This window comes from Pyxicephalus adspersus, chromosome 11, assembly GCF_032062135.1.
Source record: "Pyxicephalus adspersus chromosome 11, UCB_Pads_2.0, whole genome shotgun sequence".
Classification (NCBI taxonomy): domain Eukaryota; kingdom Metazoa; phylum Chordata; class Amphibia; order Anura; family Pyxicephalidae; genus Pyxicephalus; species Pyxicephalus adspersus.
Genome location: NC_092868.1, coordinates 57,201,163 through 57,273,251, shown reverse-complemented (window position 1 = coordinate 57,273,251; position 72,089 = coordinate 57,201,163). Strand labels below are relative to the sequence as shown.

The 72,089-nt window shown below is 38.6% G+C and overlaps 3 protein-coding genes across 3 annotated transcripts; 1 reads left to right on the top strand and 2 right to left on the bottom strand.

Moving 5' to 3' along the window:
• Positions 1-29,177: 29,177 nt before the first annotated feature.
• LOC140340289 (indolethylamine N-methyltransferase-like) lies at positions 29,178-31,516 on the bottom strand. Its single transcript, XM_072425345.1, has 3 exons — positions 31,363-31,516; positions 30,135-30,342; positions 29,178-29,601 (listed from the first exon to the last, which is right to left on the bottom strand). Exons 1-3 carry the CDS (start codon positions 31,514-31,516, stop codon positions 29,178-29,180), a joined length of 786 nt encoding a protein of 261 aa, XP_072281446.1.
• A 5,433-nt stretch (positions 31,517-36,949) lies between these two features.
• LOC140340288 (indolethylamine N-methyltransferase-like) lies at positions 36,950-39,248 on the top strand. Its single transcript, XM_072425344.1, has 3 exons — positions 36,950-37,103; positions 37,706-37,913; positions 38,825-39,248. Exons 1-3 carry the CDS (start codon positions 36,950-36,952, stop codon positions 39,246-39,248), a joined length of 786 nt encoding a protein of 261 aa, XP_072281445.1.
• Positions 39,249-69,976: 30,728 nt separating this feature from the next.
• Positions 69,977-71,883, bottom strand: LOC140340287 (nicotinamide N-methyltransferase-like). The gene is made up of 3 exons (XM_072425343.1): positions 71,853-71,883; positions 70,953-71,082; positions 69,977-70,400 (listed from the first exon to the last, which is right to left on the bottom strand). The coding sequence occupies exons 1-3, from the start codon at positions 71,881-71,883 to the stop codon at positions 69,977-69,979; spliced, it is 585 nt and encodes a 194-aa protein (XP_072281444.1).
• Positions 71,884-72,089: the final 206 nt, after the last annotated feature.

Genomic DNA, 72,089 nt, shown 5'->3' with positions numbered 1-72,089 from the left:
CCTAATAGACCAGATCAGATAATTATTATTTATGTCTTGGATATTCCAACGGTGAAATCTCTCTGCCAGAATTCCCATCTCACAGCTCACAGATGCCTGGGAATTTTGGGTGTCCCCACTTAATTTTGTATTCTTTATTCTCCACAATATAAAATAAATATAAAATCCAGCAGGGATGGTTGGAACCCCTCATAATGAGCACAAAAGCTTCACAGACATAGAACAGAGATTTCTACCATATAATCCATAAGAGATAGAAGGACTATTGGGAAATACACAGATGGAATACGTATATTAAAGTTGTTTTACCTGGCAAAGGATTGGTATGTTTGGCTGATTATGCCTGAGAATTCCCCAGTTCTGCCATATAACACAGCCAGGAACTTACACTGCCTGAAGTTTAGCTTTTGAGATATTTGTAGGAGCCTAGTTTGTGATTGGTTTTCTGTAAACAAGTATCTATTTTTTCAGTGAGGAATTTGAAGAGAAAGAAACAAAAATGAAGGAAAAAAATACCAAACGTGATGAAGTGTGACCTTAATGAAGAGATTCCGACCCACCCAGTGATGGTTCCACAAGCCGATTGTCTTGTGACATATTCACTTTTGGAAGTGATCAGCCAAGACCAAGATGATTACATCAAAAACTTTAGAAAAGTGTTGCGTTTTCTAAAACCTTGAGGTCATTTGATATTATTAGTGGCCCTCAACACAACATATCACTTCATTGGAAAGGATCGGTACCATGTGTTCTCATATGATAAAGGATTCATAAGGAAGGTTCTCCATGAAGAAGGCTTCATCATCGATCATTGTGAGGTTCTCAGGAGGACAGCAGACAGTGACTTAGTGGACCATCAAGCACGTACAGTCCTTATTGATCACAGACAGATCTAGGCAGTTAGCACATAGTTAGTCAAGTTGAAAAAAAGTCATAAGTCCATCAAATTCAGCTACTAGGAAAAAAGCAGATAAAAACCAGATGGACGTAGCTGATCGTGAGGAAGACAAAAAAACTTATAAACATGGTTGAATTTGCTCTAGCAGGGCAAAAAATTACTTCCTGATCCCATAAGGGAATCAGATGTTCCCTGAATCGACAGTCTCTGTTATCTTTAAAACTTTAATTTCCAATGGCTAAATAAACATCAATAAACAAAAAATTTTTAAATACCATATACGTTTGTCTATTTTTAACCAACATATGACTTTGTAGAATGTGTCTGTTTGGGTTGCCTTGACTTTAATTAGGGATCACCATATCATAATATTAGGTTTAATGAATAGTTTACATTTTAACAAATATGAGAAGCTTTCATTTGGTGAAATAAATTTAGATGGGCTGTGACGTTGTGGTGCTGTTCCTTCTTCATTTCCCTCATGAACCATCCCTGCGGTTAGAGAGTGACATGTTCCATCACATCCTTGGCTCCCCATAGGGAATTATTAATTAATTAATAAATAAATTAATTAATTAATAAGTATTTTACTGCCTGCTCTCATCCACTGTGAAATGTTGAAACATTGGTTCATAAGGAACCAGCACAGTGTTTGGGGTGACCAAGTGGCTTCTCAGGAACTCCTATTTTCTAAAGATATATGTCTGCGCAAAATAAACAGATAACAAATATGCACCATATTGTCTCATTAAAGATATAAAAGTACCAGTTGATCTGCCAGAAAAGAACCCAGCTCTTTTATGGTTCTGGTCTAGCGGCCGTGCTCACCAGATGCCAATCCCCCAACCTAAATCTGCACTCTTCACTTATAGCAAGTCCCAAGACTAAGTGCTCCATCCCAGCACACGGCTTCCCCCAAGACTTTTGTGTGCAAAGAATCGTGTCTGGGAATGACTGACGGAGAACCAGGAGCCCACAAGAGCAGTACAGGGAACACAATAAAAAGTCAAACAGTCAAGGGTCAGTATCTAGGTGATCCACAGATAATGCAATACAGGAGAGTCCAACCAAGGCAAGTCTAGGCAACAAACCCAGAGTTCATACACAGCTAGTTGGTCAAAACAGAGCCGGAGTAATAAGCAAAGGTCAGTCCAGGCAGCAAACAATTAAAACAGGCAACAGCAACAGGAAATCCAACAGATGGCCACAACACTACCAGGTCAACCAGGCAAAACACTAAAACAGGCAACTGGTGCAAAGCTATGAAGGACCATTAGCCAATTGCAGGGCAAATCATAGCCAGGAAGTAATGTTCCTGCAAGATCCCCTTCATCTGTTTTGCAGTCTCAATGTTTGCATTGATGTGTGGTGATCACTGGCTCTGGGCCAGGGCGGTATAGGAGCTGGGTGCTTTTCTGGCAGATCAGCTGGAACTTTTTTTTTTTTGCAGGTTCTTTATAGATATAATGTGGTGCATATTTGATATCTGTTTCCTTTACCCTGATATCAATTTTAAACTGCATTGTACCCTGAAATTAGGTAAGATTGGAAAATGCAGTTGACTTCCGTGGGTTGGCAGCTTGCCACTTGGCTGTCCCAACTGCTGTTCTGGTTAATAATGAACTAGCTTTTAAGCATTTTACACTAATTGATGGCAGGCTACCATCCCCATTCATTCTTTATGGGTGGCAGTGGGTGATACACTGCATGTAGCATTTCAACTGTGGGCATGGTTCATTGGGGTAATGAAGCACTAACCACACTACAACTTCCTAGCTCATCCAAACTAAGCCTAAAATCCAGAAAACTTCAAATAATTTCTTCAGAATGAAGAAACTGACATTTTAAAGGATAGTTATAAATACAATAATAAAACTCTTACAAAGTTATGTGAAAATCAAGACAAATGTACCTTTCTTAGAAATAGACACACATACATGTTATTGATATATTTTTTTTATTGATTAATATTAGCCATTGAATCTGCCTAGGCCTGACGATGAGCTATAAGGACTATAATTCCTTGATAGTCGATTAGGTCACTGTCTGCTGTCCTCCTGAGAACCTCACAATGATCGATGATGAAGCCTTCTTCATGGAGAACCTTCCTTATGAACCCATCATCATATGAGAACACATGATACCGATCCTTCCCAATGAAGTAATATGTTGTGTTGAGCATCCCTAAAAATATCAGATGACCTCTGGGTTTGAGGAAACACAACACTTTTCTAAAATTTTTGATGTAATCATCTTGGTCTTTGCTGATAATTTCCAAAAGTGAAACTGTCACAAGACAATCGGCCTGAGGTACCACCAATGGATAGGCCGGATTCTCCTTCCCGAGGTCACACCTCATCACATTTCTTATTTTTTCTTTCATTTTAGCATCTTTCTCTTCACATTCCTCACTGAAAAAAAGAGGAACTCATCATACTTGATTAGAGAAAACCAATCACAACTTTGCTTTTATTTTAGAGCAGAAAAAGTAGCATGACAAGGAACCACTCAATTTGGCTGAAATTCTAACATGGGAAATGTTAATAGAAGCGGGAGGGACAGAGCGATCGTTCTGCCACTTCTTCTTTAAGTGTTACTACACTACAATAAAGAAAAATTAGGTCTCTTCCTGAGACAAGATAATATTATATGGTAGAGATGAGTAGAGAGTATTGTATGGTAGAGATCAGGCATAATTGGACAAAATTAGAAACATTTTTGGCAGGTAAAACAACTTTATCTGTGTTTACATTTTTGCCTGATAGTCTTTTCTATCGCTCATGGACCATATTGTTGAGACCTCTGCTCTGAGATTCCATGATTGTACAGCTATTATGTGCATTATAAGAGGGTTTAGGCACCCTTGATGGAGTTATTATTTGGATATGGGGAATCGAAGTCAGGAATTAAAAAAGAGTTTGGACACCAAACTTTCCAGGCAAACACAAGCAGGACTATGAATTATGGAAGGAAGCTCTAACCTTTGGGGTATCTAAAACATCTAAGATCTGATCCAGGCCTACTAGGCTCTAGTTATAAATAAAACAATAGGAGATTTTTAAATATAATGAACCTTCTCCCCTGCAGCTCAGTGACGATTGTTGAAGTGTGCAGCCAATCAAAAGCTCCAGTACGAGTGCCCAGCCATTTGTTGATTTCCATGATGCATCTCTCATGGAGTCTTAGCAGGATGATGTCTTTGAAGAATTCACAAAATGGGTAGAGATGATGAATTATAGAACCAAGAGAAAAATCAATCAGGAGTCCTCCCTGAATTTGACCTGCAAGAATATGGTATATCAGATATGTGTAACCATCATGCCAAAGGAGACATCATTCTAGACAAAAAACTGCATAAAAATCAATCACAATAAAATCCATTTTTCCAATAGTGTTAAAACTATTTTTGTGCAGTTTGTTCAAAGATTCTTGGATTAAAAAATGTTCAAAGAAAACATAACCTGAAAAAGAAGACGAGATTAAATAGTGGCTAGGTCCCTAAAGGGTACAAGAAAACATTACATTCCCTAGAGCGGGAGTGTGCCAACCACAAATATAAATAGTATATTAGAGATAAGATAAGATATTAGTCCAGACAGAGGGTTTTTTTGGCAACAAAGTTTTGTGTTATAAATAAATGCTCATAATACAATACATTCACAAACATAATTTGAGATTAAACATCTCTTACAATATTGATAATAGCATTGTTTGGGCCAATGTAAATGGCAGTGTACAACTGACAATAGCATTGCAATATTGGTATTTCGTTTTTTAGGCCAGTATAGATGTGTATATAGTACAGTATCCACAAAGTAGAGATGTGAAGAAACGCAGATGTGAGACCACGAAAACCCGATGCGTTTCCCCAACTAGGGCTTCCTCAGGGTTGATATCAAGCAAACAGAAAACTGTTTTATGATAATCCAGGTGATAGAGATATATGGAAGATGGTAGATCACGCCAAAGGGATATTTGTGAGGATTTATGTCACTTAAGGAGAGGCTGGGCAGAGTGGGCAGGTTTTGGCATCATGACGTCACTCTGGCGGAAGATTCTCCACCTTTGAGTGACACACAGCTCCCGGCGCATGCGTGGTCCGGAGTTTGTAAGTTTAGTGGTCCGTGATGTCCAAAAAGTTGGGGACCACTGCTCTATAGCATGGCCCGAACCTTACCCTATTCCATTTACTACAACTGGCAGATGCTGCTCTGACAACACACAATTCATCTGTGACATAGACGGCAGCCTCCACACTAACCCATTTCTTTGCTCCCTCTTTTGGGATTTATTCTCCATTAATGAATGGCTGACAAGTTTTTGAATCTCATCCTAGATAAAACAGAACTCATCATCTCCCCCATCACATTCCAAATTTTAATATATGGGTAAGACACTTCCACAATATATGGCATTTATTAATAATATTAATATATGGGTAAGACACTTCCACAATATATGGCATTTCTTAACTTCAGTTTATATAGATAGTTTAACCTCCTGAGCGTTACACTGAGGTCTAGATTTCTGTACCAAAAGTAAACCATTGTTTTTCATGAAATTTTTTTTTTAAATTGTGGACCTGTAACTTACAGAAATATGTCCGAACAGGGGTTCTAGTAGATATTATGAATATAAAAAATGTTTGAAACACACAATCATTTAAAAAATTACTTTTAATAAAAGGAAAAACACAAAAATCAGCTTAAACATGATTACATAAACAAAGCTTGAAGCCATGGCAGGGGTCAGGCAGGCGGTGATGTCCAGGTCCAGGCAGAGATGTCAGAGTCCAAGCAGAGGTCAAAGCAGGCGGAGATGTCAGAGTCAAGGCAGAGGTCAGGGCAGGCGGCAGGCAGAGATGTCGGAGTCCAGGCAGAGGTCAAAGCAGGCAGCAAATGGTCAAAATTAGGCGAAGATCAGCAAAGGTAAGATAAGACACAGTGTTACACACTAGCCATCCAGGGAATAAGTGGCAATTTTTAAAACTTTGATTCTGTATTTATTGGGGTTTGTTTTGAATTATTTTGTATTTGATTGGATACGGGAGTTTGTATCCAATCAAATACAAAATATAAATTTGAATTTCCCAGTTATTTACTTTTTTTTTATTTTTTTTATTTTTTGTATTTGATTGGATATGGGAGTTTGTATCCAATCCAATACAAAATGACAGTTTGAATTTACCAATTACACACTTTGTATTTATTTGAATTATTTTGTATTGGATTCAATACAGGAGTTTGTATTGAATCCAATACAAAATGAATGAATGAGTTTCTATTTGAATTTCCCGCACACGCGCCGACGTCATCACGCACGCAGGGAGGAGCCGTCCGTTTTTTTTTTTCTCCGCCGGACGGCTTCTCGTTTCAGAAGGCACCCGGCGCTGGAACGAGAAGGACGTCGGACGATCAGCGGGACCAGGTAAGAAGCCGGCCGGCATCTTGTGTCCCGCCGGCCGGCATCTTGTGTCCCGCCGGCCGGGCGGCGGAACACAAGATGCCGGGCGGCAGAACACAAGATGCCAGCCAGCATCTTATCGATCCCGCTGGCACCCGACGCTGGAGAGGGAGATCGACGGACGACGCTGGACGGAGGACGACGCTGGAATACGAAAACGATGCTGGATGAGCACAGGGGGACCAGGTAAGTAAGGATGGGAAAAATCTCGGGGTTAACCATCCTTGCAATTTTTTTGTGCCCGAACGAAGGTCGGGCTTAACGGCAAGGTGGTTAATGAATTCGCAATTCGACCAACCTAAACTATACACCAGCAGACATCTCGTATTATATGCATGCATAGTGATGATATATGCAGCATTTCCTGACTGATTTGTAGATTTCTAATCTTGTTCTGGTATATTTTCAATGTCTGTATGTGACAATGCCCTTTATTTTGAGTCTTTGGGTCTGATTTATTAAAGCTCTCCAAGGCTGCAGAGTATATACTTTCATTAGTAAAGCTGGGTGATCTGGCACAGGATTCAAAACATTTTCTAGTAAATGGCAAATTACTTTGAAGAAATTATTATTTATTAAATCAGGCCCTTCGATTCACTCTCTATATTATAATTTTTTGCTACAGCCTGAGAAAATGTAAAATTTGAATATATTTATCATATATCTGTCTCGATCTCTATGCTCTGTGAAACTTGTCATTGATACAGCCAGTGGGAAATATTTGCTATCATTATCTGTTCTTCACAACCTTTTGTTTCTCTGTAGCACTTTGCTTACAAACTTGCGTTATACAACATGAATGTTGATTTACATGTGTTGTATGCTAAGAATTTTACTTTGTGCTTAATTAAATTGTATTTGAACATTGTGCTATATATTTGTGTGGCAAGCAAACCCCCAATACACTGTTGCCTCTCCATTAATTTATAATAATTCAAATATATAGAGCCTGACATCTCTGAAATGTTTTGCTACATTTATCCTAACCTGAACCCAGCTTTTGCTAAGAAATGATTCTTACCTTTCTCCATCAATTTCTGAAGAGTTTCCAGAGGGAACTGGATGAAATCATAGAGAAAAGTCATGTCTGGCTTGTTGGCAAAATAAGTATCTAGATGATGTCTGGAATGAAATCCGTGGGTATGATAAAACTTTTGGGATGGCGAATCCATTCTCCTGAAGTTGTTCTTTGCTGGAAGTAAAGGATTTAACTCTGTAGGTCTGACGCTTTGAACAACGGTTCTGTTATCCAGTTTCCTAAATAGTATCAGCTGTACCTATTACCAAATAAACCATTTATCATTTTCATTCATGAGCTAAACACGTGAAAATAGGTAATTGAGTCACATTGCTTTCTGGTGGTAGAAATAATTATTTGCACATTTATGTATTTATAAATTAAAGCCCAACTCCAACTTTCCACTTCCAGCCCACAATCCTAACCCTACTTCCATTGTGGATCAGCTGACATTTTTTAATTTTAACTTGGGTGCCAAAGGGTCAGATGAATGAAGGACCTGTTTTAGCCAATTTTCTACTGTAGGATGTTGTAGTCTGCTCTTGGATTGGATAGTTTACCATCTGAAACTCTTTGGGATTCAATATATAATGATGAGTAGTGTTGATAGATTAGTGTCAGCTTGGTTCTTGGCATGGACCATCTGAACGGTTCAAAACTTAGGAAGACCCCCAAATGACTGATGATCATCATGGAATTTGGTGAGGGGGCATTTTTACGATTCTTTAGAGGGCAGTATGATATTGGTAAATTTATTTTTAATAGTCTTCACAGCATTAGCCAGCATCAGTTGTTTCGGCCATCCACATATTTGTTTCTTGTAAAATAGAACCAACAACCAATATTCTGGTTGAATTTGATTTTAACCCAAATATGAACAGCAACACCAACCAAGAGGAATTATCCAGAGGGTCCTAATTGGCACAGGGAGGAGTCGGGAGGTATGTTGCCCCCACTCCTTAATGTGTGCCAATATTTCTCTAACTAAAATCTTCTTGTGTTTGGGTGGTTTTAATGGGCAACTAATGATATATACTGATGATGGGCAACTCATGAGATATTTCATCTTGGGCTTGGCAAAGTTGTGGTCCCATAGACCTGTGAACATAAAAGTGGAGCTGGGTTTCTGTCAGTACTAAGGGATTTAATGTGTTATCACAATTTATTAAAGTTCTGGATGTGGATATGAAGCTGGCTTCCTGTTGCATGGGATCTAAGTACCTCCTGGTCTTCTCCAGTGCACCCTTCAAGGCGTGATGGTCCAGTCACCCTAGTGGCCCCCAACGTATTCACCAGGTTGCAGTGCTCACGCTCAGTAGTAGGAATGGGTATCAGGCTGGAACACAGTGAATCAAGGCGAGGTGGAAAATGGTGAGATTAGGGCAGGCAGCAAACAAGGCAATGCCAAGCAACAGGACAAGATTAGGGCAGGGAGCAAACAAAGCAATGCCAGGTAACAGGACAAGATCAGGAATGGCAGCAGACAAGGCAATGCCAGGTAACAGGACAAGATCAGGAATGGCAGCAGACAAGGCAATGTTGCTCACTGGAAAACAAAACAAGGCTATGATAACAGAAGATTTCCATCAATCACTATATCCCAAAGTTGCTCCTGGACTGCTCACTTCTGCTATTCATAGAATAATTATGTAACATTTACCTTTCACAGATTTATATGCTCTTTGTGCATTTTTGTCTAGTCTCAAAGTATTAGACCCCCCTAGATTAGTGTTTCTCCAACAGGGTTCCATGGAACCCTAAGGCTCCACCACAGGTTGCTGGGGGTACCTTGAGCAATGAGCAGTTCGTGCCTCTCAGGTCAGTTTAACTGTAATGGTAACTATAACTGTAATGGTGACATTCTTCCAACTGGCCAGCAATATAAGAGGAATTCTACCCAATGACTACCACCACTAAGACAAGCAAATATAGCACAAGTTACCTTAAGACCTGAAATGTATTTCAAGGGTTCCTCCAGGAACACTGGAGGCTACAAATGCCTGTTAGTGCATCTCCTTTGGATGTGGATAGGGAACAATAATATTTGAAACCATGAAAGTTTTGTGGTTAGATTGTGATTCCTACTGCCAAAATTAAACCAGCACCATGGTAAATATCCCATTCGTTTGGTATTGGTATTTATATATACGGTACATTATTATGCATACTGAACCTTCCCCCTTGCAGCTCATTGATAACCATTGAGGCGTGTGACCAATCAAAAGCTCCGGTCCGCATGTCCAACCATTTGTTCAGTTCCATGATGCATCTCTCTTTGAGTCGTAATAGAATGATGTCTTCAAAAAGATCACCGATTGGGTGAAGGTGATGAATGACTGGGCCAAGTGAGATGTCAATCAAGTATTTTCCCCGAAGGCCAACTGCAAGCAGATAAAAAAACAATATGTAAAATTGAATGAATAGATACTAGAAACGTGGGGCTGGTAATGGATTGAGGAGTCCAGTTAAAAGTAAAATAATATTGTTTTGGGTCAATTAATTAAATGTATTAGTTTAGATGTACAAAACTGTGTAATACATGATTAGAGAGTGCTTACATGGAGCTTTTTTGGCAGGTTGTAACAGCCAGTGGCTGATGTAGCAAACAGTGCAGAAATGATGTTGGTTGATGAAAATCTGGGGCCCTTGTGCAGTGGCACATTTTGCAACTCCCCATTTCTCTTCTACTAGATTACTATAGTATATAGCCCCCAAACACTTTTTAACTTTGCATATTTCAAACAAATATAGATTAAAATGTTATATTAAAAAAAGAAAACGTCTATTATAAAATGGGTAAAGAATTCCATTAAAGTGTTAAGTCTACCTGTCTATACTTGCATTACTTTGGGTTGTGCTAAAACTCAGAACCCAGTGCACAAATCCAATACTAGGGAGGAGAAAGTAGACTTTCTGTCTTGTGACAGCCATACAAGAAATAAAAGAGATTGTCAGTTTATTAAAAGTTACAACTTTACTCTTCCTCTATCCAATGGGAATGCTTTAAGATTTAACAATATATAGTCCAATATCTGGAGCTTAGTTGGTATAAGGCATACATCGGCTGGCAGAATGTGTGAATTATAGTATTGGGGCAATCCTGTAGCAGGTTTTCTGAAAATAAAAGGTTACACATACCTGCACTGGCTGCTTTGTGAAGAAACTCCATCATAAATTTAGAATCATCCCAAAAGACCAGGTCAGGTTTATTAGAATAGTATGTGTCTAGATATCCTCTTGAATGAAAATCATGGACTTGGTAAAGCTTTCGCGGTTCCGGCTCCATTTCCAAGTCTTCTGTTAAACTGAATAATTTCAATTCTGAAGTTCTGCAGCTGGAACACTCCGAAGTTTAATTTTCCCAGCTTACTACATTTATTATATCCCAATTATGTTTTTTTCATTATGATTTGTTGTGAAATTGTTTTGCAGAGCATTGTGAGAATTCACATGACAACGTGAAGCTTTTTGCTTTGGCTAATTTGTTTTTTTAATCAGTTTGCTTTTCTCATGTATTAAATTCTAATATTTGGATCAGATGATTTTTATCAAAAGTTTACATTTGGCTTGTTTTACCGTGGGCTTTAATATGTCAATGTTGGCCAATATGTTCATATTAAACTTAAAAAATAAAGAAAAACTGGTTTGAAGTAAGTTTGGTGTTCAACTTCAGGTTTGTATCAGCTTGCTCCCCTCTTACTCCACTTTAGAGAAACCCAGAGTTTCTACCAGGGCTGGTGTCCTTCCAGTTTCTTTGGTGACAATCTTTGAATGGTCCATTAAAAGCTTAGTCTATTTAAAACAATCTAGAGAATTGACACCTTCCAAATGGCCCTGGGCTCTCCTCCATATAGTATGACTCCATTCAAGTGCTTTTGCAAATCCATAGCTGATACTGTTGAGCAGATTTCTGTACTGTACTTGTCTCTGTTGGCCCCCTCCATCAAACTCCTCAATATCCAGTTATGGCAAACTCATAAAAACACAACCTGGGATCTGGAGGAATGGGTCGTTGTGGTCTAATCCAAATAAAAACATGAAGAAAAATGTATCAAATTTGTGTTATTCTCTACAGAAAGCAAAGGGAATATTAGGCTTTAAAAAATAAAAGCAGTGTAGAGTTCAATTGGTGAATCGTTCATTCGGTGAATATGGTTATAATTTACTATTTTACTGCATTTCTTTCAAAAAGGCAAAATGACTGTTCCAGACATTGTTTAGAAGAACAGTGTAGTTTGTTAAAAAGTTGATTGGCGAGAGAAAAGAAACATATAAAGAAGTGCAAAAAATGATTGGCTGCTAAAATTATCTCAAATGCTTTAAAAAAACAACCAAAACCTGAGAGATGTGGAAGAAAATGAAAAACTACCATTCAAATGCATGGAAGAATAGCCAAATGGCAAAGACTCAGCCAATGATTAGCTCCAGGAGGATCAAAGAAGGTCCTATGGGATGTTCCAGTTAGAAGACGTCTATATGAAGTCAAGCTATTGGCAAGAAGCCCCTGCAAAGTCCCAATGCTAAAGAATAAAAAACATACTGAAGGAATACAGTTTGCCAAAGAACACAATGACTAGCCCAAAGAGAAATAACTCAACATTTTGTGGCCAGATTGGAAGCAAGATTGGTATTTTGGGGTTTAGGGGCTGCAAACATTTTGTCTGATGACCCCCAAACACCGAATTCAGGTCACATTACAATGTGAAATATGGCGATGCAAGCATTATGAATCGGTTTGAACCATCAAAATACTTGATACCAAAGAGGAAATGACCTTGAAAGGGATGTTTCAACAAGACATCAACCCAAACACTAGTAAACAAACAACATCTTGGTTCCAGACCAACAAGATTGACAAATATGGAGTGGCCAACCTAATCCCTAGACCTTCATCCAATAGAAAACTTATGGGGTGACATCAAAAATGGCAAAACCAAGAAAAGGAGAAGAATTGTGGAATGGAGTCCAAATATCCTGAGCTGGAATACCTGTGCCCAGGTGCCCGTTGGTGGACTCCAGTAGTTATACAACTAATTATTATTATTTTTTTAATGGGAGAGAATAAAACAAGATAGGGGTTGGCTAATTATAATCAAAGTGTTTTTTATAAATAAAAAACAAAGTAACAGATATGTAAAAATACAGTATCACAATAATTTTTTTTGTTCAGAACCCCTTCCTTATTACAGAAGGGGCTTTTTCAAAACTAGATTTATGCTCCTATTTGCAGAAGAAGGAAAAGTGAATCCTGGGAAATCAGTTAGATAGACAGGATCCAATTAGTGTTTTTTTTTGAGTATTGTCCTTTTGTCTCCTATTTACCGACGCGTTTCGCCATAACGGTTTCCTCAGGGTTTTTTTGAAGGGGTCCTTGTGTTACTGTGGAGCCCCACTTTGTGTATAGGAGAGCTCCACCATCCTTAAAAGATCATCTTACATCCAGAAACTTCACGATGCGACAACACAAGGATCTACCTGAAGTGAAAGGTACTTTTAGACGTTGGCACTGTCATCAAAGCCCTTATATTCGAGAGGCTCAATGTATCGTCCTACCCAATGAACAGTCATTTACCCCCAAACAATTTATAAACTGTAACACAACAGGTAATATTTATCTGCTAACCTGCCAATGTGGATGCTTTTACATAGGCAAGACCAATTGTGCATTTAAAAAACGGATCTATGAACATATCCAATCATTCACATGGAAAAATTGTCAGCCCTATAGGATACCATGTAGCTAACCAACATAATTTTATTCAAAATATGATTAGTTTCTATGCACATGAAAAGGTCCCAACGAACCCCCGTGGTGGGGATGTGGACAAAAACCTTTTACAACTGGAAACAAGATGGATAGTCATGCTAAAGGCTAATCTATATCCAGGTTTAAATGACACACTGAGCTACAAACCATTTTTATAATGTATACAATTGGAATATTGAACCTATTACCAAACATTAATTTTGTTTATCATATAGATCCTATACGAACATGAAATACTTATCTTATCTCTCAGTCCTCTTTGATGGATATATTCATAGGAGGAATGTATAAACTAACTTTGATTCATAAATTTGTATGTATACATGGTTTACAACCAAGTTGAGATGTATTATATATTCTTGTTACTTAGTATGCCCAACTCTCAAGATGTGCATGGGACTGAACATTAAGGCACACCCATGAATAAAACATAAATCGTATAATGGATGGTATATGCTAATATGTTGTGAACAAATAGACTTTGTATTCCTTTACTGGTAGTTTGTATTTTTTCAATGAATATTGATAAACATATATAATATTATGGTTTCTCATCATGTTCGAAGATAGTTGAAAATACCTAAGAGGCATGTTAGACTTATATGATATACATAGGATGATTGTATGTAATATGTATTTAGGTATATGCAATAACAGAATGTACATTGAAAAAAATTCTATTTCTTTTGCACTACTTTCATACTCTTATCCATGTTTTCTATATTATTGCCACAATCTGAATTATATAAAACATGCTATGGTAATGTAATCCATGAAAAAACTATCTATAAACCATTTATATATTATTTATAAAAAAGCACTTTGATTATAATTATCAAAAAAAACACTCTCTTGTTGTATTCTCTCCTATACAAAAATAAGTTTAGTTTTTGCAAACCTAGGGGTTGGCTATAGCATTATTACTCACCCCATACACAACAAATACACAACTACACAAAAAGACATTCTAATGACAACCAGAAAGTTTATAAGCATACTGCACCTTCTCCCATGCAGCTCAGTGATGATTGTTGAGGCGTGCAACCAGTCAAAGGCTCCAGTGCGAGTATCCAGCCATTTGTTGATTTCCATGATGCATCTCTCATGGAGTCTTAGCACAATGATGTCTTTGAAGAAATCACAAAATGGATGAAGGTGATGAATTATAGAACCACAGGAAAAATCAATCAGTAGTCCTCCCTGAACACGATCTGCAAGAATATGATATATCAGTTGTGTCTTCACATCATGCAAAGGTGATAATATTTTAAGTAAACCGACTGCACAAAACATCAGTTGCTGTCTAACAGAGCAAAGCGGCAGACAGAATTTTCATGGCTGTGCTAGGTGACACCTTACTTACCTTTCACTGTGATTCCATATGCTGGCCCTTCCTTGTATCTTAACTCATCAAAATGTAATGCATATACCCTGACACTTCAGATATATTTAATACAATGATCTAAACTGGATAGATTAGGTAGCTTTTGCTAGGAATTGATACTTACTTGTCTCCATCCATTTCTGAAGAGTTTCCATAGGGAATTGGATGAAATCATACAGAAAAACCATGCCTGGCTTATTAGAAAGATAAGTATCTAGATGATCCCTGGAATGAAAGCCATGGATATGATAAAACTTCAGGGACTGCAAATCCATGTAGTTGTTCTTCTGAATTGAAATGCTTTTATTCTGTAGTTCTAAAGCTCTACACAATAGTTGTGCTATCCAGTTCCCTATATAATAGCAGCGCTCTTACCTATTATCAGAAAATTATTATTTACCATCTTCAGCTGATCATGAGGACTTGATCATGTTACACTTTCTGATAACACAATTAATTATTTGTTGTTCTTGCTTTGCAGCCATTAAAGCCCAACTCCCATTCCACCACGTCTTACAGTTTTAGTTTAATCTGAGGAACATTGTTCTTGTCTGTTCTGTTCTCTTTAATATTCTATGAAGAAGAAATGAGTACAGCTGTGGGGAGGGACAATTTTTTGCAGCTTGGAGAGCAACGTGGTTCTGTGTGGTTATTACAAGACACTGGATACAGACAACACCCTTTCAATAAGGTTAAAAGAAAACGAGTTAACAATACGACAATAATGAATGGTTATTATTATGATTACACAGTATTTATATAGCATCAACATATCACACAGCTCTGTACATAGAATACGTGTTGGAACAAGGACACCAGAGGGGAGGACCCTGCGCAGAAGAGCTTACGATCTAAGATGTGGGGGAAGTAGCACGTCTCAATGGTGATAACATGTTCAGTTTCATGATGCATCCCACTTTGAGTCTTAATAGAATGATGTCTTCAAAGAAGTCACTGATTGGGTAAAGGTGATAAACAAGTGGCCAAGTGAGATGTCAATTAAATATTGTCCTTAAAGGCCAAATGCAAGAAGTTGAAAAAACTATTTTTAATTTTTAAGTTCTGAAGCTGGAACACTCAGGAGTTCCATTTTCTCAGCTTAGAACATTTATATATTCTATCAGATAGAACTGGTCCAAGAGGAAGAACTGGTTTATAGTAAATTTGGAGTTTGACTTCAGTTTGAATCAAAAGCCAAACATCCTTGATGTAACCTGTTTAGATTTGGCACCTTCCCATAATGATTTGGCTTCCCCATATTGCCCTGGGCATCTGTTTTCTCCTGCTAGCTGGATCTACTGGGCTGTATGCCGTACCCATCATTATCCACTGGTCGGATTTGCTTGGCTGTCAATGACACACACAATGTACGGTGAATCCAGTTGGTGGATGATGACAAGCACAGGGAACATACAGTTTAAAGAATTAATCGGGCAGCCAGTGACAACCTGTCAAATTACATGCTGTGCTTCTTGTAGGCCACCAACTGGAATCCATGAGCTGCATTGGCTGAGGTTTAGCCTTTTGATGCTGAGGACATTCAGAAAGAATTTTAGTAGATTTTTTGGCTAGTAGAATAATTATTTTATTAAAGCCAGGATTCCACCAAAACTCTACTTACAAATTATAGGGGACCCAGTAAACTGTAAATTGAAATGTCCCTCCCCATGGTTCTACACATATGTGGGAGTCTTCCTTATCTTGTATTTGGCTGGTCTGAAAGCATGACAAAGACCAGATGATAAATTTCGATGTTTCTCTATTGATTTAAATTTAAATTCATCTCACAAATTATCCTGAACATTGAGGAACACTGCTGGCAAATTAAACAGAGGCAAATTCAAGCAACACACAATCATCAGGGATGGGGTTCTTAATGTAAAAATAGACAAACAAAAACAAATGTTTCCTAAATATTTTATTTATTGATACTTTGTTAACAATCCTATCTGCTTAGATCTGTCTGTGAGCTATGATGACTATAAGCCCTAAATAATCACACAAATCACTGTCTGCTGTCCTGAGAACTTCACATTGACCGATGATGAAGCCTTCTCCATGTAGAACTTGCCTTACAAGTCCCTCATCACATGAAAACACATGGTACCGATCCTCCCCAACAAAGTAATGTGTTGTGTTGAGAAGCCCATTTAATATCAGATGACTTCCAGGTTTGGGGAAAAGCAATATTTTTCTCAGGTTTCTGATGTAGTCATCTTGGTCTCTGCTCATCATTTTTAAAACTACGGCTGTAATGAGACAATCGGCCCAAGGTACCACCACTGGGTGGGCTGGATTCTCCTTCCCAAGGTCACATCTCATCACATTTTCAATTTTTCCTTTGATTTTTGTTTCTTTATCTTTACATTTTTCACTGAAAAATAAGACACTCATCATGAACCTAATTACAGAAAAACAATCACAGTTGGGCTTCTGCAAGGATCTAAAAGCACATCCTTAAATCTGGGCTCCAGACACATGTAGACAACAATAAATGGAGCTCTGCATCATTAATACATAAGTAAACCTTATTTTTACGCAGACATTGAAATGTCCTTTTTATCAGCATTTTGTAGCCCAGCAGAGCTCACAATGGGAGATGGGGGAGCAGGACATGGAGCAAATAATTTTGGCTGTAAGGCTAGTAGAAGGGGACAGCAGAGTGGTGGGTAGATTAGCCCAATCTACTACTTCATATTTTGTTGTTTTTTAGTTTCCTAAAACAGAAATTGTGAAGTATGAATACACACAGCTGGTGGGCAGGACATTATTCTGGCATGCAAAGTCTTGACTAGGGAATGGATAGCTAAAACAATTGATATCATATTTCTCAACCTTCCCAGGAGTAAGAGGGAGCAGAAACAAATGGCAATGAACATTGTTTAATGCATAAATCCATGGTATTACAGAGGAAATTAAAACGCTGACGTAGCCTACTGGTCTCCACTAAAATATCACATTTGTTGGACTCGCTCTGTATGTACGGTTATGCTTAGGATAACCAGAACATTTATAAATATACTGAACCTTCTCCCCTGCAGCTCAGAGGTGTGCGACCAGTCAAAAGCTCCAATGCGAGCATCCAGCCATTTATTGAATTCCATGATGCATCTCTCATGGAGTCTTAGCACAATGATGTCTTTGAAGAAATCACAAACTGGATGAAGGTGATGAATTATAAAGCCAATAGAAATATCAATCAGGAGTCTTCCCCGAATGTGACCTCCAAAAATATGGTATTTCAGATTTGTCTATATCATGCACAGGTGACAATATTTTATAAATGAACAAAAAAATACAAAAAAAACAACCGTATAAAACATGTCTGTCTTGCAGATCAAAGCCACTGTCAGAATCCTCGTAGTCCTGCCAGGTTCTCTACCTTATACTGTGCTTCTTTCAGCCAGCCCTTGTATCTTAACTGAATCATACTGAAAAGCAAAGTCTACCTTGATGGAAAGATAAGTATCTCCATGATCTGTGGAATGAAAGCCTTGGATGTGATAAAACTTCTGGGACTGGGAAACCATTTTAGTGTTGTAAAGGCTTTGATTCTGTCATTCTGATATTCTGTACAGTATTTTTGCTATCCAGTTCTTTATATTTTAGCAGCTGTATTACCTATTATCATAAAGCAATATTTATCATTTTCAGTCATCAGTTGATCATGAAGACTCGGTGATTGGGTCACATTGCTTTCTGGTAAATAGAATAATTATTTAGCTTTTTGACAGCATTACAGCCCAATTCCACCTCCCACTTATCTTTCAGTTCCAATTCAGTCAGAGAAACATTATTCTATTATATTTGTTCTAAGCTAAAAGAGAAAATGTCTATATGTGTACAGGATTGGGAAGTGGAATGCAGCTTGAGGAGGAAAATACTTCAAAGTTGTCTTCTTCAAAGAAGTTGGTCAGTGATGTCGTAAACAAATAACTGCTACTTTTTGAACTGTACAAATATTTGCCTACTATTTTTTGTACTTTTACACATTGGCTTGTTTAAATTTTTTTTAAAGCTCTCAAAGACTGGAAATAGAGACTATAATGGGTGAATGAATCGGTGGTAGCACCATGGGGTCAGTCAGGTCTTCCTTCTCTCGGTCAAAGTTTATGATTTGTTTTATTGCCAACTTCAGGTTTTCCTCTTTCTCTCCATGTTGCTCACTGGAATAAAAACAGGGCTATGATTAAAGAAGATTTCCATCAATCACTAAAGCCCAAAGTAGCTCCTGAAGGACAACTTCTTCTCAGTCATTGATTACTTGAAGTTTTCAGGAAATATTTGCCTGAAGTAACTTAGCTTTTACACATTTTGACATTTTTTGAGCCTGTCTTTTGTGCATTTTTGCAGATGTCTCCTTCTTTTGTGGCTGGCTGACTCCAGCATCTGCATTCCTACATTCCTACCAAACTAAAAGAACAAGACCCTCTAGATTAGGGTTTCCTATCTTTGAAACTATAAGGTTCCTTTAGGGCTTGCTAGGGGTTTCTTGAGCAATGGGAAATGTTTGAATAGCAGTTCACTTTACCAATGATAGCATTGACACCAATGATCTTTTGGCTATATATAATGGTGACATTCTTCTTAATAGATAGTAATGTAAGAGGCATTCTTCCTACTGACCACCACACTAATGTACTGTCGGCTGTGGATATAGTGTTTAAAGAAGGGAAGTTATTTCAAGGGTAGGGATGGGCGAGAGGGCCTCTGACAGTCAGGGGAAAATTTCCTCAAACTTCCGCTGGGTTCCCGAAATTTCGAATCGATTTTGCGAATTCCATTAAAGTCAATAGGCAGACTTTAAACTTTAATACATGTTAGAACCACCAAATTTGCTATGTAAATGTTGGAGAACAATGGCAACAAAGAAAAAATACAAAAGTTTCAAAAGACCTTGTCTTACAGAAATTAGCAGACAAAGTGACACCAGGTAAATAAGATTTTTTACATGATTGACAGCGTCCAGAAGGCAGCATAAACATTAGAACATTGAAAAAGGGTGAACTCAACCCACTAGCAACAGTTTCTGCCATCAAAACAGAAGGACAATGCGTTCCTTTTTAATGTACGCACCCCTATTGATTTTACATAGCTGCATAATATCTTAACGATATAAAAATCCTGTTTATTAATAATAATAATAATAATAATAATAATAATATATGCTAGCTGGCATCATGACCTGGATGACATGTGTTATCACCAGGGAGACCGCATTGGTAAGAGTCATGGAGAGCTGGGAGTAGTACATCGTCAATGTCACCCAGAAGTGTCCAATTTTGGTGAATGGAGTACTGACAGGCAGCAGCAGCAACAGCAGGAAGGGGAGGCGGTGGGCCCTGAGACGGAGTGTGAACAGCATTGGAAACTGACATTTGGAGCTGGGTGTAGTGCATCTTCAATGGTACCTAGAGATGTGTAATACAATTTTTGTGAATGGAGTACTGACAGGCGGCAGCAGCAACAGCAGGAGTAGGAGACGGTGGGCCCTGACACAGAGCATGGACGGCATTGGTAACTGGCATCTAGAGCTGGGTGTAGTGCATCGTCAATGACACCCAGAAGTGTGCAAAACAACTTTTGTGAATGGAGTAGTGGGCAGGCGGCAGCAGCAACAGCAGGAGGGGGAGGCGGTGGGCCCTGAGACAGAGTGGGTACAGAATTAGTAACTGGCATCTAGAGCTGGGTTTAGTGCATCATCAATGTCACTCAGAAGTTTACAATTTTAGTGAATGGAGTACTGACAGGCGGCAGCAGCAACAGCAGGAGGAGGAGGCAGTGGGCCCTGAGACGGAGCGTGGATGGGATTGGTAACTGGCATCTAGAGCCGGGTGTAGTGCATGATCAATGTCACCCAGAAGTGTGTAATACAGTTTTTGTGAATGGAGTGCTGGGCAGGCGGCAGCAGCAACAGCAGGAGGAGGAGGCGGTGGGCCCTGAGATGGAGCGTAGACGATATTGGCAACTTGCATCTATAGCTGGGAGTAGTGCATCATCAATGTCACTCAGAAATGTCACCGGCAGCCCTAGGCGAAGGTAATTCCTCTCCTCCTCTGTCTCTGCCAGTAACTTTGTCTTTAGGCGCTGTTCGATTTACGGAAAGGGCGCTTCTGGATTCCAGAGCAGCAGGAAATTTCCTTCAACAATGCCTAGTGGATCGCTATCAGATACCCATTCAATGCCTACGGAGGCCTCTGACCATATCGTCTGTCGATGGAAAGGCTCTGTCTGAGTCCATATACTTCATCACGAAACCTGTAAAATTACAGGTGGGAACACTTCATTCTGAAGAAAATGTGTTCCTGGTTCTGCCAAGTGTGTCGCATCCCCTACTTCTTGGACTTCCGTGGCTACGTGTTCATGAACCTGTCCTTGACTGAAGGTCCGGAGTGGTGCTGCGTTGGGGATCATCCTGTCATGGAAGGTGTCTCCTTTCTGTCCCGCCAGCTCGGTCAACACAGGTACCACCCAAACTCCAGGGTCTACCAGCAGCCTATCATGCATATATGGATGTCTTTGGTAAAAAGGAGGCTGAGACGCTACCTCCTCACAGGCCGTATGACTGTCCTATTGACTTGGTCCCGGGCTCCTCGCCTCCTCGGGGGCACATCTATCCCCTTTCACCAGCAGAGACTCAAGCCATGTCCGAGTATATCAAAGGGAACCTTGACAGAGTATTTATCCGCAAATCTTTCTCTCCGGCTGGTGCAGGTTTCTTCTTTGTAAAGAAGAAAGATGGCTCCCTCCCTACGTCCTTGCATCGACTACAGGGGACTTAACAAGATAACAGTAAAAAATAAGTACCCGCTTCCCCTAATCCCTGATTTGTTTGACTGCCTTAGGAGAGCTAAAGTCTTTTCCAAATTAGACCTACGTGGGGCCTACAATCTGATCAGAATTCGCCAAAGAGATGAGTGGAAAACCGCCTTTAATACCCGTGACGGTCACTATGAATACCTGGTAATGCCCTTTGGACTAAGCAACGCCCCTGCACTGTTTCAGGAGTTTGTTAACGACATCTTCAGAGACTTGCTATATTCCTGTGTCGTAGTGTATCTTGATGATATCCTTGTTTTTTCTCCAGATCTTGCTACTCACCGGAAGCAGGTTCGTTTGGTCCTTCAAAGATTAAGGCAAAATCGTCTGTATGCCAAGTTCGAGAAATGTTCATTTGAGAAATCCTCTCTTCCATTCTGTGGATACATATTATACGACACTGGTCTGCAGATGGATCCTGTGAAGCTGTCAGCAATTTTAAAGTGGCCTCGTCCTTCTGGTTTAAAAGCAATCCAGTGGTTCCTGGGATTCGCCAACTACTATCGCCAGTTCGTGCCGCACTTCTCATCCTTGACTGCCCCCATTTCTGCTTTGACCCGTAAGGGAGCTCCCTTAAGGGAGATTCTGCCCAGAAAGACTTTTGTTGCACGGAACCTCAGGAAGAGCATAGTCTGGGGTCATTCCTTAAAAATTGCAGGCCATGCAGGACAAAGAAAGACTTTTAGACTTATTTCTCAATGGTGTTGGTGGCCAACTATGCGGCAAGACATCCAAGAGTTTGTCGGTGCCCGTGCGTCATGCTCACAGTATAAAACCTCCAAGCAACGTCCAGCGGGCCTCTTGCTTCCCCTGCCCGTTCCTGAGGCTCCTTGGCAACAGATAGCCATGGATTTTATTGACTTTATTTACTGATCTACCCTTGTCCTCGGGGTGTTCTGTGATCTGGGTAGTGGTGGATCGTTTCTCCAAAATGGCTCACTTCGTTCCTCTGCCTGGTCTTCCTTCTGCTCCTTAGCTGGCAAAAAAATTTATTGAGCATATTTTTCATCTCCATGGTTTTCCCCACCGTATTGTGTCTGATAGAGGTGTACAGTTCATGTCTATCTTTTGGAGAGCTCTTTGTAATCTCTTGAATGTTTCTCTGGACTTTTCTTCAGCTTATCATCCACAGTCTAATGGTCAAGTGGAACGTGTTAATCAAATCCTGACCAGTTTTCTACCACATTTCATCAACCTCCATCATGATAACTGGGTTGAGGTATTACCTTGGGCTGAGTTTTGGTACAATAATCATGACAGCGAATCTTCCAAGAAATCGCCATTTTTTGTTGTTTATGGCCAACAACTGAATATCCCTCTCCCGGTGTCCTCTTCTTCCGGTATCCCTGCCGCAGATGCTAAATCTGGGAGGAGACTAGGGGAGCTCTTAAAGAAGCTTACGTCCGCATGAAGGAATCCACAGATAAGAGACGTAGAGTTTTTCCTAAGTTCCATCCTGGTGATAAAGTCTGACTCGCTTCAAAATACATCCGGCTCAAAATACCCTCTTACAAATTGGGTCCATGCTTCATCGGACCTTTTGAAATTCTGGAACAAATTAACGAGGTTTCCTACAAACTTAAGCTGCCGCCCTCACTCCGGATACCGAATTCCTTCCATGTCTCCCTGCTAAAACCCGTCATCCTGAATCGTTTTGTCAAGAGACCTGTCTCAGCTGCCGTAGTGGTCAGTGATGAGAACGTATATGAGGTAAAGGCCATTCTGGGGGTGAAGAAGAGTAGAGGGAGAACCCTGTTTCTGGTAGATTGGAAGGGGTTTGGCCCTGAGGAGAGATCTTGGGAACCCAGAGAGAACATCAATGCGCCCCGTCTTTTGAAAAAATACTTGTGCAGGAACAGGCCTTAGGAGAGGGGGTGTAGGGGGGGGGTAGGGTTAGCACTGCTGTTAGCACTGCAGTTCGTGCCGGCGCCGCTGCTCCTAATTGCAGCCACGGGCGCCGGGTCCTACCTTTCAGATAGAGTAACCCCACTACCTGTGTTTCATGCCGGAGTTTCCTTCCTGCTGGAGACTTGCTCTGGTGTTTGAGCTGGTGTGTTCCTCTTAAATCTTTGAGGTAACACATACATGCCCTCTGTTGTCTACAGCCTATAGCTGGATCTCTGCAGGTATTTAAAGCCACCTCCTACTACAGGTGTAGTTTACCCTGTGTAACTGCTAGTGCAAAGGTGTTTCTTCTGTTTGCTTTACTGTGTACCGGACCTTGTTTCTTACCCTTGGACTTTGCCTGTTTGCCGCCTGACCCTGACCTCGGATTACGTTTTTGGACCTTTGCCTGATTGCCGCTTTACCCTGACCTCGGATCTTGTTTCTGGACTTTGTCTGATTGCCATCACCTTCTTGGCCATGCAAGCCCCTCGGTGCTTGCACCAGGTATCCTGACTCCTGTGGTCAGCTGCCACTGGCCTGGGGATTGCTCTGGAGTGGCACCCTGCAGCCCAAGCCTATCCTCACCATCAGAGGCTCTAGTGAAGACCAGGTAGCTGCTTAGTTATGCCCCTCTTGAGCATACCCAGTCAGTGGCACAGTGGGTCCACACCCGCTTGCATAACAAACTCCTTTCATAAATCAGACCAATGTTTTTAATGCTGCCCACGCTTTCTTGTCTCGGTTTTCTGGAGAAAAAATATAAAAATAGCTTGAATTCTACAATTTCCCAAATACATTGCAAAACTTTTAGGAAAAGTGATAAAATTGGTCTTTAAATAACTATAAAATATAAAATCGCTTTAATATAACATATATGAGTCTGTTACAGGGCACTGTATGAAGATAAGATAAATATTAGCAGGAATACTAATGATCTACGAGATAAATGTAATAGGAGAACTCCGATCCCTTCATGGCTAACACAAGATTTGATTCAAGATTACAATATGAATTCAAGCTATTACAAACTGATCCTTAACACTTTTCACATTAGTGTCTGACACTTTTTACTGTTGGGATTTTAGTCCTTCATTTCCATTTACCCAATGAATATTCCGATCATACATAGGAATAGCATCAGGAAATAGCCTCCTAATCATCCCTGGCTATTTAGCCGACTCAGACATAGCACTCAGCATTCGTGCAGCCTGCCTCCACTAGTGCAGAGCCCCCTAGCACTGCTGAGCATTTTGGAGAGTACTTTAGCGTGTCTTTAGCTCTGTTGATGGAAGATGAATTGGTAGGTGGTTCAGAGGTCACAATGGAATGAATGGTCCGTTATTTTACTCATCTCTATTGTTCCTTGTTGCGAGCCTTTTTTGTAGAATTATCAGTATTGTCTGTGTGCAGAAAGTAGTATTTCATCCTTCAGATATAATTTAGTTTCATTTCTTTGGGCCAACCTAAGGCAAACATGTAGACACGAAATAGATGACTTAACCATGTGAAAATGGGTATCTTAGCCCCTAGAAATGGGTAACCTAAACAACTTTAGGAAATACTATTATTCACAGCTCACAAAGAAGCGCAGAGAAACGTTACAAACTAGACTGAAATTCATTATGATCTGTCAACAGCTTTTTGTATACTATAGAGCCAGATGTTTGTGTAGGCCTGACCACAACACCCACTTTATGGGTAAAATTATGTGGACACCCCATCAGATCTCTGAATCCAGGTGTTTCCAATTAAGGTATTTGCTGGAGCTACAGCGCATAAACACATATGGGAAAATCTATCCTGGTAGCAACATTTTTGTGAATGCTTTTTTCTGGTAAAGCTCTATAAGGAAATAGTTTGATGAGTTGGAATGTTGATTAAAAGCTACATCTTCTCATGTATCCTCCTGAACTGACAACTACAGGCAGTTAGAGGCAACTTCATATTAATGGTCATGTTTTTTAAGTTGTCCAGTAACCTTATTTAGGTATATAGCCTTAAAAATCGGTGCCAAGAGGTGCGCACCCGCCATGTAGAGCTTGTGTTGCTCATATGCTGGGCATAAAGACTTAGTGCCCAGGATGGGCAGTAGCAAAGAATTTTATAGGGCATTTACTAAATAATCTGCTGGACAGTCACCAGATTGACAGCTCCGGCCTTCATGCACACTCTCATGCTCTGTATTCTAGACTTGTTACTGTTGGAATCTTGGTACTCAATTATTAATGGGCTCCTGGTCCTGTGCAATATAACATATTTACCTGCCTGATGGCTGCATGCCCAGCTCAACGTAGGGTGCTGGGATAACTAAAACATCTTGTCATCTCCTGGGGTGGTGTTGAAAGTAATAATAGCTGGTGATCCCAGCCGCAGAGGGAGACGCCGCTGTAGCAGGCAGCATGGCCGAGGCTGCTGCCCTGCTCGCAGCGTTTCTCTTTCTGCAGGCGGAGGGATCCGTCCTGGCCAAACTACTGTTCAACCAGGCGGCATCCTTTGCATCTCTATGGACGTGGTTACAGAAACTCCTGTTCTCAGCACTCCTTTGGATGTGCAAAGTAGTGCAAGTCCCAGGGGTGCTGTGGGAAGAGGTGGGCGTGCTACCACGCGTGCCTGTTGTACCCCCAGACGGCGTGGCACTCGGCTGCCTCACCGCGGGGCGGGACATAGTTAGTTTGAGGATTCAGTTACTCTCCAATCAAATGGCGCCAGGTGGTGCGAGGTCATTGGTCACTCTGGCCATTTAAGGAGAACCTGTCCTGGCCACCATTGCCCGCTATAAGCCTCTGTGTACACAGTGTGCTTGGGTGCGTTCTTGTGTTGGTTTATGCTAATCCCGTTTGTCATTTCCATTGCGACCTTGTCTGAAACCTGACTCTTGCCTGAACTCTGCCTGCCCTGACCTCGGATTGTTTGTGACCATTCTTGTCTGCCGCCTGCCCTGACCTCGGATTGTTCCTGACCTGCCTTTGCATTACCTTTCTGTACTACGTTTATCGAACTTAACGCTTGTCTTGTTTTATGACAGTAATAAAACTTGATAAAAGGACATTTGGAGTTGGCTGTGGTTTGTGTGCCCAGGCACATTACAGAAATCCATGAAAATATTTTCTTTTGCTAATATTTGCAGAGATGAGAAGATTTTCAGTATATTTCAGTTTTCTGGGAATTCAAAATCAAAAGCAATATTTTTTCATTTTAAAGCTGAACTCTGGGCAAAATGTTATGTGCCAGCACAGGTACGATTTTTTATATAGAAAGGGTGGGATACAAATCCCAGTTTATCATATTTTTAGCCATCTGTGACCCATTTGGGGGATTCACCTTAACTCCGTGTCCTTTAGGTACAACAAGAAGTAAGTAGAAATGTTTGTATATTGGAGGAAATGCTCTCAGCTGTCACCTGAAAAAATGTGTTTCCATTGGAATGATTTTCTTGTACCTTATGTTAGGTGACTACTTTCTGTTGTAGAACCAGTAACCACCTGGGTGAACAATGGATGAATCTTCCCGTGAGGACTCAAAAAGCAATGTGATCCTTACAGAAGTTATAACCCTTCACTATTTAATCCAAACCAAAACAGAAAGGAAAACCATCACAAGAGGAGGATGGGGGCCATTGTTTTGTTTCCCTGCTTCGTTGCTGTAAGGGACTCATTAAGAACAAAGTGATGGATTCACTTGTATGAACTAACCCTCCACCCACCAATACTTACCTTGCTCCATTCCACCTCCAAACTCTGTGTAAGCTCCATGTTGGATGGTATTGAAGCTTACGCGGTAACATTCACATTCACCTCTTCCTCATCACATGATGGTGTTCATGCCTTTTGATTGGCTTCTTTGGCCAGAGAAATTCTTCCTTGGACAAGATAATATGTTTAGATAGTTTGAGTATTTAACCCAAAATAAACCCGATTATATAAGGACTCAAATGCAGCAATGGAGTGGCATGGGAGTGTGTTACAATTAGGAATTATCAAAGCTTATTAGCAAAGCTCTGCCTATTCCATTTATGAGGTCCAAACAAGGGCCATGCAATCGTATACATGAATTTGGATTCTCCACTTACTTTATGATAACATTCTAGAACAGTGCTTCTTGGCCTTTTTAACTTGAAATAACTTTTAGATCATTGCAATAGTTACTATATCCACAACAATGTCCCTTACATTGCTGGTCATTGGAAAGAATGTCACCCTTACAGATAGCCAGATCATTGGCGTCACTTAATGTGACCGGAGAGGTACAAACTGCTCATTGCTCAAGAACCCTCAGCATCCTCTGGAGGAACCCTGGTTAAGAAACATGACTTTGGAGAAGTCCCAAGGAACGCTATGTCACTCTTGGGGACACAGAACCTCTAGGGGGCGCTACAGCTTGCACAAAAGTGGTGTGAGCCCTGAGAAGGGATAAGGCGCAGAATCTAACCAGCATCAAGGTCTTCACCAGAGCCTCTAGTGGTGAGGATGTTGCACTGCTGGCTGCTGCCAGGTTGCGGTCCTTGGGCACACCATTGTTGGCAGGATGATGCACGGTAGTAAATTACTATATGAGAGAATTGTCAAGGAAGGGTCGAGACAGGCAGCAGGTAAGAGAGGTCAGGAACAAGCAAGGGGTCAACAACCAGAGATCAATGAAATAGACACTGGTGACACGGGCGCCACCACAGACACAGGGAACACAGGGGACCACAGGAGACACAGAAAGCGACAGGAGGCACTGGTGACACGAGAGACACAGGGATCACCACAGACACAGAAAAACACTGGAACAGCACAAGGTAACAGGCAGGAAAACATCAGACTGGGTAACCAGGAGTTAACACAGGAGCTACACTCGAATTAACAACAGGTGTAGAGGAAATGCTCAGCAGAGTTAGGGAGCTTGGCACTAGTGGAGAAACATTGCACAAACACAGAGTGCTGTGTCTGAAACATTATTATCATTGAGGACTGTTCAGCAGGATCTGTATATAATACAGATGCATACAGATTCCCAATAGGCTTGGGAAGCCTTAATAATTTCAAGTAAAAGAAAAATGGTGAAAATGTTTATGCACTGATATTTTAAGGTATTACTTACACATGTGACTATTATACAGAAACAAACATTTTAACCCATTTAGTTGACCAATTTGGTGCTTCCAATTTGACTTTCCTAATTTCCACAAATATTGTACTCATTACAACTAAAGAGCTTTTTATCTTTTTATAATTTCAAATATTTTTTATTTACAAAGGCCGTATTGCAACAATGTGGACATTTAGTTGAGCATTTTCCTAAACCCTCGGGTTGTGGGATAGAATAATTTTAGGCTCCTCAGCAGTGGGCTTTATATAGTTAGTTAGATTTAACCAAGTTCAACCGCCAGGTAAATAAACATATTCCAGATAGACACCCTATGGACATAGTTGATCTAGAGGAAGGCAAAAAAAACTCTGGTACAATTTCCTCCAACAGGGGAAAAAAAAACCCTTCCTGATTCCCTGCGGTCATAAGATGTTCCCTGCATTCATATCCATATCTAGTTTAATATAAAAAATTATGTTGTCAATGTCTTCTAACATTATATCATAAAATAAACCAAATACAAAATGCAATATAAATATTTTAATCATCTTTAGCACATACAAGCAATGTTCTTACAAAATCTGTTTTGAGTTTCTTGCATTCTATTAATGCCCAGCACACCAATCTCAGTGCTTCCACGTTATCATTTTACATGAACACATTACTGATGTATGAACAATTTCCATAGTTTAGATTTTTTTTATCATATAAGGAAGTAGGAGACACTGTAAGATAGCAAAGCATTCTATTAGCTGATTAGAGTAAAATAGTTTCTATAAGCATAACCAGCAGGAGGTAAACCATTGATCCTGAATCTATTCCTTACTAATGGAGCATTTTATGGGTTTGCACCTTGAGCTTTCCATATTCCCTAGGCTCCTCTCTGGGCAATCAGGAACATTGTGGCCTTGTGGTCAACCAGGTCGCTCCTGTGTTTGCTTTGTAGGACTTCGCTCTGAAGGATAGTGAACCCCTCTCCGGTGAGGACTTTGCTGACAAGGTTTTCATCACAGGAGAAGATGTGGTGCTTTTCTGTTCCAACCAGAAAGTAAGTGGCACCAAGGACTCCGAAAAAAATCAACTGCCCACCGGGTTTTACCAAAGCGGCAAACTTCTTCATGTTTCTGACAAACTCTTCTCGGTCTCTGCTGACGATTTCCGCAGCTGCGGCCACCAGAACGCAGTCAGCTGGGGCCAGAAGCACAGGATCTGTGATGTTGACTTTGTTAAGGTCGCACTTTAACACTTGTTTCACTGTCGTCTTTAGCTGCAGCTCCTTCAGGTCAGTCAGTTGTCTGAAACAAAAAGACCAAGACATAGAAGATGTCACCAATGGCCCTCTTGTTAGTCTAAAAAAATCCCCATTTGTATGGTTGGTATATCTTTTAAAAATAAAGTTCACCTCTTAACTCCTCTTTCCTTTCAAGAAGACATTGTTAAAGCTGATAAAAATACACAAATCATAAATATATCATTTCATAAATCTGTACTCTAATGTGATATAATATTAGCTTCCTCTGAATATCTCGGAAATTAGACCATAAATGATTTTTGGTCCATGAACAGGAACATGATCAACCGGATATTTTCCCCAGTGCTGAGAACATTTTTCCCTTCTAATGTCATTATTCTGTAAGTTTCTGTAATGCAGAGACTGAAATAAATAATGTAGTGTGATGTAGAGCATGCAAAGTGTTTTGGGATGATATACATTCAGGAAATGTCATGCATGCTATAACAGAATGTACACTGACAATATAAACTTATTACATCTTATTACATTTTTCACATTGTAGATCACAAAAACTTATATTAAATATAATCTCACCTGACACCCTTCAGGTTTGGCAGGATGGACATCATATGTGACCAATCATAGGCTCCGGTGCGAGTGTAGAGCCATTTTGTCACCTCCATAACACAGCCTTCATTGAATTTCAGCACCGTGATCTGTTTGAAGAAATCACAGACTGCATAGAGGAGATGTAAGATTCCCCCAACACTAATGTCAATCAGGCTGTCCCCCTTTATAAGACCTTCAGGAAAAAGATGAATGGTAGAAATAATTAGAAATATTTAATAATTCAATATATACTGTATACTAGGGTGCTGATCCCCTTTCAGTTTTCAAATAAAAAGTATAGCACAACAAAAATGATAACAATAAAAATAAAATAGTAAAAATGATACCCACAACTTTACACCTAATCCATTGTTCACTTCTACATCCCTTATTCTTTGGGTCATTTCTGCAGCCCTTGTCTACCACTCACCACTGTACCCCCTTGTCTACTTCTCACATTCTGAAGTCCTACCCCCTTATTATTTCCTTACATTTGCACTCCTTTTCCACCATTGCAATTTATTGCACCAATGCTAACCCTTGAAATCTCTCTGCCCCCCCCCCCCATTTACATAACAGCACCCCTACACCTCACCTCTGTGCCCCTTCTCACTATCAAACCACTAACCCCCCATTGCTAACCACTGCACCCCCACCCCCCTTCAACACTGCACCTCTATTCATCTCTGGACTCCATCTGTTCCCCTTTACACTCCTGGCAGAAGAAATACTGCACCCCAAGGCTGAGTCACCACTGACTCTATATATGTTAATAAATGTAACCAATTATATGGATAGGAGCAGGAAAAATAAACTGAAAAGAAAGAATAATAAAAACTTGATAAAAGCAAGCAAAGAAAGATGTATAAGAGAAAAAGGAAAGGGAGCAATATGGTAAAATGAGCAAAGGATAAATGAGGGAAAGAAAAGAGGGTGATCAGGGAGAAAGAAAATGAGGGGGAAAAAATAAGAATGAAGAATAGAGAGGAAATGGCAGTATACAGGAAAAATAGGAAGATTGAAAACAAAAGGAAAGAAGGAAAGAAGGGATATTAGGATGGTAAGAAGTAATTAGGTAATAAAGAACAAAAATGTCAAAGGATGACACAAGGAAAGAATAAAGAAAAATGGAAGAAAGGAGAAAAGCAAAGATAAAACAGAAGAAAATATAGAAGGAAAAAGAGCAGAAGAACAGGCTGAATGGAAGGTTTACCTTTCTCTATGGCTTGGCGAAGTTTCTCCATAGGAAAGACTATTGTGTCATAGGCGAGGTCTGGGTGCACCTTGCCAGAAAAGAAAGTATCAAGGTGTTTCCTGGAGTCAAAGTAATGTACATTGGAGTAGATCTTGGCATTGCTGGAGTCCATCTTCCGTTCTAAACCTGAGAACACTGACTGGGGATTCTTCTTGGAGATTCTAGGTGGAGGCACCCAAAGAGCTGATCCATGGAGCACACCAGTCCCATCTTATATAGTCCTACCTCCGTCATAACAGGTGGCTGCGTTGTGACTGCATGTGAAAGTCCAACAACATAAATTTAACTCAATGTCACTTATGTTTAACTTTGTTTTTTTTTTAACACCAATATTTGTAAACCTTGGAGTAAAATGGTCATAAGATTATCAGTTCGCTGTCCACTTTATACCACAAATGATGAATTTAGGAACTCCAATCAAGAGAAACGTATATGTAGATGTAAATAATGTCAGACTGTAAACATGGAAGCTTAAAGCTTAATTGTCATCAGGAACTTTCCTATACATGTGGAGGAGATGAGTGGACATTGTTGTGCAGGATCATATGGGGCAGAATATTTAAAGCCATTTCCTGTTTTGGGTTATAGGAAAGCCAGAAAATATTAATAATGAACAAGCTATATTCATTCCTTAATTTCTTTTTCTAGTGTTGATCACTAATGTGCTCACTTCTTTATGTAGAGTAAAATGTTTTCCCGCAGCCTCTCTGGGTCTTCTATAGCCAGCAGGATGATGGAGGAGCTGTGCAAAAAATAGAGATACAATTTCCAGTAAGTAAAGTATGTAAATCTGGGCATTATGAGGTTTTAAAGAACAACTGCACATTTCCGTTAAAATCAATGTTGTGATAGAAGCAATGGGCCCTGCAATCCTTAGCAATTAATTTGAAAAAGTCAAGCACCTAACGATTAAGATCGGACACTGAGGTTGTGACGACATTGTCCAACATGTCAAAGATCCCCACTACCCATTATTGCAGATTCTGCTAGGCTTTGCATGGCCATTTTATTGTCCATACAACTCTGCTTGATTCTCCATTGGTTACTATCCATCAAGAAAGGAAAAGAAAAGGGGAGATATTACTGAACCTGATTCCCTGTATCAATCTACAACGGTAACATGGCACAAAACAGTTATAACAATAGAAATGCATCAACTTTTTTTTTTGGTTTTTAAGCCTAATAGGCAATTGTAAAAACTGGGAGCTGGAGATTGCCATAGGAAACAAAGTAAGTAGAGTTTCTTTTGATATGGCTTTGGGAACAGCAATACAACACATATATAATAAATAAGATACTTGTGGGTGTTGTAATTTAAAGGGTTCCCTTTACATTTAAGCCAGACCTAAAAGTGATCCATGCACTGCAGGATAAGGATCCATTTAGATCATCATGACCATGTCATTCAGCGACAGAAGTGCAACAGGTTAACATTTTCGGTCATCAGGTCATCATGATCAATGCATGTGTTACACCATAACTCACATAGTTATAGTTTAATCAGACATTTATTATAAAGAATATTCCAGTGTAGTGCTGGGAGTAAAATTATCAATCTTCCTCCTAATCTATAGTAGTTACTGCCACTCCAATTTGATAGAATGCCAAAATAAAAATACAGAAGAAGCTGGGATTTTTTTGTCAATAGAGAATTATTTTGTGATCAATTCAACAAAAACAATTAGTGATATATATACACCAGGTGCAAGGGGTCGTTGGTCTGTTCATTAGGCGAACAGACCAATTAGCTATACATATTGGATCCCTAAACATGTGGAATAATGGTCAGGTTCAACGTCTCATGTTCCGACACGTTTCTCCTACAGGCTTCTTCAGGGGATTTAAGAAGAGTGTTATGTATTCTGGAAAGATATACAGATTTTCTATGAGGGATACCTCATTGAAGCATAAAAACACAGTTGATTCCACACAGGTTTTTGGTCCTTGGATGCCATTGTATAGTGTAAGTGACAGGCAGACTGGCCTGTAGGCAAAACATGTCGGAACAAGAGACATGGAACTTGACCATTATTCTATATGTTTAGGGATCCAAAATATATAGCTAATTGGACTGTTCACCCCATGAAATATTAATGGCGATGACTACTTGCAACTGTTGTACATATATATCAATAATTGTTGTTAAATTGATCATAATATAATTTTTCATTGACAAAAAAAACCCAACTTCTTCTCTATTTTTATTTTTTGTATTCCAGTGTAATGCAAACCCATCAGTGGAAAAATGTGTGAATCCATTTGGAAGCATTTCAGTAGTATTGACTATAACGTGGGATTCCAGTGGACTTTTAGCAGAATTTCTGCATAGCATGGGAATCTACTTTCTGCTTATGATTGGTTCCTCAAAACCATCTACCTGCCCAAAGCATTAACTTTACAAGATTCTCACACAATATTCTGTTTTCAGATTAGATTCTTATATGTGAAGATAAAAATGTTAAGCTCAATTTTTTCAAACATTCAGATGAAGATGCTGCACAATATCTTCTATTTTGTGATGATTTGTATGAGGTTTTGGTGATGCTGATTTATTTTTCCATTTTCTTTGCTTTGACCAATAGCAAATATTTTTTATTAGATTGTGTTTGCAAGACTGTTTGTATGGATAACACATGTCAGAACTGGTTGACTTTAGAGATCATATGATTATCAAGCACATTAGTGAATCTTGTATTCTTCCATTCTTTCAAAAGAAAAATGTTTTCATTTTTAAATCAATTAATTTGGTTATTTTTTTGTATATTCTCCAAGCCATAAATGTGTGGACACCTGGCCATTATACCTATATGAGGTTGCTGGACATTCAATTGCAAAACCCATTTATATCAGAGATCAGTTTCATTGCTCTGACATTTGCACAATGCATTTCTTGGAGTTTGGTTTGTAAAGAAAATACAGTGTATTTGGAGTGGTTACACAGTTTTAAACACAAATACAAATATTTACTATATATATATACTATGGCCACTTTATTAAGTACACCTTGCTGGTACTGTGTTGGACCCCTTTCAGTCTTCTGAACTGCCATCATTTTTAATGGCATAGAATGAACAAGGTGCTGGAAACATTTCTCAGGGATTTTGCTCTATGGTACCATCATGCAGTTCGTCCACTGCCTATCCATGTTGTGCTTATCGTTTTTGAACACAACTCAAAGATCTCTATTGAATTGAGATCTAGTGTCCAGTGAACTCATTCCCATCTGGGTCCAGTGAATGTTCAAGAAATTATTATGAGATATTCTGAATGTTGTGACATGGTTTGTTATCTTGCTACAAGTAGCCTTCAGATGATGGGGACACTGACCATAAAGGAATGGACATGGTCAGCAACAAAACTAAGGGAGGTTGTGGGATTTAAACCATGTTCAGTCAGTACTGAAAGTGTTCCACGAAAATACCCCCACACACCATTATTATTCCATTCAATATGAGAATGAGATTTCTAATTTTTAAACCATAAATAAATATTGTTCTTTGATAAAAATCCAAGCAGATCAGCAGTTTCTTAAATGCTAAGAGCAGCCAACCTGCCATCAACAACAATGCTATGTTCAAAATCACCTAAATCACCCTTGTTCCCCAGGTTTGTACACCTAAGCAGGTTGCCTGGACAATGTCTACATGGCTAAATGCATCATGTCGCTGCCATCTTATTGACAAATTGGATATTAGAGTTAAGATACAGTTGAACAGTTGTACCTAAAGGAATATTGCAGTCAGAAAACATTCCCTTTCCCACCATGTATGATGTGGCATTACTCCCTGTCCGGGAACCATAACATCATGGACCTTCTTGGTCCCACTTGCTTACAATTATGGGGACTTATTTTCTGACAGCTTACTTAACCCAACTACTGTTAACAGATTGGAGTTCTCTTATTACACTGATCTAGCAGTTCATTAGCATTCCTACTAACATTTGTCTCATCTTCATTCACCTCATAAATGTGATAATTCCAACTATGTCCTACATACCCTGTTTCTCTACGCTTTCCTTGTCTCCTTTCCCCCACAGAAACACAAGAAGTTCTATCTCCAACAAAACTTTATATTTTTAGATGTATGTTTAAGGATTGCTGATGAGAGAGTGATGTGGGCCATTGCTGGTGTTGCCTGGCTGCCTCTGGTTTCATTGATATAATGAGATTTGTTTTCCATTTAAGACAAAGTGACAGATTTACCTCCAAGAACTAACCCCCCACATCCACAGATACTTACCTTCCCTTTGCTTCACTTCACCTTCACAGCCAAGACTCAAAACTCTGTGTAAGTACCATGTTGGATGGTGTTGAAACTTACCAAGGTTGGTTTTGGTTAGAATAGGGCTCTGAATAAATACAAAGTGGGGTCCCCAAATGCACTGTATTCCATATCCCTTCTTCCCTGACATTCTGTCAATTGGATACATGATAGAGATGGGCAATTGCCCAGTTTGCACTGCTCTAATGCCAGCCTTGGAGCTTACAATGGGGTTAATGTCTTCTTCCTCATGTGATAGTGTTCATCCCTGATGATTGGCTGCTTTGGCCAGAGGACTTCTTCGTATCACAGGATAATATGGTTTGAAGTATTTATTAAGGGGCCCTAACACAGCAATAGAGTGACATGGGAATGTCCAATGGTAAGTATTAACTAATAGGCAAAGCTATACCTACACCACTTTTTCCCAAGGAAGCTTTACAAGGTCCAAACAAGAGCCAGTGCAACCCTATAACTGAATGTGCAATTTCCACTTATTTTATGGTAAACTTATTTAATAGTGTATACCAGGTATAGTGTGCGGCTGTACCCATAATTTGCATGTACAACAGGTACTCCTATCCCTAACCCCTAGGCACCAAATATATACCAGTCAATGAATAGTATAATGTAAACTTCAACCAATCCAGCCAGCAGATGATAACAGGCACAATGTACAACGTACTTGCCATGTCCCAAGCACCAAATCCATTGTGTTGACAAATGACCGATGCTCAGGTTGAATTTGACATGAGTAAGACTCCAAGCTGAAGATGAAACACCATTATCCTTGTGGATACTTCAGGGGATCTAACACAAATATCATTAGATGTAACCTCAGGTAGATATGCAGGCTCCATACAAGCCATGGTATTCCCAAACTTTGTTCAACTAGAAAAAGGAAAGTTCCTGATGACAATTGCATTTTGAGGCTCCATAATATTATTATACATCTACATATAGGTTCATCTTGATTGGCGCTCTTTAACTCTTATAAAAAACATTTGTGGTGGACAGCGGACTGATAATCTTATGACCATTTCACTCTGAGGTTTACAAATATTGGAGTTGACAAAAAAAACAAAGTTAAACATAAGTGACACCAAATGTGATTTATGTTGTTGGACTTTCACATGCAGTCACAACGCAGCCACCTGTTATGACGGAGGTAGGACTATATAAGATGGGACTGGTGTGCTCCATGGATCAGCTCTTTGGGTGCCTCCACCTAGAATCTCCTTAAGAAGAATCCCCAGCCAGTGTTCTCAGGTTTAGAACAGAAGATGGACTCCAGCAACGCCAAGATCTACTCCAATGTACATTACTTTGACTCCAGGAAACACCTTGATACTTTCTTTTCTGGGAAGGTGCACCCAGACCTCGCCTATGACACAATAGTCTTTCCTATGGAGAAACTTCGCCAAGCCATAGAGAAAGGTAAACCTTCCATTCAGTCTGTTCTGCTCTCTTTCCTTCTTTTCTCCGTTTCTTCCCTTCCCCTTTTCTGTTTTAACTTTGTTTGTTTTCCCTTTTTTTATTCATTCTTTTCTTTTGGCATCTTTTGTCATTCCTGTTCTTTATTCCTTATTTTCTTCCTACCATCCTATAATCGCTCCTTTATTTCCTTCCTTTTGTTTCTATTCTGTTTATTTTTCCTTCCTACCTCTATTCCATTTCCTCTCCATTACTTCTCTTTCTTCCTCCCTGATCCCCCTCTTTTCTTTCCTTCATTTATCATTATTCATCTTACCATATTCCTTCCTTCCCTTCTTCTCTATATATCTTTCTTCCCTTGCTTTTCATCATGTATTTTTATAAATGTTATTGTTTTATACTTCTTCTTTGAATACAGAGAGGGAAGCAGCACCCCTGTATACAGTATATAGTAGAAAATTTAGCATTTCTTATATCATTCATTATTGTTAAAATTTTTGTTGTTTTATACTTTTTCTTTGAGAACTGAAACCCAGCAACCTAGTATACAGTATATATTGAATTATTAAATCTATATTATTATTATTATTATCTTTTTCCTGAAGGTCTTATAAAGGGGGACAGCCTGATTGACATTAGTGTTGGGGGAATCTTACATCTCCTCTATGCAGTCTGTGATTTCTTCAAACAGATCACGGTGCTGAAATTCAATGAAGGCTGTGTTATGGAGGTGACAAAATGGCTCTACACTCGCACCGGAGCCTATGATTGGTCACATATGATGTCCATCCTGCCAAACCTGAAGGGTCTCAGGTGAGATTTTATTTAATATTAAATTTAATTAATTACACTTTTTTAGGCATCTACAATGTGAAAAAGGTGAAAAAATCCAAAAATATTAACCTAATAAGTTTATATTTTCAGTGTACACATAGCATGCATGACATTTCCTGAATGTATATCATCCCAGAACACTGTGCATGCTTTACAGATCACACTACACCATTTATTTCAGTCGCTGCATCCCAGAAACTTACAGAATAATAACATTAGAAGGGGAAAATGTTCTGGGGAAACAATCCGGTGATCATGTTCCTGTTCATGCACCAAAATATCAGAGAGATTTCCATTCCACTGAAGCTTAACTTCAGAAAGATTAAAACGACACAAATGAATTAAGATCTGTACTATTGTGTACTCATTAATACACAATGTAAATTAAAATACAATAAATGTATTAATATAAAACAATATCTCAATAATGACTTGGTATCAGTCACATTAGTTTTTGTAGTTTCAAGGCGAAGGGAAAAGTCCAAGTAGCCAATCAAATGTCCAGAAGTTGAATGAACTGCATTGGATTGAAAGAAGCTGATATTATGTCACATTGAAGGACGGATATATTATTAATATTATCATTAATAACCAGGATTTATATAGCGCCAACATATTATGCAGCGCTATACAATAAATATGGCTTGCAAGTTACAAACGAATACAGTGTCACAAGAGGATGAGAGGATCCTGCCCTAAAGAGCTTACAATCTAGGAGATATATGCAATGGTACATTTACATAAAACAGAGCGAAAAAAACAGCCATACAAATGGGGATTTTTGTAGACTAACAAGAGGGCCATTGGTGTAATCTATGATATATTGGTGTATGTATCCATGGTTAGGTTGTACATTCTCCATAACCATCTTTTATGTCTTTGTGATTCAGACAACTGACTGACCTGAAGGAGCTGCAGCTAAAGACGACAGTGAAACAAGTGTTAAAGTGCGACCTTAACAAAGTCAACATCACGGATCCTGTGCTTCTGGCCCCAGCTGACTGCGTTCTGGTGGCTGCAGCTGCGGAAATCGTCAGCAGAGACCGAGAAGAGTTTGTCAGAAACATGAAGAAGTTTGCCGCTTTGGTAAAACCCGGTGGGCAGTTGATATTTTTCGGAGTCCTTGGTGCCACTTACTTTCTGGTTGGAACAGAAAAGCACCACATCTTCTCCTGTGATGAAAACCTTGTCAGCAAAGTCCTCACCGGAGAGGGGTTCACTATCCTTCAAAGTGAAGTCCTACAAAGCAAAAACAAGAGCGACCTGGTTGACCACAAGGCCACAATGTTCCTGATTGCCCAGAGAGGAGCCTAGGGAATATGGAAAGCTCAAAGTGCAAACCCATAAAATGCTCCATTAGTAAGGAATAGATTCAGGATCAATGATTTACCTCCTGCTGGTTATGCTTATAGAAATTCTTTTACTTACTTTTTCTAATAGGATGCTTTGCAGTGTTATCTTACAATGCCTCCTACTTACTCATAGGAAATCTTCACACAACTACTATGGGTGATTGTTGGTCCAAGAAAAAAAGGGACCTAGTAGAGGCACTGGGCTTGGTGTGCAGGGCATAAATATAAATGCACAAAAGATTTTATAATAACATTGCCTGTATGTTTGAAGATGATTAAAATATTTATATCATGATTTTTGTCTTTTGTGTATTTTCTGATTCAGTCGTTAAATAGATTGACAACATGATGCATTATTGGTAATCCCCACCCTTGAGGAGTTTACACTGTAAAAATTAGACTTTCTGCCACCATGTATATTTTTGTTTCCCAAAAATCATTTATTCCAGGTAATAGAGAAGTATCTTGGTTATTCTCTACAATAGTGCTCTGTTACGTTTACCATTGATGTTCATAATGCTTCAATATAGCTCTAAAAAAAGTAAAAGAACCACTGTTAGGGATGGGCAAAATTCAGTTTTCCTTTCATCGAAATGCATGTAAAAAGAGATTTAGGTAAAATGTCAGCATTTGGGCTTCAATTGGCTTCTTAATATTATGGAAGCTTCACAAAAATTGCAGTGATGACATGAACAGAAGCCTGTGTACATACACTCAAAAACTGGTAAATTAATTGGGTTTTCATTTTCATTATATTTTTCCTTTGTAAATTTTAGTTTAGAGTTAAAATACTAATGTAGAAGCTCCATTTTTTCCACTTGAATAGATTAGGTATTACTGTAGTTTTTTGGTACCCTGCTTGCCTGGTACAACCCTAACCCAAGAGATAGAGTTACATGTTAGGGTTAGGACTTAGATTTAGGGGTTTAGGTTCCTGGCGTACCATCATTTCCCCAATACAGCTGCACACTGTTCCTGGTATACAATGGTTTACCCATCTAATGCCAAGGACTTTCAAGTAGATGATATGGAGAATTAATTAGAATTTTATTACTTGTTTCTACTAAAATTCTACTAGAAAGTTTGGACATTGTACATAATAAATTCATTCTATGTAGTTGTATATTACTTTAATGTGTGTCTGTGTAATTCCATGTTCCAGGTTCTAAGGGACCTTAGTAAGTTGTTCCTTTGTTGCAATTAAAGCCACATAAAACCATGGCTATAAAGAGCGCCCCTTTTGTTAATATCCTTATTTTTCACCCATTGGGGGGTTTCTCCATGCATTACTTGTTGGCTGCACTCCAGAAACCAGATTGTTTTTCTAATGACTTCTAAGGGATTTAACATAGAACCATATACATCAATCACAGACAATATACACCAACACTAAGAAAACTATATAAAAGTCTCTTATTCTTTACAATGTCTAAATTATTGATTGAATCTTAGGCACAGCCAAATGAGGACTATATATCTCCTATGCTCCTGTGACCATTCCAAAAATATTGAGTTATGACTTTGCTTGGAACAAGCCAAGCAATGTTGACATCTACAATTTCACAATAAAAAATATATATTATAAAAATCCAATTTCAAATACAGGGGTGCATTGACCCTTGTATGGACATCTCAAGGTCTCCTTGAGAAAAATGGTGAAGGTAAAACTTTGCCTATTGGTTGAGACTTACCTTAGTAACCCCTATGTCCCCTTGAATAAATATTCAGACCTTTAAAACATATGATCTTGTGGAAGAAATGGTTTACCCATCTAATGCCAAGGACTTTCAAGTAGACATCATGGAGAAATAAATAAAATGTTATCATCTCGGGGATTTTTATCCCCACATCTCTTTCATTCTGACAATCGGGGTCCTGAAAAAGGTGGGGGCTCTGGGAATTGCTAGGCATCCAACATAGTATTAAAACAAGGTTTTGATTCTGAGCTCTAGGGGTGGAGTAAATCATAGGGAAATGGGGTATCCATAGGGGTATTTCTTACAATGGGGTCCTGTCACTTTATCCTAAATGGCAAAAGTAACCGAGTCTCCTTTCCAATAAAGCCAAAGACATCAAGGCAACAACAGCAATTTCCCACATCATTCTCTCATATTTCCTTTATATTGTATCTAAAACTGTACATTTTTGTGTTGTTATAGATAAAGAGTGAGGGGTTAGCCAGAATTCTGGTCCTGGAGGGGAAAGGAAATAATGAAAGAGATACAAGTGATGTACAATATAAGAAGCTGGAATGGCTTTTGATCCCTGAGATTATAAATGAATGAAGATGAGACAAATATAATGAGAATGCTAATAAACTGCTAGATAAATGTAATGAGAGAACTCCAATCCCTTCATGATGAACACAGGGTCTGATACAAGATTACAATATGGATCCCGGCTCTTACAAGCTCTGCCATGTGCGTGTTCCAGTGAACCCGAGATGGTCCACAGAAAGGTGAGCTTAACATTTCCAATGGAGAACTTCATGATATGTTTATAGTGATATGCAATAACTTAGAGCAATGGCTATGCTTCATGAAAGTTCAGCTTTCATTGGACAAATCCCTTTGGCTGCATATTTTCACCTTTATCCTTTAATCCATATACTCTGCTGACTACACTACTGGCTTGAAGTGTTTGTAAAAACTACAATTTTGAATAAAATAGGGAAGATTAGACTTTCTCTCAAGCATTTCTGATGCCTATGTCCTGGCTGACTTCTTTATATCCCCTAGTCTCTCTAAAACAGAAAATAGGAAAAATAATGATTTGGGGTTCTATTTATAAAGCAGTGAATCTGGCATTCACTGGAACATTCCCTGGTGGAGAATCAATTATTGCCAATTATTACAATTACATTTATTGCCTGTAGGATTCTCTACCATGGAATGTTTCAGTGAATGTCAGATACACTGGTGTATAATTTATTACAACTGTACATAATGCTGAAAAAACTAGAGTGTGTATGGTGCCACATCCAACCATATTTTAATTTACTTTACTGGACTTTGTAGGCACCCCCAATTATGTTAAAACCATAGTTTATTTGACATTATAATACATGTAATGTACAACACATTTTGTGAAACAATTGGATAAGTACATGAAACTGTATGAAATTAATTCCTTTTGCATTTTGACATGTTTTACAATGTTTACTTTCTTTGGAAAATTGAAGGACATCAAAAAATATTTGGTATATCATCCAATTAAAACTATTAGGAATGTCAGTTATTTAACACAGCATTGGTAGGACTCAGGATCAAAGTCACAGAGTAATTTTAAGCTCCACAGAAACTCTTGAAGCTCTTTATTCCACATGAATCTCTTGTAGGCAGTGCATTGTTATAGGGTAAAAATGATATACTCCTTCCAAGTTTTTTTATTATTCTGTCATATATTTCATTTGGTCATTATTTATTACCATGTGTTTCTCCTCTATGTATGTCTGCTCCCTCTTATACTGGCAATGGAGAAATGTTCCATGTTTTCACATCCAACAAGGAACATATCACATCTAATCTTGGGGGAGAAGAGTTTTTCATTAATCACTATGATACTCTACCTGGAAGGGTGAAAGAGTGACTTTAGGGAAATATTATTCATCATGGCTCAGAAAGAGAAATACAGGAATGTATTAAAATAAAACGTATTACATGAATGCCCAAAATTCTGTGGACCCCTGACCACCCTTGGTATAGCCACCGCATACCTCTATTAGGTTCAGATGTTTCCAGTATTAGGTTTCCATGTTTCCAGATGTAAATGAAACTGCTAGTGATAGATATTTTCTAACCATGTTGAAATTTTTTTAATAAAGACTTTTTATGTTACGGCTCCATAAACAATTATAGTGTGATGTGTGTGGTGGGGGGAAACTAGAGTGACCTACACAGAGCCCTGATCCTAACCCTACATTGGAATGCCAACTTCATGGTTTTGCAATTGACTGCTCCAAACTTTTTTTATAGATGAAATGCCCAGGTGTCCAGAGAATATTTAGAATCTAGCCTGATAAATATTAAAAAGTATTCATCCATCCTTTAGATAGTATGGAAGAATACAAGTTAATCCGACTCACCAATGTGTTTTTTTTTTTTTCCGTTTTTTGTTACAGCTCTATAAACAAAAATGGTTTGATGAGTTTGGCATGGAGAATTTAAAATGACCTACACACAGTCCTGATCCTAACCCTACATTGGAATGCCAGTTCAAAACCACGACTTTTTGTTCAACGTGAAGGACCTGATTCTGCAAATGCTTTTTGGCTGAAAAGACACATAATTCCACACATGGGCCCTAAGACACTGTAAAAAGCCTTCCCATAGGATTGGAATTAGTTAAAACTGCTATAGAGGGCATATTACACAATAAGATGGTTTATAAGACTATGGTTTTGCAAAAGAATGCCCAACAATCTCAAAGATGTATAATGGTCAGGTGTCCACACCTTGAGAAGATACAGAATGTAACCTCATAAAGTTCTTCAGATAGGATGGAAGAATACAAGTTACTCTGATTCACCAACATGTGTGATAATCATATGATCTCCAAAGTCAACCAGTTCTGACAAGTGTTATCCATACAAACAGTCTTGGGGCAAACACAATCTAATAAAATATTTGCAATTGGTCAAAGTAAAGAAAAAAGGAAAATGACTCATGTATCATTAAACATCATACTTATCACAAAATAGATCAGATTCTTCATCTTAACCTTTGAACAATGTGACCCTAACTTTATTATCTTTGCATATTGCATAGAAGAACCACCGTTCAATCTAAAATCAGGATATTGTATGGAGAGCTGGTAAAATTAAAGCTTTGGACACAGAGATGGTTTTGAAGGACTAACCATGAGCAGAAAGTGCTGTTCCATGCTATGCAAAAATTCTGCTAAAAGTCCAATGAAATCCCACTTTATAGTCAATTTGGTTGAAAGACATGTGAATTAATTCACAATTACATCTGAATAAATTTGATTTTTATCCAGATGGATTTGCACTGCAATGTACTTGAATGTCACTATGACACATTAATGCCGGTTCAGTGTTAGCAATGAAGTGTTATTGTAACTTGAAATTCTCCATCACTAAATGAAATGGTTATGATGACCTTATATTGAAATGAATGGTATCTGTCTTTTTAGGGTCTGGCTGAAATTTAAGGGAACCCGTGATTTTTTTTTATAAATAAATAACACCCAATACAGCTTTAGGAGATCACTAAGCATGGTATTTAAGAGATTTGTCAATGTTTTGTCAATGTTTCTCCCCAAAGCTACTTAAAAAGGACCTCTTCCTGCTGAACATTTTATTTAAAAAAGAATTTGCATTCATACATGTTCCCTATGACAGTGCCCGGCTCTCCATGCCATTTTCTGATTGCAGTATGCCTGTTGGACCTAAGAAACAAATAGTGGCCTGCATGGGAATTTCATGATTCCACTTATTCTCATCAGAATCATAGTAAAATGTAAAAAGAATTGCAGAATTGATATTAATAAAACCATGTTATGTTATGTTACCATTGTAGATATAAATATTGCTTAGCTGACATATCTAGCTTTATGACTACAGATTGTTTGATTGTATTGCTACAGCGATTCCGACCACAATTTACTATGAATTATGACACATTTATAAATGTGTCTCCTTTTCCTGACACTAGCCTTCCTCTGGATAATATGCCATGTAAAGCCTAGCAGGATCTACAATGCTGGGGGGTGGGGATCTCTGACATGTTGGATGACCAATATTTTAACAACCTCAAAATCCAGGTCGATAGATCAAGTGGCCACTATTTTCCTTTATTTTATCATCATAACTGTTTTTAATTGCTGGGCCCATTGGTCACAATAAAATGTTGATTTGTGAATAGGGATGAGCGAGAAGGCCTCTGACAGTCTCGCTAAAATTTCCTCGAACTTCCAATGGGTCCACGAAATTTCGGCAAACCGATTTTGCGGATTCCATTAAAGTCAAGGGGCCAAGTTTAAACAATAATAGCAAAGCCCCTATACATGTTAGAACCACCAAATTTGCTAGGTATGTGTAGGAGAACAGTGACAACAAGGGAAAAATACAAAAGTTCCAAAAGATCTTGTGGTTTTCCAGAAAATGGCAGGCAAAGTGACAGCAGGCAAATAGGATTTTTGCTTGATGGACAGAGTCCAGAAGGCAGCAAAAACATAAGGACATTGAGAAAGAGTGAACTAAACCCACTAGTAACAGTCTCTGCCACCAGAACAGTGGGAGAACGCATTGCTATTTAATGTTTGCACCCCTATTCTATTTACATAGCTGCATAAAATGTTAGCGCTATATAAATCCTGTTTAATAATAATAATAATAATAATAATAATAATAATTGCTAGCTGGCATCATGACCCGGATGACATGTGTTAGGAATGCCATCCATAAAGTTGTGGAGAAGTAGCGCAGTGAAATTAAGCAAAAGGATGGAGGACCAAAGACGGAGCATGGGTCAGCAAGAGCAGTAGCAGTGTGTGGCCCCTGGTCAGCTATCGCCAGGGAGACCACATTTCTAAGTGTCATGTAGTGCATCGTCATTGCCACAAAGAAGAGTGTAATACAATTATACTTAATGGAGTACTGACAGGGGGCAGTAGCAGGAGGAGGAGGCGGTGGGCCCTGAGATGGAGCAGGGACAGCATTGATAACTGGCATCTAGAGATGGGTGTAGTCCATCGTCAGAAATTTAACTGTACCAAACGGTCTTCTTTGGTAAAAGGCAAGAGGTATCAAAGGCTGGAATATCTGTGTTTTTTTAGAGCAGGACAGGAATTTTTTTGCAGCAAATGGTCTTTGCTAAATAAGCAGGTAGCATCAAAAACTGCAATATCTGTATATATATACAGAAGGCTCCTAACCTGTCCCTGTCACAATCCACGACTCTCCCTGCTTCTATCCTTCACAAAGAACACAAGATGGAGTGACTAACCCCTCCCTTCTTCCCTGTATATTTGTCTGTGCTCAGATCTCTCCTGATTGGGCTGCTGGGCATTGCTGTCCATCCTGGGAGCAAATGATTGGTTCCCAGCTGCTCCATTCCTGCTGAAAATAGTCGCCATTCCCGCCCCCTGCATTTTCCCTCATTTGTTTGGCGAGAACACGATCCCATGGCGAATCACAAGGCCATTCTTGCTTAAATGTTCGGTATGCGAGAACGGTCCGATTCGCGCGAGATCGAACTTACAAATCTCACTCGCTCATTCCTATTTGTGAAACAACGTGATGATGTAATGATGTGCGCCCTTTTCTTTTTCCAGCTCTCCTCTGGATATTAATGCATGAGGAATCAGGTAGAGTTTTATTGACAGTAAAGCTGGCATGCAATACCAACAAGATCTGCAACGGTGAGAGGTGGGGATCTTAGACATGTTGGACAACTCCCACAACCTCAATGTCCAAGCTCGATAGTTAGGTAGTGTGTAAATTCCCCCACCTACTAGATTGTAAGCTCTTCGGGGCATTTGCAACCCCTATTTAATGTACAGTACATATGTTGGCACTTTATAAATTCCTGTTTTATTAATAATAATAATAATAATAATAACAATATTAATAATAATAAAGTGGCCACCATTTTGCTTGCTTTCAGAAACTCATTCACTCATGAAAATCATTTGTGGTATAAAGTGGACAGCGGACTGATAATCTTATGACCATTTCACTCCGAGGTTTACAAATATTGATGTTAAAAAAAAACAAAGTTAAACATAAGTGACACCAAATGTAATTTATGTTGTTGGACTTTCACATGCAGTCACAACGCAGCCACCTGTTATGACGGAGGTAGGACTATATAAGATGGGACTGGTGTGCTCCATGGATCAGCTCTTTGGGTGCCTCCACCTAGAATCTCCTTAAGAAAAATCCCCAGTCAGTGTTCTCAGGTTTAGAACGGAAGATGGACTCCAGCAACGCCAAGATCTACTCCAATGTACATTACTTTGACTCCAGGAAACACCTTGATACTTTCTTTTCTGGCAAGGTGCACCCAGACCTTGCCTATGACACAATAGTCTTTCCTATGGAGAAACTTCGCCAAGCCATAGAGCAAGGTAAACCTTCCATTCAGCCTGTTCTTCTACTCTATTTCCTCCACTTTTTCCTTCTCCTTCTCCATTTCCTTCTTTTTTCTTTTTTATTTTTTCCCCCATTTTTCTTCATTGTGTCTTTTTTTGTCATTAATCCTGCTTTTTCTTTACCCTATTTACTTCCTTCCATCGTAATTCCTCCGTATTTTCCTTCCCCCTTTTTTTGCTCCTCTTACCTCTCATTTCTTCCTTTCCTTCTACTCGGCTTCTTATCATTTTTCCTACAGTTTTATCATTCCCTGCTTCCAATACATTCCTTCAATATCGTTTTGATTTACTCTTATTTTTTTACATTTTATGACATATAGTCAGTGGTGACCCAGCCATTGGGAACAATAATTCTGCCAGTAGTGTAAAAGGGAGCAAATGAAGTTTAGGGATGAATAGAGGTGAAGTGTTGTAAAGCAGGTGGGGTGCAGGGGTTGGCTAAGGTTGGATAGTGGTTTGATTTTAAAAAGGGGTGCAGAGGTGAGCAGTGGGAATGCTGGTATGAAATTGGGAGGGTGGGGGGCATGGGGGTTTTAGGGGTTAGCATTGGTAAAAAAAATTGTACTGATAGAAAGGGAGTGCAGATGGGGGTGAAGCAGTAAAAGTGAGGTGAGTGACAAAAAAGACACCAGAGGTGAGCATTGGGGATGCAGTGGTCAAAATGGTGGTGATGGGGGGGGGGGGTTATAGAATTAAGGAAAAGAGATTTAGTGGTGGAAAAGGGGAGCAGAGGTAAGTAGTTATTATTGGGATTTGGGTACAGAATGTGAGCAGATGGCAGGGGAGTTAAGTGGTGGATAAGTGATATGGAGATGAGGGGTGGACGAGGGGTGCAGAGGTTAGTGGAGGAGGATGAGGGATGTAGAGTTTGGTGGCAGACTAGGTGTGCAGTCCTAGGTATTTCATTTTATTGCTAATCATTATTTATTATTGCTAAAATAATTCCTGATTTATACTGCTCCTTCTTCCAATAAAGAGGTACCCAGTATACAATATATAATGGAATATTCTATACTTCTGTCTAATTATCTCTACCATTCATCTTTTTCCTGAAGGTCTTATAAAGGGAGACAGCCTGATTGACATTAGTGTTGGGGGAATCTTACATCTCCTCTATGCAGTCTGTGATTTCTTCAAACAGATCACGGTGCTGAAATTCAATGAAGGCTGTGTTATGGAGGTGACAAAATGGCTCTACACTCGCACCGGAGCCTATGATTGGTCACATATGATGTCCATCCTGCCAAACCTGAAGGGTTACTTTCTGGTTGGAACAGAAAAGCACCACATCTTCTCCTGTGATGAAAACCTTGTCAGCAAAGTCCTCACCGGAGAGGGGTTCACTATCCTTCAGAGCGAAGTCCTACAAAGCAAACACAAGAGCGACCTGGTTGACCACAAGGCCACAATGTTCCTGATTGCCCAGAGAGGAGCCTAGGGGATATGGAAAGCTCAAGGTGCAAACCCATACAATGCTCCATTAGTAAGGAATAGATTCAGGATCAATGATTTACCTCCTGCTGGTTATGCTTATAGAAATTCTTTTACTCTGATCAGCTAATAGAATGCTTTGCAGGGTTATTTTACAATGTCGCCCATTTACTTAAGGATAATGTTCCCACAACTGCATTGGATGAATGTGAATCCTGTGAATAAAAGGACCTAGGTGACACTGAGCTATAAATAGTTAGATTGCCAGAAACTCACTGCAGAATGTTAAATAACATTGCCTGTATGCGTTAACAATGATTAAAGTATTTTCATGAATATTGTCTGTTTTTAGTTTTTAAAATGAATAAACAACATGATCCATTTTCGTTAGTCCCCACCCCTGAGGACCTTAAAATGTAAAAATGACAATTCTGTCACCCACAATCTTTACTCTGGCTTTAGAAAAGATTCTAGGCCAATAAAGGTGAATATTACAATGCTCACATCCCATTGGTTTTGGTGCCTAGGGCAATGACAAGTTTGTTATACGTTGTGTCCGTCATTATCCTTTGGCTGGATTTGCTGAGTTGTATTCTAAGCCTGTCATTGATAGGTGTAACATATGTCTGAGGGAATCGTTGTGGCAGCATATCAAAATATCAAATGCCACAATCCCTATATACTATTGTACAAACAGAACCAAACACCAGGCTAAACGACTCAAAAGAGGGTAAAATACCCATTTATTTATAAAACACATTAAAATGACTTATATTAACTTTGATTAAAACAAATTCCATAATTCATTCCATCATATTGTATAAACTAGTCTTTACCATTTAAACTTGACACGTTTTACAGATGATCAGCTTCTTCAGGAGCACATCAAGGCAGAGAGGACCCATATTATCCATCATCTAATAATAAATGAATGGAGATTTTAGCAATAATAATATTTTAAGGAAAGAAAGAGAAAAGATTGGCTGTTATAGAGGCACCATAGAGGTAATTATATATAAAAACTGTCATTTGTATTAAGGTACACAAAACTTTAAAACAATGATAGAATGATGCTACAAAATGGCATACTAAGGTTCTCTATCCATATTATATTAGTTGATAAGTAGGTTTACAGACTTGCATATAGATCATGAAAGAGAGGACGGAGTCTCAGCCCGACACGTTTCGCCTAGATCGGCTTCCTCAGGGGATACAGAGACCCTAGGACTACAATGATATTTAATTAGAATCACAACTTGCAATAGATATATATACATATATCAGTATAATTTTGGTTTATGTAATAATATACTGAAGGATACAGCGACCCCTGCAACACTCAGGACATTCAGGAAGAATATATTCATTATGGAAAAATTTGGACTTACTGTAATATAGGGTTGGTTTTATGCCAGTTCAATTATAATTGATGTAACAATCGCAGATGCTCTGAAAGAAGAGAAATAATTTGTATGTATCTCATGAACATCAGACCAAGAGAGAGAGATAATTACATTAAATCATAGGTAAAAAAAGTCTTACTTGGGTCTCTGAAGTAAAAACTTGATGGTGCATTTAAAGTTTCTTACTTAGTATTAGTGTAAGATAAATCTAATGGATAATAATGATTGTTAAAATAATAATGTCACAGAAAAAAAGAATAATGAATTAATGTTAATTGATATAAAATTTAGAATGCTTACAATCAAATGGACTATATGTAATTCTTTATCAAATATTGATAAGTTAGAAGTTCACTATTCCCATCACTGTAACAGAAGATTAAGTTGCATATTAGGGATAATATGACATATAGGGTTACCATTACTTATATTTATAAATCCAAAAGTTGCCATTGCATTATGTGTGTAATAAATATAAGAACCACAAGATGGCGTACCTTGACCATGTATAGTAAAAGGTGTCAATGGGTAACTTGTTAAAGTTTGATAAACTGTTTGAAACCAAAGTACAGGAATGTGAACGTGTAAGTCCTAAGGTGCAAGATTCCGATGCGGCAAAAATGAAGTGACATAGAATCAAAATCTTAATGAGTATATGTATATAGCGATGGGTAAAACTGTCACTGGCTAATATACAAAAAACATTTTATTCAAGTCATAAAAAAGGGAAAGTAAGGGTTACTGACCATGCAATTTTAGTGGTGGACCCGCAGCAGGCGTCCAAACGAAATATTATTGTAGTCCTAGGGTCTCTGTATCCCCTGAGGAAGCCCGTGTAGATGAAACATGTCAGGCTGAGACCCCGTCTCCTGTTTCATGATCTATGTGCAAGTCTGTAAACTTACTTATCAACTAATATAGCATAGATAGAGTACCTTAGTATGCCATTTTGTAACATCATTCTATCATTGTTTTAAAGTTTTTGTACCTTAATAAAAGTAACATTGTTTTTATATATAATTACCTCAATGGGCCCTCTATAAAAATCTTTTCTTTTTCTTTTCTTTAAGTTTAGTCCAATTTTTGGCCAAAAAGGTTTTGGTACCCAAACCAATTGATTGGGACAATACATTTATAGCGTGTAATTGATGTACAGCTAGCTATACACAGAATACTACTACTTTGAATAATAACTTTTTAATTAGACATCAATAATGCACATTTTTTAGCAAATTTTGTGTGGGATCCTCAAAGTAATACCCAAAACAATCCTGTGTTGAATAAAAACAATATATTTTATTTACAATTGTATTTAACCCATAAAAACATATACATTTTGAGTTACAACCACATAAAACATTCTTAGTATATCTGCATAAATTGTTACAATTAAGATCCCAGTACAATCATCAATTCACATTTGTATATAGAATAAACAAAAGGTAGTTTACGGTAGCCAAGCCTGGTTAGGTTAGCATACAAACAGAGAGAAAAAATACGTCTTTTTTGGCAATATTAGTAAAATGCATTTTACTTTAAAGAAATTATTTTCAGTCCTCAACTAAACATAGTCCTCTTATTCTAGATAATATCTAATGAGCCCATGTTTACTTATCACATAGGGTCATGATGACACTTGTAAGACCTGTCTCAATCCCTGATGTGTTTCACTCAATGACTTCCTCAGGGGATTTAGAGACTTAAGTTTGTACTTTAGTAGATGCAATACGTGTAAGGTGATGTTAAGGAGAGAAGTAGGTGCGTTAGGTGATTATATGCAAAGCTACAAATGGCTGTGTCATGCACAGAGAGATAGGACCACTAGGGGGCGTATAGAGGTGGTGTGAGCCCTGAGAGGTGCCAAGGCCCAGAGTCTAAGACGTAACCAGGTTTTCTCCAGAGCCTCTAGTGGTGAGGATGTTGCTCTGCTGGTTACGGCCAAGTTGCGGTCCTTGGACACACCAAGGTGGGCAAAGCACGGTACAAAATTATCAGGCAGGAGGATAGTCAAGGAAAGCCGGGGCGAGATAGGCAGCAGGCAAGAAAGGACAGGTCACACACCAAGGGTTAATAGCCAGGGATCCAGGGGACAGACAGCAATGACACAGGGGCCACTATGGGCACAGGGAACACTGGAGACACTGGAACAGCAGGAGGCATAAGAGAAGCAGGGATAACCACAGGCAGACAGGAACACAGGAACAGCACAGGGAAGTTGGCTGGGAACCAACAGACTGGACAACAAGGGGTTAACACAGGACCTGGACACAGGAAACACTGGATTAGGCAGCAGGTGAACAGGAGCTAGTTCACAGAACCCAGGGAGCTAGGCACTAGTAACTTGATGCACTGACACATACTGGAGTCTGTGAGCAAGCTAATGGCTACTTCCCGATTGGCCAGTGGCATGGACGGAGTCGATAAAGCCTGGAAACACAGGCACGCCCAGCATCAGAACTGCCCACATGCGCAGGAGAGAGATGCCTTTGTTTTAGTGAGGAACGGGTAAGTGTGACAGGCCGGGTGTCTTTCTCACTTATTGAATGGTAGTTTTTTGACTATCCTAGTATTAAATTAGTATCATAGTGGTACTACCATAGTTCTTTGATGGGTGTTCAAAATTTAATTTTTTAAGGGGGGACATATTAAGATCCCCAAAGCTAAATAACGATAATTTTGTGGTTAAAACTAAATTTAATAAAGGATGAGATACCAGCATCCAGCCTCAAGGGGGATTTGCATATATACATTATATATAGATGAACACCAAACTCGTAAATTTTACTCAACACGTTTCACGAACATATAAGTGCTTCTTCAGGAGTTATTACATGGTGCACATAAGCCAAGTATTTTTGCTTTAAACAATCACAGTATCACAACCAATGACTTCTATACTTCAACCTTAGATAAGGGAGGTCCAGGAGGTCATAAATACATACCCAACAGTAGTGGTATATGAGTCAGAAGCCAGAGGTGTTGTGGTTTTCCAAATACAAGTCTTTCAGCCACAGGTAAGTTGGTACACTCCCTGCGAGCACTGTATAGGGTAGACAGAAAGTTTGATCCCTTTGGCTAAAGATTTTTTCCAGCATGTTTACAGCCCATGTGGCTGCATCTTAAGAGACACATATAATTTATTATATATTGGGCATTTGGAAAACTATTTCTACCTGCACCAATACTAATAGGCACCCAGATGCCTAGTTTAAATATGGTAACATACTAAATAATATATTAGTACTTACCTCTGGGATTACTTTATCTTGAACCCACTTCAGCCATACTTTTCACCAGCCAAAAATCCATCCACTGCTACACAATTGTTATCTACAGTAGACTGTGACTAAATTCAAACCATACAGTCCCAAGTATATCCCTGAGGAAGCAAACCTAGGTGAAAAGTGTCGGGTAATTATGACTGAAAGCGGTAAAAAAATTACATTACATTACATTGCACTCCTGGGCCAAAATTCTGTTCCTACTGTCCTAGATTAGGTCCCGTGCAAGGGATTACAGGAAACTATTAAAGACAGAATCAGTTATATATAAGTTTATATAACTTTTTAAAAAGACAAAATGTTATTGATGTAATCTTTTTTTTATCTTAGTTATAAAGCATTAGTTTCCTTTTCAAATGTTTTAACATCTGCACAGCTGCAATTTCCCCAATAATACTGAGAAAAAGGTTTGCTATTCTTGTGAAGAGTAGAATGGGCACTTGAGGCATAAAACAATCATATTTCCTGTTTTAGGTTTATGACATAGTTCAAATGATAATGTTAAATCCTCCCATATAATTGTAATTCATTTTAGTCTTGATCTATAATAGCTCATAGTCAATTTTAGAATAAATGGATTGTGATGTCATTCCTATAAGTATTCACATTATAGGTCCTCTGATCCAGTCCAGATGAGAAAGACATCATCAATATACCTTGGCCTAAACAAAACATGGCGGGGCATAAAGCCACATCTAGCCTCTCTCCAACCCCCTTCCAGATACAAGTTTGCATAGGCGGGGTCACATCACATCCCCATCGCAATACCTTTTATATGGAGATAAAGATTGTTATAAAACTAAAAACATTCCTGCTTAAATTATACTTTAAAAAACTTCTTACTAAATCATTTTGTTTCCAGAATTGTTGACTACTTTTTAACAAAAATTTAAATGCCTTTCACATGAGGAATGTTAAAGTAAAAACACTGTAAATCACTACCAGTCATTTGGAAAGCTCAAATCTCCAATAGCGTAAGTAAATCTGATGTTTCTTTCACGTATGATGTCCAACTATATACACGTGGGCTTAAATGATTATCAACAAGATCACTGACATTGGATTATATTTATCCAGAAATAATTGGGTGACTAGGGAGATCCAAGAGATCTTTGTGCTCTTTAGGAAGTAAATTAAGAATCTGATGCACCTGAAGTGATTATTCTTCACACACATCTAGCAATTCTAACTGTTCCTAATTATTTTTTAAACAAGGAACTTAAAGATTTAAGGATAGTTAAACCCGCGCTAAACTGTATGCTGTACTTGTTATCAGCCGCTGCCTAGATTTGCCCAAACAATGATAGGTATAGCATACAAACTCCGCCAATCCAACCAGTGGATAATGACAACATACAACATACAACATACTCGTCATTGTCCAAGTCAAATTTCACACAGACTAGAAACTAAAAACTGGGGTTAGAGTAATCTTTTCAAATGAAAAAATAGAGCTTACATACTAATATTTTTTACTAAACCCAATACTAAGATTTAGGAACAAAAATAGTAATCCAAAATATCTATCAATTTTTGTGTGTATGTATACAGGCTTCTGTTCACGTCATGCTTTTTGGGGAGCTTTCATATTCCTAAGGAGGCAATTAAATCACAGGGATTGCTGAAAAAATACCAATAACCGACCACAATTGTCTTTCTTCATTGACTTAAATGCCTAAAATGGTAACTTGTACCTCAATCTAATAACTCTCACATATATTTCAAAGAACGGAATATTCAACTGTGTCCTAAGCCCAAGCAGTGGGTTGTTTGCTTTTTTTCAGGGTTACAGCAGTGCGGACATCAGTGTAAACCTCAGCTGAGCACATGTATTGTAAAGAATGACTTTAGTAGCCCAGATGTTTTTCTTTTACCTGGTATGAATGATTTTTGGGAAACAAATGGAATTACTGTGGCCGATGGTGTAGTTATTATTTGTTAAATTCCTCAGGGGTGGGACTAACAATCTTTTTAACATTAAATAATAAAATGAACAAAAGACAAAAAGTGTGATAACCATTTTATTCATCTTTACCACATCATGTATCCATAGTAGTGATTAAGTATAAGACACTATAAGATAACACTGCAAAGCATCCTATTAGCTGATCAGAGTAAAAGAATTTCTATAAGCATAACCAGCAGGAGGTAAATCATTGATCCTGAATCTATTCCTTACTAATGGAGCATTTTATGGGTTTGCACCTTGAGCTTTCCATATTCCCTAGGCTCCTCTCTGGGCAATCAGGAACATTGTGGCCTTGTGGTCAACCAGGTCGCTCTTGTGTTTGCTTTGTAGGACTTCGCTCTGAAGGATAGTGAACCCCTCTCCGGTGAGGACTTTGCTGACAAGGTTTTCATCACAGGAGAAGATGTGGTGCTTTTCTGTTCCAACCAGAAAGTAAGTGGCACCAAGGACTCCGAAAAATATCAACTGCCCACCGGGTTTTACCAAAGCGGCAAACTTCTTCATGTTTCTGACAAACTCTTCTCGGTCTCTGCTGACGATTTCCGCAGCTGCAGCCACCAGAACGCAGTCAGCTGGGGCCAGAAGCACAGGATCCGTGATGTTGACTTTGTTAAGGTCGCACTTTAACACTTGTTTCACTGTCGTCTTTAGCTGCAGCTCCTTCAGGTCAGTCAGTTGTCTGAATCAAAAAGACATAGAAGATGGTTATAGAGAATGTACAACCTAACCATGGATACATACTCCAATATATCATAGATTACACCAATGGCCCTGTTACTTCTATAAGCAGTTTCCTAATTTTATGTTTGGTTTGTTTTATGAATGAAGGACCCTTTCCCATCTCTTCCTTTCTAGAAGGCATTCTTCTGATAGAATACACAAATAAATCCAGCTCTGTATTATTTAAATACATCAACATATATCTGTGCTTCATTGTGACATATTATCAGCTTCCTTTAATTCAATGCATATTGATCAGACTGGAAGAAGAAGCAGCACAAGGAGCTAATAATCATTTCTTCTGGAGAGCTCACATGGGGTGCATGCTGGTCCCCCTCCTTCACCACCCTTTCAATGAACAGTTGTAAGTAAAAGAAGTAATCTGATGAGCTTTTCTCTTTTTTATTCTTCTCCTGCCAGCAGTTCATTGCACTTTCACACAGTTGATTTATGTAGACTACAAGAGGCTGATACCAAGTCATTATTTATATATCTATGCATTGTACATCTAAGAATGCATTAGGAGCTGCAATAATTTGTGTCAAATATATCTGTCTGGTGTTTAGCTTAACACCATTACTGTCACAATCATATAACTGCAATATCCAATTTAAAATAGACCATTGTAAGGAGATTCTAGGTGGAGGCACCCAAAGAGCTGATCCATGGAGCACACCAGTCCCATCTTATATAGTCCTACCTCCGTCATAACAGGTGGCTGAGTTGTGACTGCATGTGAAAGTCCAACAACATAAATTACACTTGGTGTCACTTATGTTTAACTTTGCTTTTTTTGTCAACTCCAATATTTGTAAACCTCGGAGTTAAATGGTCATAAGATTATCAGTCCGCTGTCCACTTTATACCACAAATGATTTTCATAAGTGAATTGAAGAACTCCAAACAAGAGAAAATTATATGTAGATGTATAATAATATCAGACTGTGAACATGGAGGCTTAAAATGCAATTGTTCCCAGGAACTTTCCTATACATGTGTGGAGAGGATGAACATTGGTGGACAATGGACATTGGTGTGCAGGATCATATGGGGCAGAATATTTAGAGGGAGTCTGGAACCATTTTGAGTTTAAGACAATAAAAAATATAATTATTACCTAAATAACAAGCCATATTCCTTTCATATTCTAATGTTAATTACTAATGTACTCAGTTCTTTATGTAGAGTAAAATGTTTTCTGCAGCCTCCCTGTGTCTTCTATAGCCAGTAGGACGATAGAAGAGCTGTGCAGGAAATAGAGATACAATTAGTTTCTAATAAGTGAAACATATTTCTGGCCATGAAGAAGGTTTATAGATCAACTGGACCTTTCTTTCAAGTGAGCTTAGCAAATATTAGCTATTTTGTTTCTGAAAGCAAGCAAAATGGTGGTCACTTCATAAGACTACCTAACCATCAAGGTTGGACATTGAGGTTGTGGACAATGAGGAGTTGTCCAAAATGTCTAAGATCCCCACACCTCATTGTTGAAGATCTTGTTGGTATTTCATGGCAGTTTTAGTGTCAATAAAACTCTACTTGATTACTCATGCAATAATATTCAGGAGAGAGCTGGAAAAAAGAAAAGGGGCACATCAAGAACTTATTGTGGTCTGATTCCTTGTATAAATTCAATAATTTATTGCAGTAACCAAAATAAAAAGCTGGTAAGCATTATCTGTATCTGTGATTGTAACATGGCACAACAGAGTTATAATGTGTTAATAAACCTTGATGATGTTTCCCCTCTTCTCTCATCATCTCCATCCACTATGTGTCCACTTCACCCAATCCTTTCTGATTTTTTCCATGTCCCCTCCTTTACTTTGGATCCTGCTCTGACTTAAATATTCAACCATTCCCTTTCTGGTATCTACCCCTCCACCCTCATACATGCTGTTATTCTTCCTATTCTGTACAAACCCTCCTTAGACCTCTCACTACCTTCTAGCTACCGTCTTATCTCCATTCTTCCATAAGTTTCCAAACTTCTTGAGCTTCATGTCTATAAAAGGCTCACCCATTACCTGAGCACCAACTCTCTCCTTGACCCCCTCCAGTCTGGTTTTAAAGCTGCCCACTCCACTGAAACAGCCCTTACTAAAGTGGCCAATGTCCTCATCAGAGCTAAGTCTCAAGGCAACTTTTCCCTGCTCCTTCTCCTTTCCTCTGACACTGTTATCTCCCCCTTCTAATACAAATCATGGCTCCATTAGTATCAGTGACACTGCTCTCTCTTGGTTTGCTTCCTATCTGTCTGACCGCTCCTTTCAAGTTTCTTTCAATGGTAATTCCTCCTTCCCCACTCTCCTCCCTGTTGGTGTTCCCCAAGGGTCAGTCCTTGGACCGGTTCTTTTTTCTCTGTACACCTCCTCTCTCGGTAGTCTCATATCCTCCTTTGGTTTACAGTACCATCTGTATGCTGATGACACCCAAATCTATCTGTCCACCCCTGACCTGTCTCCCTCAGTCCTGGAAAAGGTCGCATGCTGCCCGTCAGCCATCTCATTGTGAATGGATGACCAGTTTCTAAAACTTCTCAACCTGGATAAAACAGAACTTCTATCCCCCTCACATTCCAAATCTCCCCTTGATACTAATATAATTACATGATTATTCGACCATCCCCTCAGGCATGTTGTCTTGGAGTAACCTTTGATTCAGCCCCCTCCTTCACCCAGCACATCCTGCATTGGGAGCGGGAGTAGCTAGCATTGTCAATCATCAAGTCATCATGATTGATACACGTATTGAGGACATATGTTGACATGTTATGACATCAATGTACATCGATAAACATTATGATGCTTGTTGACATTAAATATAAAGTGTGTTGCAGCATACACTGAAAGCTAATATTTTAGCTTAATGTGTGTTTTAATGAATTTCCATTGATTTCAATAGAAAACATATCTAAAGGAAATGTATATGTGTGAATTCTGACACGTTTTACAGGAACTGACTATATGGCAACATTGAAGGTGACTTGTAGCAGAAATTGTACACAGCATAGAAGATAAGTTTTGTGCGTAGTCTCTAATTGTCAAGGAACATGATGAGAGCTTTAATTTTAACAGCTTTAAAAAAATATCCTGGATTAAAGATAAACAGTGCTTGAAAAATACATTTCAAAGATTACATTTTGACAATCATTGCATGGCTTAGTCAATGCAGTTGTCAGATGATACCAGTGGTCATTGTTTGAGATGTACTGTACCTGTCATTGATCAGAACTCATACTGCTCAAATTCCGAGTTCTGATCCTAGGTCAGCAAAGCTCCATTCTGCGTTGGAATCAACCAGCACTACTGAGTCACTGGGCCTGATTTAATAAAGCTCTCCAAGACTGGAGACTATTTATTTCTGTATTGAACCTGAGTGATCCAACAGTTCTGGAACTGACCTCTTAAAAATCATTTGCTCTTAGTTGGCAAGTGTTTTAAATGATGGACCAAATATATTTCAATTTTGCTGGATCACCCAGGTTCTCCCTTAATAGTTTATCTTCTCCATTTATCTTATTTTATTTTATTAATTAATTATTTTAATCATTGTTTAAACCTTCAAACAGTCTCTAGTCAAAAATGTGCAGACACCTGAACATCACACTTATATGAGATTACTCCAAAACTATGGCCAATTATATAGAGTTAACCCCCCTAGAACATCCTCCACTCTTCTAGTTAGGCTTTCCAATAAATGCTGGAGTATGTCTATTGAAATTTGTGCCCATTTTTACCAGGGGAACATTTTTACACTCATGTTCAGATATTAGACCAGAAGACTTGGTTTGCAGTTCAATTTATTGAATTCAAACATTTCAAACATAGTCTAGTTCAGGGTTACGATCAGGACTTTGTGTAGGGTTTGTGTAAGGTTTCAACAGACTTTCCAGTGTTGCTCAACCAGGGTTCCTTCAGAGCTTGCTACAGGTCCTTTCTTCCGTTATTCACTGATTTCAACTTAGGAAAAAGAAAAAAGTTCCATGGTGCCAAATCCGGTGAAATTGGAGGATGTTCCAGCATAGTAATGTATTTGTCGGTCACATAAAGTGCTGTGTGAGAAGGAGCATTGTCGTGATGAAGAATGAAACCATTTCCCACATTTCTGCCGTCTTTTCCTGACTCTTTCTCTCAGCTTTGTCAGAACTTCCTTCTAATAATTTTGGGTCACTGTTGTGCCTTCTGGAACCCATTCTGCCAAAATGACACCTTCATGCCACAAAACACGATGACATGGCTGTGACTTTTTGGATTCTTGGTGATGAAGGTGTTTCCAGTGACTGTGGTTTTGTTTTAGGATCATACAGGAAGATCCAGGTTTTGGCACCAAGTTTTGGCAAGGGATGACTTTTTGAAAAAGGTTCCTAAAATTGCTGCAAAATGTCTGCGCAGATTTCCTTGCAGGACTTTTTTTGCTCTGGTGTGAAAGTTTACTAAAAATGTCACATTTTTGTGTTGCTGAACTTTTATACTTCTCATGATTTCAGCACATGAGGGGAAACACAACGGCATTAAACAGTGACTGACAACAAACTAAACAGAAGAGCATTTGTGGTGCATGTTTGGATACGTTTACACTTTCATGGTGAGTCCTCATAATCATCTCACTGCTTTGTGATAGAAATAGAAGCAAAGTCTCCTTATTTCATAGATAGAGCTCATATAAATAAAGGGAAGAAGGTACATCTAGTATAGTAATTACACAAAACTGAAATCATAAATACATTCATTAAAGTGCAAACAGGCTCATTTACAAATACAAACTTATATAGATATTATAGAGATATAGCTATAGAAAATAGTACAAAATTATGGACTTCCCAATTATTTGCACATCTGGACTGTTTAATCAAAAAATTGAAGATGAAAGTGTATGTCTAACTATTTTTTTAATAGTTTAGAATGGGGAAGAGTTAAACCATTCCCTGTACATTTTTGCAATCTGGCAACCAGTTATGGAGATTATCCTTCACTTTCTGTCCTAAAGACACAACAGCAAATGAGAGCCAGCAGAGTAGTTATGCAGAGAATATAGATAATATGCTGAAAATAAAGTCATTAATCACAAAAGCCTTAAAAACCCAACTAATGCATTCCCTTAGCATAAAGTAGGTACATACCGCTTCCAAACAACTCATAAAGATTCTCCATTGGATATGTAATGCTCTCCTCTTGGAAGCCCATCTCAGGTTTACTGGAACAGTAGGTGTCCATCAATGTTCTAGAGTGGAAGCCATGTAGAGCAAGGGTGGGCAAACTTTTTGACTAAGGGGCCACAATTTGAAAAACAATTTGACAGAGGGGCCGGGCTGATGGGAGAGTGGGCAGGGTTATACCATCATGATACCACTGAATGTGATGTCATGATGGCATAACCCGCCCACTCTCCCATCGCAGATCTGAGCCTGCGATGGGAGAGTGGGTGGGTTGTGTGCAATGACATATTCCGCCCAATCCTACATCACAAGCTCAGAGCATGAGATGGGAGAGTGGCGGGTTGTGTGTAGGGACACAGCCCGCCCACTCCCCCATTGCAGGCTCCAAGGTTGCGATGGGAAAGTGGGTGGGCTATGTCACTGCACACAAGCCGTCCACTCAGATCCAGGGGACGGGTTCCGTGGCTCTGCCCAGTTCCCCCCCCCCAGCGGGGTCTTTCTCCTGACCCTGCCCAGGGTGGCACCGGCCAGGGTCGGAGAAACATCCCTATTGGACCGAATACGGGCCGCGGACCATAGTTTGCCCATGCCTGTGGCATAGCTTGTAAGAGCCGGACTCCATATTGTAACGCAGTGAAGGGATTGAAGTTATTATTATTATTATTATTAAACAGGATTTATATAGCGCCAACATATTACGCAGCGCTGTACATTAAATAGGGATTGCAAATGACAGAGGGGGTTAGGGATGCAAGGCAGTTTGAGAAAAGGTTGTGGTCAAGGTTACGGATATCTCTCTGCCATTGACCAAGTCTGGGATGGGGCAAGGGAGGGCAATGGTTTGATAGGTTGAAGGTGATAAGGTTATGATCAGAGAGGGGGAATGGTGAGGTTCCTTATTACAAGTTCCTTATTACAATAAAAGTTCCTTATTACATTTATCTAGCAGTTTATTAACATTCCTACTAATATTTGTCTCATTTTCCTTCATTAACTAAAGTTCAGCGGATTGCCTTGTGATATTGTAACATTTAAATAATAAAATGGTTTATATTTTATCTAATTTACATCATTTAGCTGGGTAAAGCCCAACTCCGGCCTTTTTTTACATTTGGTTGCGGTTTTGAGTTTTTATTTCATACATTGGCTGATCTTTCACTTTGGTTGAGCAGATTGTAGGCATGAACCTTGTTCATCTCTGCCCATACCACTCATAACTGAGTCAAACACATAGTTAAAATTTAGATTAAAAAAAATTAGCTTCCAGTCCAGAATCACTAAACTATATTGAGAAATGTAATGTGATTAACGTAATATAATTTGTTAGTGTTGGGCTCCATGCTGTTATATTCCTGAGAAACCCGTAGGTCTCTTGTCACCCGATGTATGCGTGTGACTTGTTCGGGACTTCTCCAAATACATATACCCAGCCCGATACATAACACAGCAATATTCACATCACCCACCTGACTGCACTGCGACCTACTGCTATGGAATGGAAACCAAAGAAAATCCATCCCCAGTTAGATAGATGCTGTTTAAGACATTTTATTTTAAAGTGTTGTGGACAGCGTTAGTAGAACAAAATCCCGGTTCTGAATTCTAAATTGTATTAAAGGCAGAAGATTTATTATATATTTTCAATAGGAAGTGACTAAAGGGCTTGCAGGATTTCTTTGAAGAGCTTTCCTTGTATCCCTTATTGCATGACCACTGTTCTATTCTAACAATCACCAACTAATGCAAATGTGCAAGAGAACAAATGTGATGGTGGGGTTATGACATGATTAGTTAAAAAGTAGTCAGAGTGAGCATGCTAGAACAGAACTGGATTTTCACAGAACTGGATTTTCACTTGTCATCCTGAACATCACAGAATTTATGTAGAGAGTAGTTCCCCCGGTGTAATGTGTGATACTGGGCAGTACGATTGACAGCTGGGTTCCATTTCATGGGCTGTCATATCAGCAGCCATATTCCTAATAAAATAGCAGAACCTGGCTGTCAGAGTGACAGCCAAGAGCCCACGGATTACACTGGGGCCACCACTTTCCTGAATCAATCTAAGGGGCTCAGCTTTAAATTTGATATACCACTTCCTGTATGCTTGTAAATGGTGAGGGTTCTGGAGAGAGGAATTGGGGCAAACTTTTTTTGAGATGGAAGTAAATGGTGGCTTTCTGACACTGTTGTGCCAGGGGAGCAATTTTACACTAAGGCTCAAAAGTTCAAATTGGTTTGCCATTAGCCAATTTATTTAATTTAAATGTGTTCAGTAGGGTTGGGATCATGAATTTATGTAGGTCTTCTAAATGAGTTTCTAAATGAGAAATTAATATTATTACTAATATAATATTATAATATATAAAAATAATATTATATATTATATAATATAATGAAATAATATATCATTATTATATTGTTTTATTATTATATATAGAAATGTATTATTTAGGAAACAGTAATAAAAAAAGGCTTTCGCAAAAATGTGGAAACAGTTTTAAAAATTGCCTAAATTTGTCCCAGTGTTTTATGTGCTGTAGAAGTAGCAGTTCCCATCAATCATCATCCATTACCTAAAGCAAATCATTTGTTGAGGAGGTTACAAATGTTGGGCCATACAATGGGTGTGGTGGCCAGGTGTTTAAAAAATGTTGATCATATATGTGAACCAATTGTAATAAGTTTCAGTTTTTGTTTAGTATATTTCTCTATTTTGCTTTGTGAGCCGTGATGGATCGTACTTCATTAAAATTGGTCAAATCACTCTTTGACTTTCTAGGTAAATTGTTGCAATGGTCAGTGATCAACCCTTCCCCCAGGAGAGCGGATCTTACATGATCCTCATTGTGTGTGAAAATATGAAACCTGTCCCCATGAACAGTATAATGCATTGCATTTAACACCGCAATCAGTATCAGCTGGCTTGAGGGACGCCAGGAACTTCTTTAAGTTTTGCATGTAATTTTTATGGTTTTTGCTGGTGAGGTCCAAAATCCAGGCAGTAATTAGGCAGTCAGCTTGTGATATATCCATCGGGTCTGTGAGATTCTTCTTTTCCAGGTTGCACTTCACAACATGCCTTATTGCTGTCTTTAATAGAATTTTCTTTTTTCTAAGTTCATTACTGAAAAACAGAAAAAATAGATTTGGATCCAAATAATGATAGAATATTGGACTTACATATACCAGTGCAAGACTTTTGAGGTCTAAAACATCCTCATTCCAATATTACCACCTAGGTGCTACGAGCTTTTAAAGTGACTATCCTCCAGGTTTCATAGAATTCTAAACTATGTCTAAAAAGTAAAATATGTTTTACTCTTTTACTATAATTATATGCAAAGTCACACAAATATTACTAAATATTTTGTCCAGTGGTCTTGTATAGGACTCATGAACATATTGGAACAATTACAAACTCATTTTCTATTAGCAGCAATATTTAGTTTCTTTTCAAAAAGCTTGACATCCACATACCCTTTTCTGATACCATAATGTTCTATAGACTGCTGTGCAATTCAGCAACATGATATTGTCAGAGTGTTTGATCAGTGAAAAACTTTAGAATAAAATAGCCATGTTTTTGTGATCTCTAGTACAGATATCTCAGAAATGAATGAATAGATTTTATGTTTTTTGTACCTAGAATTTAGCTTTTAAAAATAACTAGATAGGAAAATTCAACAGCCCAACCTCTCTCCTTCTTTTTCTGCAATAAATGAAAATACATGCATCCAAATGAAAGGACATCCAGGCACTGATTTATTTAGGATATAGGATTCAATGGTCACTGACCCTCAGCAGCATGATATCCTTGAAATATTCACTTGCTGAATAGAGATGATGGATGATGGCTCCAGCGCTAATGTCAATCAGAAAGCCCTGTGATGAAAGACTGTAAAGGTTGTAACATAAAGTATAAGCAAAGTAATCAATATGAGGTCTGTTTCTGAAATAATGAGACTGATATAATAACTGATTTTATTTATTTATGTGACAATTTTAATGTTTGTCCCCTTCAGAATCTTCTCCATTCACAATGAACAACCAATGTGTCTTGTTTTCCACTGGTGGACTGAGTGAAGCAAATCATTTTCTAAAGTTTTTTTCTGTCTTGCATCTATTGACACAAAGCATGGTTTTTTTAACCCCCCTGGTGATCTAAATAATGAGGATTCTTAAATGTAAAAGTGGTAAATTTAAAAATACTCATTATTTTACATTTCCTGCCTGGTCCCACCTACCAACCCTACGGTCCCACCCTCCAGCCTAAGGCTCGCGAACAGATGCCCGGCCGGCATCTGCTTCCCCTGGCCTCACGTCCCCAATGTTCAGATGCCGGGCATTGCTGGAGGATGCCAGGACCACTGCTGGAGGATGCCGTAGGAATGTGGGAACCAGGTAGGAAGTTTAATATTCCCTGGAAATTCTACCCTGAGTATGGCTCGGGGTTACCGCTTTTGACACTGAAAATTAATCCCAAGCCACACTCCGGAATACCGCCAGGGAGGTTAATCACTGATTTACATTTAGAAAAAATTCCTAAGGTTCCAATTCTAGTGAATTTGGAGGATGTTCCAGTGCAATAATTTCTTTGTCCAGAAACAATTTTCCCCGATTTCTGCTGATTTTTTCCCTTATGTTTGTCAGAACTTCCTTATAATAATGTTGGGTCACTGTTGTGCCTTCGGGAACCCATTCTGCCAAAATGACGCCTTCATGTCACAAAACACGATGAGTATTGCTGTGAATTTGGACTTTTTTGGTGATGAAGGTGTTTCCAGTGGCTGTGATTTGGTTTCAGGATCATACTGGAATATCCGGGTTTCGGCACCAAGTGACGACTTTATGAAAAAGGTTTCCCCTCAAGTTGCTGCAGAATGTCAGCTCAAATTCCCATGTAGCTCTCTTTTTGTTCTGGTGTGAAATTTTACAAAATATTTCAAATTGTCACATTTCTCTATTAAAATTCTCATGATTTTATCACACGGGGAAACACAACAACATTAAAGGGTGACTGACAGCAAACTAATCGGCAGAGAATGTCGGCGTTTGTTGTGCATGTTGGATGAGTTTACACAATATTGGCAAGTAATCCTAATACTCTTGCTGCTTTGCTTAGAAGATGTAAACACGTCTCCTTATTGGACAGACCTCCTACATATAAAGAGAGGAGGATATATCTACTATAGATGGGATACACAAAACTAAAATCATAAATACATTCATGCAAACGTTTTAATTTACATCAACGATTAATTCTGTATAAACTGATATTTTTATGATACATGTCTTGGAGCAAAGTCCAGTTTTGTCGAGGATGTGCTACATTTGGGGTGGGTGCACAGATTAGTCTCATCACAAAGCCTCATATACATTTTCTTCTAATGGAATTATGTTCACAATTCACACCTGAGTTTCCTTTGTCTAAGTTGCAATTAGACTTATCTGCAACCTTTCTAAATGCATTTGTATTCCTAAAAATTTAGACCACCTCCTTAAATATATTGTAAAGTATATATGCATTGGTATAGGGATATAATAGAAATATAATTATTACTGACTTCCCAATAATTTGTTCATCTGAACTGTTTAATCAAAAACATTGAAGAATAAAGTCTATGTCCAACCAATGTTTGTTATAGTTTATTTGCACTTGTATAGAGCGCAGAAGGTTTAAAACCCTTCTCAGGGTATTTTTGCACTCTGGCTCCAATTAAGGAGATTTTTCTTTATATTCCGTCCTACAGACACAACAAATAAGTGATGAGTATTCATGTAGAGAATATAGAAAAAAGGATAACAAATAAAGTCAATCATCACAAAAGCGAGCCCCCTTAGCATAAAGTAGGTACATACCTCCTTTAAACAAGTTATGAAGTATTGGTTTTGTAATGCTCTCCTCTAGGAAAGCCATCTTGGGTTTACTGGACCAGTAAGTGTCAAGCAATGTTCTAGAGTTCTTTTATTACATTTATCTAGCAGATCATTAGCTTTTCCACTAATATTTGTTTCATCCCACTTCATTATTCCTAGATAACTAAAGTTCAGCAGATTGCCTTGTGATCTTGTAACATTTAAATTGTTAAATGGTTTTTAGGTTAACCAATTCACATTGTTAGCTGTTTGAAAGCCCAACTTCGGCCTTTTTAAGTTTGGATGCAGGGTTTCTCCTTTAGCTTTTCCCATACATAGGTAGATCTTTAACTTTGAGCAGATTGTAAACCTTGTTCATCTCTGCTCAGATCTGAGTCAAACGTATGGTTATGGTTTAGGTGAAAAGTTTAGTTTCCAGTCCAGAATTGCTATACAATATTGAGAAATGTAGTGTGATGGACGTGATACAATTTGTTAGTGTTGGGCTCTATATCCCTGAGAAACCCTTAGGCCTCTTGTCACCTGATGTATGCGTGTGACTTGTTTGGGACTTCTCCAAATACATGTACTTGATATATTCATAACACAACAATATTGACTTCACCCACCTGACTGTTCTGTTTGCTGAAATTCAGGTGACTGCTCTGTGGTCTACTGCTACAGAATGGAAAACAGAGAAAATCCATTTCCAATTACATAGATGCTGTGTAAGACATTTTATTTTTAAGTACTGCATCAATGCTGACAGCATTATTAGTGGAACTGCAGTCCTGAATTCTAATTTATATAAAAGCAGAAGATTTCCTATATTTGATATAGTAAGTGGCTTGGAGGACCTCTTTGTAGAGCTTTTCTTTTTTCTCTTATTGCATGACCACTGCTCTATTCTAACACTGACCCGCCAATGCATATATGCAAAAATACAAATGTGATGGCGGGGTTATGACGTGATTACTTAAAAAGTGGTCAAAGTGAGCATGCTAAAACAAAACTAGGTTTTCACAAACGAGTCCCACTTGTCATCCACATATCCATAGAATATATGTAGAGAGCAGTACCCCCAGTGTGTTATGTGAGGCTGGACAGTAAGTTCAACAGCTGGGTTCCATTTTGTTTCCTGCACACCTGGAAGGCTTAGCTGACGACCCACTGATAACCGAGTGTTATGCACAAAAAGCAGGAACCGGCTTTCAGGCTGACCGCCAGGTCCCTTGGATTACACTGGGGCCACCGCTATCCTGAGGAAATCTTTGGGGCTCAGCTGCAAGTTTGGTAGACCAGTTCCTGTATGTTGTTTATTGGTAAGGGTGCTAGAGAGAGATGTGGGGGGAAAACTATTTTGGATGGGAGTAAAGGGTTTCTTCCTGTAACTTAGGAACTCCCCTGGTGCATAAATAAGCATTATTTGCAATGATCACATAATATATTACATCTTTTTAAAATGATTGTTACCAAATTTCTGAAATAAGTAAAATAAATAAGGATGAAAAGGGATGAGTGAACTTGTTTACCTACCTATAATAAGTGAATATCTTTATATTAATATTAAACAGTTCTGTTGCTTTAAGACTCTTTGTATTATACATGCAGTTTTACTGGCATTTATTATCACTTTAAGCCATCGCCTTTATTCCTCCCCCCCCCCATCCCTGCAAAAGCATTGTACATCGGACAATGCTGTCTTGGGTCCCTATTGGATTTTGCTGATTTTTAAATTAAGCTCCATGCTCTTCCATCTTGCCAATAATTGTAAGGTTTATTCATCCACCTAAAAAGTCTGACTTTTTAAAGAAATTACATGTGACAAGTAAAAAGAATCAGTAGGCTTTTAACCCCATCCAGGAACAATTGTTATGTTTTAGTTGTCCAGTTTTAGTACGTTGTTTATATTGAATTGGATTAGCAATGGAGCAATGGAGTCACAGGATTCGGCCTGGACCAGTGTTTCTCAGCCTTTTTTAACACAAGGAAACCCCACCTATAATCACTATATTCACATATATAGCTCACATTATATTAACCTTGTGGTCAACAGGAAGAATGCCCGTTACATTGCTGGCCATTGGGAAGAATGTCATCCTTACAGATAGCCCAAAACAGCATTGGTGTCACCTGAGAGGCACAAACTGCTCATTACACAATGAACCCCCAGCAACCTCTGGAGGAAAGCCTAGGGTTCCTTGGAAGCCTGGTAGAGAAACTCTGGCCTAGACAGTGGCCTCAAAGAAGGGATAAATGGAACCAGAGAACACAATAGTCTTCCTTTTCTCCTGCACAGATTCAGAACTATTCAGGAAATCCCCTTCTCTACAGTTAAATGAATGGACTACTTGAGTTTTAGGGAGCACAAAGTGACCACCAATATAAAAAAATGGAAACTTAATGCATGACTTTAAACGTAAACTTTTAATGAATAATTACAATTTTTCACCAGTAATTTAGGCTATGAATGCACATCACAGGATCAAAATATTATACAAGGAGCATGATAGACATATTCAAAGAAAGTTAAAAAAAGGCAAATTTATTATAGTTTTTAATAGTTTACATGTATGGAACTTGTTAAGCTGTTACTTAAAAGCTTTTACAACCAAAGATGTGCGCGAAGATTTTGTACATCTGAAATCTGTTTTAAACGTAACATTTCGACAATCTAGAAGTGTGCCCCTAACGAAGGGTACAGTAATATCTAAATGACAAATTTTAATATTTTTCAGATGGTTGGTTGACCCAAATCTATTTTTCTTTAATGGCCATGCAGAATACAGCAGAATCAAAATCTGTCAGATGGCTCTCAGATGTTCTTTGGAAAACTTCCCAATGATTGATGACAAACCCTTCGTTAGCAAGCTCACTTCCTAAGATATGTTTTTTGTTTTTAAACGTATGAAACCTTTCTCCTTGAACCATAAAATAGGTAACATTTAACCCACAATATATGATTATGTGGACACCACATTTCAGAAGCTTTGACAGTTTCCTCAGGTTCCTCACAAAGTCATCACGGTCTTTGCTGATGGCTTCCAACACAGAAAAGATCACAAGGCAGTCAGCTTGCTTTATTACTAATAGGTCTATGAGATTTTCCTTGCTCACGTCACATTTCACAACATGTGTAATTGCTTTCTTCAATACCGTCTCATTGTCCTCATATTGGTTACTGGAAGGCAAAAACACAATTTTATACAACAACACAATTATAGTATGTGAAGCTTATCGTAGATTATAGTTAAGATGAACAAAACTGAAGCTGAATATATCATTTTTCTATAAACACAAGAAGCCTAGAAAGCTCAGATTGCAGTCATTGAGCGACCAAAGCAAAAGGGGTCTCCATATGGACTGATCATTAATCCTTTTTTAGAAGACTTCCTAAATAAATGGCTACCAATGTAAAGGGGTCTGTATAGGTCCTTTCCTTAGACTGGGCACCAATGTAATGGAAACCTTTACGGGGACCTTTAAGTATATTTCTTCTTATTCTCTCTTTCCCCCTTCAATTTCCCATCCTTTCCTCTCTTCTGTCGTCAATCATCATTTACCCCCTGCCTCTCTTCCTTCTTCTTTCCTTTCCTGTCCTTTCTCCTCTGTTCCCCATGATTTAGCATTCCTTGCTTGACGTCTTGACCTTAGGTCTCTCTATGCAATGATAATAATGTTGTTAATGGCTCCACATTGTTGATGAGAGAGTTTAACTTGACAAATACTTCACCTCTTTCCTCCTATCTCCATAGCAAGTGTGGATGTGTGCGACCAACCAAATGCTCCAGTATTCACACACTGGATAGAGATGGTGGATAACAGGACCAAGGCTAAAGTCAATACATTTCCTTTAAATTCACCTGAATGAGAAATGTGTATAGTAAATGCTCAAGAATCTCTTTAACAACCTCTAAAGCTCAACAGCGGGCAAACAGGTAAATACACATAGATGAGAACTACGAAAAACAAAACAATTCTAAAACTTTAAAAAGACATCTGAGCAAGCCTGAGAATCCAATCTCTCTTCTCTCTCTCTCTCTATCCCTCTCTCTCTCTCTCTCTCTTTATATATATATATATATATATATATATATATATATATATAGCATTGTATATACCTGAATATGAACCAAGAAGAAGAATTTTATCTGATATCCTTGTTCATTCACACAAAGCTCTTGCTTATCTTATTGGCCAGTCTTCACATTTTTTCTTTCATTACTTTTTGACAGTAGAAAGTTAACTTTCTTTATATGGAAAAGCTTGACAGGGAAAGTTGAAGATGGAATGTATGTAAGAACCCAAGCTATGGTGTTTTTTCTATAAGAAAAAGTCATCAAGTATTTCCTGTAATAACTTGCATAGGACCAAGCCCAGATCTAATGGTCAGTTACAACCTTTGGTTTGAATTTGGTATCCAAAATCCAACTTTATGACTCAATAATACCAATATTCAGGTTATACTTTATTTTCCTTCATTATATTTTACTGAGATTGCAACAATTACCAAATATCTTGTGTCTGGCTTATATAGTAACACATACAAGTTCATTTCACCACACAGAGGTCATATACTATTCCATTGATTAGCACACATTTGAGGATACCAATACAAATGATCTGAACATACCTGTGGAAAATGCATGGTGAAATCTCTCCATTGGGAGTTTAACACCCTCATTAAAAAGGTATATCTGGTTTACCAGAGCAATAATGATCAAGAAATGATCTGGGATGGAATCCGTGCACATAGTAGAGTATATATATGTATATATAATGTTGTATCTCCACTTGAGCAATCTTCTGAAGTCTCCAGTCTTCTGATACGCGTATCTAATTTAACTTTATAAGAATCCTTGTCAGTAAT

Bases quoted from the DNA above. Each gene is read 5' to 3' on its own strand.
- LOC140340289 (XM_072425345.1), bottom strand. From the start codon at position 31,516: ATGGACTCCAGCAATGCCAAGATCTACTCCAATGTACATTACTTTGAC. The intron at 30,343-31,362 runs GTAAACCTTCCA...TTTTTCCTGAAG, and splicing joins TCGCCAAGCCATAGAGAAAG to GTCTTATAAAGGGGGACAGC. The intron at 29,602-30,134 runs GTGAGATTATAT...TTTTTGTTTCAG, and splicing joins CCAAACCTGAAGGGTGTCAG to ACAACTGACTGACCTGAAGG.
- LOC140340287 (XM_072425343.1), bottom strand. From the start codon at position 71,883: ATGGAGAGATTTCACCATGCATTTTCCACAG. The intron at 71,083-71,852 runs GTATGTTCAGAT...TTTCTCATTCAG, and splicing joins TCACCATGCATTTTCCACAG to GTGAATTTAAAGGAAATGTA. The intron at 70,401-70,952 runs GTGAAGTATTTG...TTTGCCTTCCAG, and splicing joins ATGGAGATAGGAGGAAAGAG to TAACCAATATGAGGACAATG.
- LOC140340288 (XM_072425344.1), top strand. From the start codon at position 36,950: ATGGACTCCAGCAACGCCAAGATCTACTCCAATGTACATTACTTTGAC. The intron at 37,104-37,705 runs GTAAACCTTCCA...TTTTTCCTGAAG, and splicing joins TCGCCAAGCCATAGAGAAAG to GTCTTATAAAGGGGGACAGC. The intron at 37,914-38,824 runs GTGAGATTTTAT...TTTGTGATTCAG, and splicing joins CCAAACCTGAAGGGTCTCAG to ACAACTGACTGACCTGAAGG.